Below are 72,089 nucleotides of genomic sequence, written 5' to 3'. Positions count from 1 at the left end.
AAGCTCACCACGAACGACACCCCCAAGAGGGTGACGACGCCCGGAGCGCCGTTGTCGCTCGATCCGGCAAGTATTTGGGCTTTCGCCCGGCATATGAGCTGGGTGGAAGGAGGAGGGGAAGGAGGCAACCTGGACGGCGCCTACAAGAAGGGTACGGCGCCCTCGGGCGTCGCCGCCGTCGTGGCCAGCACTGCTGGCCTCGGATTTCTCCGGAGCCACCTCCCACCTCCAGCCGCCAAACAGGTACAACTTCGGCGACAAAGGCCGCCCAAAGCAGGACCATCGGAGGCAGCCCTCGTTGAAGTAGACGGAGGCCTTCGGATCTGGATCGGGCGCCGCCGAGACGCCCGCACCACAGCCGCCACCTGCCGCCGCCTCGCCGCCCCCGCGGCCGAGGAAGAACGGCCAACACCAACGAGCACCGGTCACCGCAGACCCGGCGTCGATCCACGGCCGCCGCCACGGATCCAAAGCCCCCCGAGGAAGAACGGGGCGGCCAGATCCTCGCCGCCACCTTCACCGGCGGCCGAGCGGCGAGCCGGCGGCCACCTCCGGTGGCGACGAGGGAGAGGAGAGGTGGGGGAGAGGGCCGCCGACGGGCTAGGGTTACGCCGCCCGAGTCGCCCCTGCGGGAGCGACGCGGTTTCTTTGTACTATACATTACGTCGATTCGATGGATAACAAACAAACCGAGAAAGAAGCACTGAAATGCAATATGTTCTCATGGATGGCCGTGCTTGGCAAAATCCTGACCGGGGCCAATCTGGAGAAGCGAAACTGGCCTCACAACCCGATGTGTTGCCTCTGTAATGCCCAGCGAGAGACGTCCGTGCATCTCCTTGCTGGCTGCCCATTCACGATTAGCTTGTGGGAAAAGATTATGCAAAGGTGCAATCTGCCTTTGGCCCTCGTGCCGTCGCCAGGCTCTGTGAACATTTGGGACTGGTGGGACCAATCAGGACAACAGGTGCCGGCGATCCACAAGACAGCTTGGAGCTCGCTTGTGCAGCTCACGTGATGGACTGCGTGGAAGGAGAAGAACGCACACATATTTGAGCAAAAGAACTCGACGGAGGAGCAAGTGCTTGATCTCATCGATTGGACGTTGGCAGGCAAGCACAAGGTATCACGGATGATTCACAGGCCATGGGAACCAGATTAATACACTTCATCGTTGGTAGGCTAGTCTTCGTGCTTTCATCCATCGGTCACTGGATACTAGCTTTGTATCGTGGGCATATCCAAATGCCCCTGTAATAACTCTATCCTAATTTCAATGAAATGCTGCATCATGCAGTCTTTTCGTCAAAAAAAAGAAAAACACTCACACACACAGAGAGGGACCAGCTTGTAGGGGTTGAAGTTATTAGCATCTTATCGTCGTCCTCGTAGTGGTGCAACCGTTATCTTAGTGCTTTTTGTGGGTCACACGGAAAACAATTATTTGAGAGTTATATGTATTTGTGATGAGGAAATTCGTGACTTGACCATGCATTTTGTATCGTGAACGAGTTGCGCCCGTAGGCTCGACATGTGCCAGACGTGAGTTTTGGCACGTGCACAATAAGTTTTTTTATATGAATGGACCATCAACATCTTCACTAAATTGCAAACATCATATTACAGCTGACCCACGGACCAAAGATTAAAACAAAACTGAAACTAGGACTAGGAACTTTATATAACAGACCTTAGACACTAGACTCAAATTGCAATTTGGTCATTCTTTTTCCTGTAGACGTGACCTAACCGACCTCTCTATCGACGAATAAGGGTTCCGCCTCCCCCGCTTTATATTATAAAGCAACCATCGTCGCAATACATCCAAGAGACGATACAAACTCACGCCATGAACGCACACAACACACACACCCAAGGCAAGACACATAGGTGCCGGCACTGAAACACCACCCCACCAACCACCAAGCTAACTACGGATATGCGAAGAAGACCGCTTGGAGACAACGGAGACCTCCATCATGACAAACAACTACGGAGTGGTGAAACGGACAACGACAATGCCAGGACTCCAGAGCGGTGCCTCCCAGATGGTAACGACCACAGAGCCGCCACCGCCCAATCGTGCAAATCAAGTTTTCACCCAAAGTATGACAAGAGGAGTGTGGACGCCGCGACAGAGTCTTCGGGAAGGATAAGACATCCATGGACGCCGCCATCGTTGGACAGTGCACGGACTGGGCAAGTGATGTACCCCAGCGCATACACTCCTCCGTCGAACCCTAGCTCCGCCAACCACCCGCAACCAAGCCACCCACGTGGCCATGGCTGCCCGCCCGCACCTGAGACGCATGCTCCGCCCACAAACACCACGTCTCCCGCCGCCAGGGCTGCCGCCCAACATCCAGAGTCCCCCAAGACAATCCCAAAGTGGTCGGCTTTTGTCAAAGGGGACAGGCTCTACTGACGAAACCGCGGCACTCGTCCCGCCTCGAAACATGGCCGGAGCGGCAACTGACCACACTGGAGGTGAAAGTGAGAGGTGGGGAGCAGATGCATCCACGACCGGCACACCACCGTGCCTGCAACGGGTGGCCCGAGCACATCAGCGCAACCCATCCCTCCAGCCAACCTCTCATCCGAACACCACTTGTGTCGTCCCCACGCCGTTGTCCGATTCCGAACCACGCGAGGCCACCAACAAAGACCCGTCCACCTCTCTATCACCGAGAACAAAACAACTTCGAATGTAGAGATCACCGTAAAACCGCCGCATGGTTTTGCCAGAGGTGGAAGGGGCACATCGAGCCAAAGCCAGTCTTGACCGCGGCCCCGCCTCCTTAGGGTTAGTTCGGGTGAACACGTCCCAGGCTTTGGCCCATCTCCTCTCCGCGCCGCAACAACCCCGTCTCCCCCTTCCCCTCGCTTCCTGATCGTCCTCCTCCGTATCGAACGCCATGGTCCGCGGGACCGGCGACAGAGCCCCTCGCCCCAAGCGTCGAGCGGCTGGTCGGGAGGCCCCCCCTCCGTCGGATGCTCGCCGGCCCTCGCCGGATGGTTCACGGCGCGAGGCCGAGCTCCGGGAGTCGATGCTCTGCGGCAAGAGCGCGGCCACAGCGGAGGGGTCCGAGTGGCGCTCCTCCCGCGGACAAGACCGTTCTCCAGAGGACTGGCGCGACCACGGTCGCGAGCGGGACCGCCGATCCCCAGCCCGTCGCTCCCGCTCCCCGCCCCGGTCTGAGCGCATGGAGACCTTTCCTCCTCGGCACTATGACCCCCCTCGGCGGCAAGCTCAATTCCCCCCAGCCGGTCCCAACAACAACAACAACGGCCGGGGGGCTTTCTCCAAGAAGAAGAAGTGTGGTGCCCAACCACAACCGGGTGGCCCGGCTTCCTCGGTCTCCAACACGACGGTGGTGGCTGCGCCTCCATCGGCGGCGGCGGCCACTTGCTTCAACTGTGGGGTCGTTGGCCACTGCCAGGTGGACTGCACTCAGCCCCCGGCCTGCTTCCTCTGCAAGAAGACGGACCACCCCGCGGCGCTCTGCCCAGAACACCAGCCCGTCGGTGTTCTTGGTCTGTTTGGCTACGCGCTAGACGACCTGGGCTTCTTTCAGATGGACCTCCCCGAGGCCCGGGCCACCCCGCCCATGACCGCCCTCATCTCGGTCTTGGATGGCAAGACGGCGTCTCCGGCCATCATCTCTGAGGAGCTTCGCCACCTGTTCAACCCGGACTGGGATTGGGAGGTGACCGCGATTTCAGACCGGGAGTTCACCACGATCCTCCCCGACCAAGTCAGTCTCTGCTACGGCACCCATAGGACCAGGCTCACGCTGGCCCTCAACCAGCTCTCCGTCCGCATCTCGGTCCCTTCTGTGGATCCCCTCGCGGTGGCCACCCTATTCACGGTGTACGTGCAGATCCGTGACCTCCCGCCGACTGCCAGGGAGGAGGGAGTCATCTGTGGCATGTCCCGACTGCTGGGCAAGTTTGTTGCGGTTGATGGTCCCTCCCTGGCCAAGGGCCCTGCCATGCGCGTCCAGATCAAGTCACCCGACCCATCCAAGCTCCAAACGACAATCTTCTTCAACGACGTCGGCTACGACCTCCGTATGTTGGTTGAGGGTGGGACTCCCACTGATCCCCCCAGCCCGGATGCTGGGGGCGGGGCGATCCTGAGCTGGATCTCCGTATCTCGGTTGTGGGGTGATCCCCTCAGTCCCCGTCACTCCCGCAGCCGCTCCCCTCGCCTTGAGGCCTCCGACGATGACTCTACTGATCCTGGCGATGCTCCCCCTCCGTCCGGTTCCTCCCACCCCTCGTCCACCCACTGCTCGGGGCTCGCTCCCGCGCGCACAACTCCGGAGAGGAGCCTGAGGACATCGAGGCCATAGCGACCATGCTTGATGAGGCGGCCACCCTCCCACCCGGTGCTACTTTACCCCCTCCCTTCATCCTTGCTCGCCTGTCGTCGTCTGATGAGGAGGGGAGTGGGGACAGCCAGGTGAGCCTGGATGTGCGTCCTCCATCCTCCCCGCGGCTCATGTCTCCCGTGCGTGCCCGTGTGGAGTCGTCGGCTCCTGCCCCGCTGGACCGCGGCCTCCCCGCTCGCGTCGTCTCGGCCGCCCAAGTCCAGGGGCCGCCCACGCTCGGCTTCCACACCGGTCTCGTCGGCAGGAAAGAGCGCGCGGCTCGAGGCGCCCCCCGGCCAGTGGGGGCCTCGCCTACCGCGGTGGAGAAGGCGTCGCGACGTGCCGCCATCCATAACCTTGACTTAGGTCCGTCCGTCTCCCAGATTCCCTTTGATGATTCCTATGATATCTGCGATGATTCTTTCTCTGCGCTTGCTGGTGTTCCTCTTGGCCATTTGGCTAAGGTCGCAGCCGATTCGGCTATAGTTTTCCATGGCGAGAAGGGCCCGGTCTTAGAGTAGCTTGCGTCCCACCAGGCCAAGGAGGTGCTGGAGGGCCGCCTTGCGGCCACTCGTGCCCACGAGGCGGCAGCAGCCGCGGAGGTGAGATCCACAGTCGGACGCGATCCCGCACTGCCCAGTTGCGTCGGGCTCTCAGTGCTTCTACTACCATAAGGTCCATGGAGGACCCGTTAGGCGAGTAATCATGCGCGCTCTATTTTGGAACCTGCGGGGCTTCAGCCATGATGGCCGCCGCAGGCAACTCATTGAATATATGTGCGATGAATTCGTAGATGTGGTAGCGATCTAGGAGACAATGCGCTCCGAGTTCTCGCTCGTAGAACTTGAGCGTCTTAGCATACACTTATTTCCATGGCACTGGTTGCCATCTAGTGGAGTGGCGGGTCACTCCGGTGGCATCCTTCTAGGTGTGAAGGGTGCTACCTTTGAGGTGGGATCCATGGACCGTGGATCCCACTTCGTCAGCATGGAGGTTTGGGAGCGTGAGATGAACTTCAAGTGGGAGATCATTGTGGTCTACGGCCCGGCCGACCATCGTCGCTCGGCTGCTTTCCTAGCTGAGCTCCACACCAAGATAACCTCTGCTACCCTCCCGGTGGTGGTGGGAGGAGATTTCAACCTTCTCCGCTCCGCCGCTGAGAAGAGTAACTCACGTGTAGATCTTGCTGAGATCCGGTGATTTAACGACGGGGTTGCCGACTTAGGCCTTCTGGAGCTTGACAGGGTCGGGGCTAGGTTCACCTGGACTAATAGACAGGCTGCTCCTACCCTTAGTGTCCTCGACCGAGTATTCCTCACCCCTGATTGAGAACTTTGGTTCCCCTTAGCTATTCTTCAGGCTATTACGTGCATCGGGTCTGACCATGTGCCCCTGCTCTTGTCCTCTAAGTATGAGAGACCTCGTCCCCCCCCCTCGGTTTAGGTTCGAAGCTTTCTGGCTTTGTCAGCCGGGCTTTGTGGCAGCCGTCCAGGCTCATTGGACAGCGGCGCTTAACGAACCCCACAGGCAGATGTCCATCCTGGACGAGTGGCATGACCTGTCTAAACGTTCCAGACAATTCATGAAGGGTTGGGGAGCAAACATAGGGAGGGACCTTCGGGTCCAGAAGGCATCCCTTCTTGAGGAGATCCGCTCCCTTGACCTCCATGCGGACATTTCAAGTCTCTCCGCAGAAGAATGGGCTCATAATATAATCTGGAAGACTCTCTTATGGATATCTACTCTAAAGAAGAGGAGTATTGGCGCCAATGAGCCTCTTTGAACTGGGTGTTGTTTGGTGATGCCAACACTGCCTACTTCCAGGCCATCGCTAATGGCCGTCGGAGACGCTGTTCCATTCCCCTTTTATGGGAAGGAGGCCAGCTCTTCCAGGACCCCCCGCGATCCGACCACTTGTTGATGACTTTTACAAGTCGCTTTTTGCAGGCCGCCCTAGGGGTGGGATCGCCCTTGCGGAGCATATTTGGTCACCTAACCAACATATCTCTCCTAAGGAGAATGCTGCACTCCTCGCTCCCTTTGATGCCACGGAGTTAGAGACTTTTAAAGCAATGAACCCGACCTCGGCACCCGGACCCGACGGCCTACCGGTTCGCTTCTTCCAGGCGTTCTGGCCGACGGTCAAGGATATCATCCTTGACATGTTCCTCGAGTTCTCTCGAGGAACTTTAAGTGAAAGAAGGGACTAGAGAAGAAGACTAACGGAAAGATCTTAAAGACGATGGCCTTTTTAAAACCAATTTATTCGTTCTAGATATCTGGTATTTTTTTGTAATAAAATTATACTTATGTGCATCTAAATGCTGGCCCGTTGACTTTATCTTCCATTCCAAACTATATTTTTAACTTGGTGCTAAAAAAATATTTATGGCCTAAGTTAAGTCACCGACTTTGGGATGACTGGCACATGGATCCCACAACAACTGACCCACATGTCAGGCACACATAAAGTCAGGTGACTTAAGTTAGATGGTCTTGTCTAGTTAGTTAGGAGTGTGCAATATGAGTTGCAGTTTATTTGGTACATGGTTTAAGTACATAGGTTATCTCCATGTCCCCTTAGAAAACGGTAATTTCCGTGAATGTCCAATTTTAACATAAAATGGCATTTTTATTTTTGTACTCCCTCTGGTCCTTTTTACTCTGCATATAAGAATTGTCTGTAGTCAAACTTCGTAAAGTTTGACCATACGTATATGAAAAAAAATCAACATCTACAATGCTAAGGTTATACAATACGAAAATTTAAGTCACGACGCATCTAATGATAATGATTTCACATTGTGAATGTACGTAGTTTTTTCTATAAAGTTGCTCAAACTTTACGATGTTTGACTTGGACGAATTTTATATGCAAACTAAAAAGGACCGGAGGGCTCTGTTCATGCCGCCGTCGACCCCTGTTCATGCCGCCATCGACCTTTGAAGAAATGTGGACATTTGGAGTGGCTCGATGAGTACATTGAGAGGTTGAAATTCGAGCCTTCAACACAAGAGCTCAATTTCAATTTTGGGGGGCAGCTTGGTGTGGAGCACGCCTCACATTTGGTGGACAGGGCCGATCCGATGATGGACAGTGCTGAAGTGAAGTGTGAATTGAAGAAAATGGACAAGCAACTAAAGCAGCTGATCGATTTGAAGCAGCAAGCAAATATGATGGCTGGAGCATTTTATTGCTGTCTCATTGCTATGGGTTTCTTTTACTTGATGTTCATCAATTGCTAGAAATTGTTACAGTTTCAGTTTGTTTGTCAAGCTAGTTTCAGAGTCAGGGTCCCTAGTTTCAGTTATTGTGTCTAGCTAGTAGTTTCAGTAAGTCAGGGATCATTTGTTAGTTGAATTTGAATTTGTGTGAAGCAAAGCCTGAATTCTGGTAATGATATTCAGACCCAATAATATTCTGGTAATAGGATGCGATATGTGCGCCATGCCAAGTTCTTGTAACTGAATCGAAGCAGAGATATCCAGTGTTCGTGCTCTGTTCTTGTTCTTCAGTTAACAGAGTGCACACCCCCCAAATTCAGAAAAACAAATCTTGCTGTCAAATAGATGTTGGGTCGTGAGAAAATAACCAGGCCCAAATTAAGACAAGCCCACCCGCGTAGGGGCACTAGCCCAGTTTTATAGCATAGAGGCGCCCATGTTTAAAAAAATGCTTCGACTAAAACCTCAAAAATAAAATGTTGCTTCGGCAAATAAACCTTTAACAAACATATACTTCTTTACTTTTTTTTTCTTTAGCCAAATTTTTGTGTCGAATAAATGTTGGGCCGTATGTATTGTACTTTTTTTGTTTTTCTTTACATATTTGTTGCTTGTCCACTATTGTTTTGTGATTCTTTTTATGCATGTCTATGGCTCCATGAAACCCAAATTTGATGGGATATGTGAAAGCCTTAGAAAACATTTTTGGAAATGATCAAGTTAAAATGCGCTTGAAATAGGTCCAAGAAAATGTTCATGTTTTGCTCTAAAAATAATGGCCTGAGGTAAAATTCAAACCAATATTTTTAGGAGCACAGAAATATTTCTTTTGGGCATTTCAGTTAATCTAATAATTATTTGTATTAGTTGCATGTCCATGGTTGCACAAAAATTTGCACCCTACACCTACTAGCTAGGGTGACCCTATTAGCCAGGGCCTAGATACATGCATGAACACATGCAACACACCAAGATATGGTTTTTTTTGCAAAACAAATTGGGTACCCATACACTTGCATGTCCATAGTGGAATCTACCCCCTTTTATTAGTAACACATAGATCAACTAGATAGAACATCAAGCACGATATATATCAACTGACTAATATCAACTAGATAGGAAAAAAACAGATAGAACACATCACAACATAGTAGCATAAGTAGTAGCATTGCATGAGCTAGATAGTACCACATTACAACTAAGATACATAAACGGGTCCCAAGCACGACATATATAGTACCATTACAACTTATATAGAAAGTTCATAGTTCAACCCAACACGACAATAATAAAACGACACCCTAGATAAGATAAAACACCACCGGCTTGTTTGCTTGCTCCAAGGACAACTCCTCCATGGCCAACTCCTTCACTCGTCGTCGTCGGTGGGGTACGGGAGGGTGTGCATGCGCTCATCGGCGGGGAAGGCGTCGTCGAAGTCGATGAACATGTTGTACATGGTGAATGCAATGAACTCGCATCCACACCAAAAAACACGGCCGAGGAGGTAGTAGGCGTCGAAGGGGTTGGTGAACCTCACGATGAGCCCGATAGGATAGCCATTGTTACTGACCTCTTCGACTCGAAACATGACCGGAGAGCCCTTCGGGAGTTGGCGGTAGCCGGAGGAGAGGAAGAACTCGGTCAGTCCCCCTTGCCTCCCTCCACCTCGAGATCGCCCACACACGTAGGGTGTTCTCCACCCGGACTCCGACAGGGTAGAGCCTCTCGGGGAAGGTGGGCGGCACACGGTAGGTAGCCCCGGTGAACTGCATGGTGGCTCGATCGGGTTTGATTTGTGGAGAAGAAGGAAGAAGGAGGGCAGATGGGAGAGGATGGGGTAGGGGGTATGGATGAGGAGGGAGAGGAAGACGATAGGTGTGGCTTAAATAGCCCAAGTGCAACATGGTTTTTGATTTCTTTGAGTTGTTTCATCGGGTGGAATTAATGAGCGGGCGGCGTTTGGTGGCCATCGAAGTGTGTACACGAGCGTGGGAAACCAAGGCTACCATCAAACGCTGGACCAATAGCCAGGATGCGACGCGTCTGTGCCATCGGTCACGGGTCAATGGGTCACGCCTGTCCGTTCTTCTATCCTTTGCATCAATTACCATGCTGCGACGTCTGATATGTCTCCAACGTATCTACATTTTTTATTGTTCCATACTATTATATTATCCATCTAGGATGTTTTATATGCATTTATATGCTATTTTATATGATTTTTGGGACTAACCTATTAAGCTAGAGCCCAGTGCCAGTTTCTGTTTTTTCCTTGTTTTTGAGTATCGAAGAAAAGGAATACCAAACGGAGTCCAATTGACCTGAACTTTCACGGAGATTATTTTTGGACCAGAAGAAGCCCATGGAATATCGGATATGGACTAGATGAGTCCCGAGGCACCCCCCGAGGGTGGGGGGCGGGCCACACCCCCCTGGGCGCGCCCCCGTACCTCGTGGCCGACTCGGAGACCCCCCTGACGTGAGACCGACGCCAAAAATTCCTATAAATACAGAAAACCCCACAAAGAAACCTAGATCGGGAGTTCCGCCGCCGCATGCCTATGTAGCCACCAAACCAATCGGGGCCCTGTTCCGGCACCCTGTCGGAGGGGGCATCCCTCACCGGTGGCCATCTTCATCATCCCGGCGATCTCCATGACGAGGAGGGAGTAGTTCACCCTCGGGGCTGAGGGTATGTACCAGTAGCTATGTGTTTGATCTCTCTCTCTCGTGTTCTTGATTTGGCATGATCTTGATGTATCGTGAGCTTTGCTATTATAGTTGGATCTTATGATGTTTCTCCCCCTCTACTCTCTTGTAATGGATTGAGTTTTCCCTTTGAAGTTATCTTATCAGATTGAGTCTTTAAGGATTTGAGAACACTTGATGTATGTCTTGCGTGGGATACCCGTGGTGACAATGGGGTATTCTATTGATTCACTTGATGTACGTTTTGGTGATCAATTTGCGGGTTCTGTGACCTTGGGAATCTATGCATAGGGGTTGGGACACGTTTTCGTCTTCACTCTCGGGAAGAAACTCTGGGGCACTCTTTGAAGTTCTTTGTGTTGGTTGAATAGATGAATCTGAGATTGTGTGATGCATATCGTATAATCATACCCACGGATACTTGAGGTGACATTGGAGTATTTAGGTGTCACGACCGGTTTTTCAATAAAATAATTATTGAGAAACCAATCCCTGTTACGGACCAGCGAGGAAGAATTCCTTCTCACTGATAGACAATATATTGGTCACAGAAGAAAAATACCAGGAGTACTAAATATAATACAAGGTTGAGCAGAGACTGCCCAACAATTTATTACATGCACGCCGATAAAACAATACGGCGGATAGGGTGGAAAACTACTAACTCACGATAATAACGATGGTGGGGATATCACCGCGGGGCGAGTGATATGACTCCAGAAGACTACAGCTCTTCGAGCGTCGGAGTGAGGCTCGAGAAGACTTATTGCGGGTGGCGGAAGCATAAACAAAGCAAGTGACCAAAATCCGGGATCGCGCAGGACTGACTGGGACTCCTCTAGGCATCGGACGCGCTATCGAACTCTTCATCCAAGAGATCGCCTTCGTCAACATCTGGCCAAATCAACAAGCCAGGTGAGTACTATGAAAGTACTCGCAAGACAGTTCGGACATAAGGTATAACAAATGCGAACATGAAATACATGAATAAGTTAACCAGTACGATCAGACATAGAGGTAATAAATACTGGGTGCAAAGCGAGTGTCTGAAAGACTCCTCGAGCGGAAAATGCGGAATAATAATACTGGTGCCAAACGAGTGTCTGAAAGACTCCTCGAGCGGAAAATGCGGAATAATAATACTGGTGCCAAACGAGTGTCTGAAAGACTCCTCGAGCGGAAAATGCGGAATAATAATACTGGTGCCAAACGAGTGTCTGAAAGACTCCTCGAGCGGAAAATGCGGAATAATAATACTGCCACAGTCGGGCGTCGGGGCGACACCACATAAAGAGCTTATAACAAAAAATAAAGACAGTGCTTGCCACAGTCGGACGTCTGAGCGACATCGCATAGAGGGCTTATATATAATGTAAGAAGTAAAAACACGCCACAGTCGGACGTCTGCGCGACGTCACATAAAGGGCTTATATCACAGCTCAATAATACAATAGTTTGAGAACATAATTTATCACGAGCAAGAAACAATTATAGGGTTAGTCCATCCACAGGAATAACAATAAAACTGAATTACCACTTGAGCTTGCTCACCGGGAACGGGTTTTTCCACACGGATAGATATGGATACAACGTTTACATTACTTGATTAAGGGTACGATGATTTGGAAGGAATTGACTCTGCAGAGTTTGTACTTAACCACAGCCAACGGATTTTAGTAGTCACTGGGACTAGTTCCGTCTGCGGTGTTTTGGAAGAAACACGTCTAACCAGTACACACCCAATTTAACTATCCGAAGCCAGGGATCACCCTCGGCATCGTTCAAGAAAAACCTTGAGACGGGGAGGCTACAACCTCGCGTAGCATGGGATCAAATTTCTATACGCGCACTATAAGGGGGTGCCCCCCCTCTCGGTCCCAACCGGAAACACCCATGCCCCCTGACCGGATGACTGGCTTTAATCCTGGGCCAAGGTACCATCATCCCGGCCTCTCTGTTTGGTGTGTACACGGAAAGAGGTTCCCAACTTACTAAACCGCATCCCTGGCAATGAGACATGTGGTAGCACGGAAAGGGGAATGAACGGTAACGCGGCTCCAACCACGTTAACGTCGGGGAAAAGTCGGATGACGCAAGGCTGGCATGCTACAACAGTACCACCTTGCTGCCCTTCATGTCACCACATGATTAGGCCATCTCTCATCAGAGATCATCACAACTTTGGAACATGCGGAGAAGAAACGATTACGAGGCTCCAACCACGTTAACGTCGGAAAAAGTCGGGTGATGCAAGGCTGGTATGCTACAACAGTACCACCTTGCTGCCCTTCATGTCACCACATGATTAGGCCATTCTCATCAGAGATCATCACGACTTTGGAACAACCGGGTAGTTGCCTCACAAGCAACAGGGTATTCACCGACACTCATATGCCACGCACCAACTTTCACGCAAACATGCAAAACACCTGTCATATCAAATGTTCAAAACATGCTTGCCTGGTTCGGAGAAGTCGGAGTCTAGCTCGGCGAAGTTCGCGGCTCCGTCACCTCTCCCGGAACCTACGACAATCACGAAACGGGTACTAACGTGAAAACCAACACATGCACAGAAACTTTGCCAAATATTTTTCAAATAAATCCCATAAAAAACTAGACAAAATTTTAAGAATGTCAGAAAAAGAATCACTCAAAAATACCTTTTTATTAAAAAGTTATAAAGGTTTCTGTCCAGGGACCTTTCTGTAATGAAACAGAAAAGTTCCAGGGTTTTAACTGAGAAAACAGAAAACGGTTCGTTTGGAAATGCGCAAGCGCAAGAGAGAAAGCGTATTTTGCCCGAAGGCGCCAACAGAAAACGGTTCGCGAATAAGAGAACAGAGGCTGACACGCGGGGTCCGCATGTCAGGTTTGAAAAGGGTCGCCGGCGCCCGAAGACGGCGGTGGACGCCGGCGTCGAACCACGGCGAGTTAGGAGAAACGGAGGGTACCAAGAGCTTCAGTGTCTTCTTCCGCGTCGGTGGGTGGTGGACTCGTCCAACGGGGAGCACCACGTCGACGGCGACACTATCTCCGGCGGTCGGCGGTTCGGGTGAGGATGGGGGAACTCCGGTGGAGGGCTGCAAGCTTCAAATTGAAGTGCGGGTCAGAACGAGAGATGCATGGTGAAGCTACTGGCAAGAGAATGGAGGCGGAGGAGCACACACGGGGGCGAATCGGGCTGGATCCCGTGGCGGGTCGCGGCGGCCGGAGTCGAGGAAGGAGACCTCCTCGGGGCTCTTCCAGTGGCTAGGCGTGCTCTAGGGGAAGTGCAGGGCTGGTGGGTGCTCGAGTTGAAGCTCGGGGCCTCTATTTATAGGCAGATCGACGGGGTGGCCGTGAACGGAGAATCTCCGGCGAGCGATTACGGCGGAGCAGTGGATTGGAAGGATGTTTGAGCGGTCGGGCAGCATCAGTGGAGATTACTGGAGTTGTTCCACTGCTAAACGGAGCTGGCCCCGGCGTAATGGAGTCTGTCCACGGTGAGGTGACCGCACGGGCTCAACGGCGGCAGAGAGCGCGCTCCGCGCCCTGCGGTTCACGACGAGAGCGGCAGCGCATTCGGGGGAGTGGAAGACCACGCGGCGGGCTCCGGTGGTTTGGGCGGCGCTGGGTGGAGTCGTCGGCGCCGTGTCTCCCGCTGGCGTCCGCAAAGCCGCCGCCGGCGTCGGTCACGGGGCGGCGCACCTTATGCTGCTCGTCGCCGACGCCCGCAAGGTGCCAGGCGCTCGTGCGGTGCAGGAACAAGAGGGCGGGGACGAGGAGCAAGGCGACGCGGTGGCACTGGCGAGATCGATGCCCATCTCTGAAGAAAACGACAGTGAGCACTGCAGTGTTCTCTGAACTTACTGAAACTTGACAGTGACCATGCATTGCAGGTGTTCGACAGTAGGTTTTTGCAATGAGATAAATTTTTCTGGAGCTGTAACTTGGTGAGATGACCACTCAATGCACCCAGAGGCTGCATGAATTTACTTGGAATTTTTGGAGAAGGTTTTGAATGAATTTCACCAAATTTGGCAAATCTGGTCCAAACTTGCAGCAGATGTAGTTTGAAAATTTTGAACTGAAGACCAGTGGATCTTCATGGTTCTAGGTTGAGGGTTCAAAGGACTAGGAGGGGAAAAAGGTTTGGTGGCAAAAATCAAAACAGAAAAAGGAGTTCCTTTGTAAATCTCCAAGTGCTATAAGAGAAGACAGAAATTTATTTGAATAGAATTTGAATGGAAATGATCACATGGGGAGGTTCAACTTGCTGGATTTGATGCAAATCATGATCCAAAGGTGAGGGAAGGGTTAGGAGAGAGGATTTGCACTAATGCCATGGCAAGAAGGAATAGTTGAAAGTGGCAAAGGGCTTTCCAAAAGCCATAGTGCATTCTCAAAAAGATTTTCAAAGGCTATTTTCTCAAATGAAAAACATTTTGTCTTAAGCCCAAATGAAGAGCAAGGACTCCCAAGGCCAAAGGCAGATCTTGGGTGAATCCAAATAAAACTTTTGCCATAAAGAAAATATATGAGAGGGAGAGTTCTCTTGAAGAAAAATTTTAAATCACTCCCCTCAAGTCAAATAAAACCTTTTGAAAAATCTAAATAAAACTTGGGTGTCACAACACCTACCCCCTTAGGAAAAATCTCATCCTCGAGATTTCTGCTGATCTTCAAATAGATATGGATACTCTGCTCGGAGGAAATCTTCCCTTTCCCATGTGGCTTCATCCTCAGTGTGGTTGCTCCACTGGACCCTGAAAAACTTTGTCGTTTTCTGACGGGTCCTCTGTTCAGACTCTTCTAAAATCTTTACTGGCCTTTCTCTGTAGGTGAGATCTGGTTGCATATCAATGTCCTCATGAGGTACATGTTTCTCCGGGTTACTCACACATTTCCTCAACTGCGAGACGTGGAATACGTCATGGACGTCTGACAGCTCCTTGGGTAGGTCTAGTTGGTAGGCTACCGTGCCTCTTCATGCCTTCACACAAAATGGTCCAATAAATCTTGGGGCTAGTTTCCCCTTTATTTTGAACCGTTGCAGACCCCTCATAGGAGATACTCGGAGGTATACGGAATCACCAGGTTCAAAACTGACCTCACGATGCTTCTGATCATAGTAGCTCTTTTGTCGGCTCTGTGCTGTCTTGAGTCTGTCCCTGATCTGTTTAACCTTTTCCTCGGCCTCCTTAAGCATATCTGGGCCGAAGATACGGCTGTCACCTGTTTCTGACCAATTCAATCGGGTACGACACCTCCGTCCGTACAATGCTTCAAAGGGTGCCATTTGCAGGCTGGCTTGGTAACTGTTGTTGTACGCAAATTCGGCATACGGCAAACTCTCTTCCCAACTGGATCCATAGGTGAGCACACAGGCTCTTAGCATATCCTCTAGGATTTGGTTTACACGTTATGTTTGTCCATCTGTCTGAGGGTGGTATGCTGTACTGAAAGCCAGTTGTGTGCCCAGGGCTTGTTGTAGGTGTTCCCAAAATTTGGAGACGAATTGGGTGCCTCGGTCTGATATTATAGTCTTCGGGACTCCATGCAAGCAAACTATACGAGATAGATAGAGCTTTGCCAGTCTTTGAGTGGAGTAGGTAGTCTTCACGGGAATGAAATGAGCAACCTTGGTTAGTCGGTCTGTGATGACCCATATGGCGTCATTTCCGCGTTGTGATCGGGGTAATCCGACAATGAAGTCCATTCCTATTTCATCCCATTTCCACTCCGGTATTCTGTTTGGCTGGAGTAGCCCTGCTGGCTTTTGATGCTCGGCCTTGATACGCTGACATGAATCGCAACAAGCAATAAATGTGGCTATATCTCTTTTCATACCGTGCCACCAAAATCTTTCCTGGATGTCCTTGTACATTTTGGTTCCTCCAGGATGGATCGAATATGGAGCGGTGTGGCTTTCCGTCAAGATCTGTTGCTTGAGTTCCTCAATGTTAGGTACGCAAAGTCTGTTTCGGTACCACAATGTTCCTTCACTGTCTGTGACGAACTCTGAAGTCTTACTAATATTCATTTTCTTCTTTATGCCTTCGATGCTGGGATGTCCCTGTTGGGCCTTCTTAATTCGTTCCATCAAGGTGGGTTGTATCTCCAGATTTGATACGGTGCCCTCGGAGACTAACATCATGTTGAGCCTAGCGAACTCTCGCTGAAACTCAGGCCTCAAGTTTTGCTGACCGTCACTGTCCGGGCTGGGGTTTCGACTAAGGGCATCGGCCACTACATTTGCTTTTCCTGGGTGGTAGTGGATGCCGACGTCATAGTCTTTGACCAGTTCCAACCAGCGTCGTTGGCGTAAATTCAGCTCTGGCTGTGTGAAGATATATTTGAGGCTCTTATGGTCCGTATATATTTCACAACGATTTCCCAACAGAAAGTGCCTCCACTCCTTGAGTGCATGTATGACTGCTGCTAGCTCCAAGTCATGTGTTGGGTAATTTTCCTCATGTTTTCGCAGTTGCCTGGAGGCATATGCGACAACTTTGCCATCCTGCATTAGTACACATCCGAGACCTTTTCGGGACGCGTCACAATATACTTCAAAACTCTTGTGTATGTCTGGCACAGTTAAGACTGGTGCGGTTGTCAGCTTTTTCTTGAGTTCTTGGAAGCTCTGCTCACATGCTTCCGTCCATACGAATTTCTTGTCCTTCTTGAGTAGTTGGGTCATAGGTTTTGCCACAGTGGAGAATCCTTCAATAAATCTCCTGTAATATCCGGCCATTCCTAGGAAACTCCGCACATCTGTGACGTTGGCGGGCGGTTTCCAGTCCAGTATGGCCTTGACCTTTTCTGGGTCTACGGCTACGCCTTCTTGGTTCAGTATATGGCCTAAGAAACCAACTTGTCTTAGCCAAAATTCGCATTTGCTAAACTTGGCGTACAACTGATGCTTCCTCAATTCTCCCAAAACCATTCTGAGGTGCTCAGCATGCTCTTCGGGTGTCCTTGAGTAAACCAGAATATCGTCAATGAATACCACCACAAATTTGTCCATGAATTTCATGAACACTTTGTTCATGAGGTGGACGAAATATGCGGGGGCGTTTGTTAGACCAAAAGGCATCACTGTGAACTCGTATAACCCATATCTGGAAGTGAATGCTGTCTTGGGGATATCCTCTGTTCGTACCTTCAGTTGATGGTATCCTGATCTCAAATCAATCTTTGAAAATACTTTAGCTTGTGCGAGCTGGTCAAACAAATCATTTATCCGTGGCATCGGGTATTTGTTTTTGATGGTGACCATATTGAGGGCTCGATAGTCTATGCACAGTCTCAGTGTCCCATCCTTCTTCTTGGCGAACAATACGGGCGAACCCCATGGTGAGGAGCTGGCTCGTATAAACCCCTTGTCCAATAATTCCTTTATCTGCTTCTTCAACTCCACCAATTCTGAGGGTGCCATTCTATACGGCTTCTTATAAATGGGAGCGGTGCCAGGTGCTAGTTCAATGCTGAATTCGATCTCTCGGTCTGGTGGCATACCTGGTAGTTCTTCCGGGAACACATCAGGGAACTCGCATACCACTGGAACTTTTCTCAGTTCTGCAATGTCCATTTTGTTCAGTTTTGGTTTCTGTGACCGTGGCCTTTCTTGAGCGGAGACTCTTATTGTCTTGCCGTGATGGTGAGTGAGAATCACTGTCCGATTGAAGCAGTCAATGAATCCTTTGTTGGTGGTCAACCAGTCCATCCCTAAAATGACATCCAGTCCTTTACTTTCCAACACGATGAGATTTGCGTGGAATTGTAGTCCTTCGAACTCAATGACCACTCCTTGGCAGTAACCTTGGGCGATTTGCTTATTTCCCGGGGACTTGATGATCATAGACTTTTCCAAGGGGAGTATCGGAAAACCATGTTGCGAAACAAAACTCTTCGAAACGAACGAATGGGAAGCTCCAGAATCAAACAAAACCGTGGCAGGTACTGTGTTGACAGGGAACGTACCGAGCACGATGTCTGGGGCATTCTGCGCTTCTTCCCTGGTCACATGGTTCAAGTGACCCTTCCTGTGGTTGTTGTTGGGATTGAAGTTGTTGCGCTTGGGGGCGGGATTGTTTCCACCATTGTTCGGCTTGGGTGCCGAGTCTCTTGGCTTCGGGCACTGTTTAGCATAATGCCCTTGCTGACCACAAGCATAGCAGGTGACCCCTGGACGGTATGTGAACTCTTTGTCCCTGGCATGAAACTGTCCGACGGGCCTTGGCTCAGTAGTCGTGGATCTCCTTGTGTCTGTCCTTGGGACCTCAGCCTTGCCTCGGTTGCTGCGGGCAAGAGTCGTCTTGTCCCTCTTCCGCTTGCGGATATCTTCCAGACTACGGCGCTCATTTTCCAAGGTGATGGCCTTGTCCACCAGCGTCTTAAAATCCGGAAAGGTGTGTACAATCAGCTGGCATCTTAGCGCTGGTGCCAGGCCGTCCAGGAATTTTTCCATCTTCTTGTTTTCTGTCATGTGCTCGTCGTAGGCATAACGAGACAGCTGGGTGAACTGACCATTGTACTCTGTCACTGACATGCCTCTTTGCTTCAGGTCATCAAACTCTCTCTTCTTGATCTTTAGAATGCTCCTGGGGATGTGTGCCCCACGGAAACCTTCCTTGAACTCTTCCCAGGTGATGTTGTGTTCCCTGGGATGCATGTGTAGGAAGTTCTCCCACCATGCTGCGGCTGCTCCAGTAAGGTAGTGTGGTGCATAAAGCACTTTCTCATGATCTGAGCATTGAGCAATAATCAGTTTCCTTTCAATCTCACGAAGCCAATCATCGGCTTCCAGCGGCCTATCGGTGTGAGCAAAAGTTGAGGGGCGAGTCTTCTGCAACTCGGATAACTTGGAATGTGGTTGATAGTGTTCACGGTGGTTTCCCATGTTGATGACATGGTTCATCATCTCTTGGTGTTGTTGCTGACTTTGCTCGAAGAGACGGCATACTTGAGACAGTGCTGCTTCGCTGTCTTGTTGGCTGGACTGACCCTGAGTGAAATTGTTGCTGGTCTGTGTCCCGTAAACCTCTTCTGGCTGATTGGGCATGGAGCGAGTCCATGGGCGAGACATTTTTCCAGTCTGGGGTATTATTTGCAAAACCCATGAGAAAAACTGTGTAGCACGAGGAAACTCTTGCAAAGGCAACACAAATGATTTTTCATGGAGGAGAAGTGCTTAACATAAAACTTTCATGCGAAAAGCAAACACACGATACAGCACTCAGGATGCGCGTACACAATCCTGACATGTTATTAAAACTAGCGTACTACTCCGGAAGGCAGCAAACACACCAATACAAACTAGCGTACAGATAAAACAGCACATCATACAAGCAGACATAACACGCGGCTACTCGGTGCTCTCAGTCGGAGATGGTGAAGATCTCCTTCCCCTTGCCGATGGCAAGGCTCAGCGGTCCAGGAGAGTCAACCTCCACCTCCTCTCTAGCTGGCTCCTGGCGCGTGACGCTGCGCTGCGGTGATGGTGCGGGGGCGACTGGTGGTAGAGCGCGTGCGGCAGGCGGTGCGGCTCTGACTGGAGTAGGAGCGATGACTCGGTCGAACTCCTCAGTGGTAGGCAGACGGCGAGCAGTGGCCAAAACGGCCGGTGCATACGAGGCTGAAGACGAGACGAATGTCAGAGGCGGCGCCGTGTGGAGAAGCTCCTTCCTGCTGGCAGGACCGCCCCGGACTAAGTCCATGCGGGCAGCCACAAGATCATCTACGAGGTTGTCGAAAGACTCCTCCAGAGCCTTGAGATACTCCACAACCATCTCGATGGCTTCGTCTCTTTCTCCCCGATGGCAGGCAAACGCATAGTGGCTGGTGTATGGCACATGGCATGGGAGGTAGCGGTAGCGACGAGTCTTCATCGTAGGAAGGATGTCCCGAAGGCGAGCTATCGCCTCGCGGGCAGCCATCTGCATGGCATGCCTCTCCGTAGGCATGGCCCTTCCCGTAAAACGGAAGTGGCGAGCAGCAGATCGTCCTCCCCTGAACTGCACCACGGCTTGGTGCATAGACACGTCGTCACTGAGCTTGTGCTGATAGAGTGTGAACTCCGGGCGAGCTGCTGGCCCGATCGCGAGCTTGGTGATGGAGACGAGGAGCTTGACAAACCCCTCGGGCACGTTGGTGAACACTCGATTCTCACAGCTGCTGCCAGCCATCTACAAAAGTAGGCAAAAATTCTGAGTAGTCATGTCATAAATTTATGATGACCAACAGAAAATAGCTACAATTGCAAAATGCTGAAAAAGCATAAAAGACGCTAATAACCGATTAGCGATCGCACCTAGTGGCTTCCTACAGTCAGCCTGGCTCTGATACCAAGCTTGTCACGACCGGTTTTTCAATAAAATAATTATTGAGAAACCAATCCCTGTTACAGACCAGCGAGGAAGAATTCCTTCTCAATGATAGACAATATATTGGTCATAGAAGAAAAATACCAGGAGTACTAAATATAATACAAGGTTGAGCAGAGACTGCCCAACAATTTATTACATGCACGCCGATAAAACAAAACGGCGGATAGGGTGGCAAACTACTAACTCACGATAAAAACCATGGTGGAGGTATCACCGCGGGGCGAGCGATATGACTCCAGAAGACTACAGCTCTTCGAGCGTCGGAGTGAGGCTCGAGAAGACTTATTGCGGGTGGCGGAAGCGTAAACAAGCAGGTGACCAAAATCCGGGAACGCGCAGGACTGACTGGGACTCCTCTAGGCATCGGACGCGCTATCGAACTCTTCATCCAAGAGATCGCCTTCGTCAACATCTGGCCAAATCAACAAGCCAGGTGAGTACTATGAAAGTACTCGCAAGACAGTTCGGACATAAGGTATAACAAATGCGAACATGAAATACATGAATAAGTTAACCAGTACGATCAGACATAGAGGTAATAAATACTGGGTGCCAAGCGAGTGTCTGAAAGACTCCTCGAGCGGAAAATGCGGAATAATAATACTGGTGCCAAACGAGTGTCTGAAAGACTCCTCGAGCGGAAAATGCGGAATAATAATACTGGTGCCAAACGAGTGTCTGAAAGACTCCTCGAGCGGAAAATGCGGAATAATAATACTGGTGCCAAACGAGTGTCTGAAAGACTCCTCGAGCGGAAAATGCGGAATAATAATACTGGTGCCAAACGAGTGTCTGAAAGACTCCTCGAGCGGAAAATGCGGAATAATAATGCCACAGTCGGGCGTCGGGGCGACACCACATAAAGGGCTTATAACAGAAAATAAAGACAGTGCTTGCCACAGTCGGACGTCTGAGCGACATCGCATAAAGGGCTTATATATAATGTAAGAAGTAAAAACACGCCACAGTCGGACGTCTGCGCGACGTCACATAAAGGGCTTATATCACAGCTCAATAATACAATAGTTTGAGAACATAATTTATCACGAGCAAGAAACAATTATAGGGTTAGTCCATCCACAGGAATAACAATAAAACTGAATTACCACTTGAGCTTGCTCACCGGGAACGGGTTTTTCCACATGGATAGATATGGATACAACGTTTACATTACTTGATTAAGGGTACGATGATTTGGAAGGAATTGACTCTGCAGAGTTTGTACTTAACCACAGCCAACGGAATTCAGTAGTCACTGGGACTAGTTCCGTCTGCGGTGTTTTGGAAGAAACACGTCTAACCAGTACACACCCAATTTAACCATCCGAAGCCAGGGATCACCCTCGGCATCGTTCAAGTAAAACCTTGAGACGGGGAGGCTACAACCTCGCGTAGCATGGGATCAAATTTCTATACGCGCGCTATAAGGGGGTGCCCCCCCTCTCGGTCCCAACCGGAAACACCCATGCCCCCTGACCGGATGACTGGCTTTAATCCTGGGCCAAGGTACCATCATCTCGGCCTCTCTGTTTGGTGTGTACACGGAAAGAGGTTACCAACTTACTAAACCGCATCCCTGGCAATGAGACATGTGGTAGCACGGAAAGGGGAAAGAACGGTAACGCGGCTCCAACCACGTTAACGTCGGGGAAAGTCGGATGACGCAAGGCTGGCATGCTACAACAGTACCACCTTGCTGCCCTTCATGTCACCACATGATTAGGCCATCTCTCATCAGAGATCATCACAACTTTGGAACATGCGGAAAAGAAACGATAACGTGGCTCCAACCACGTTAACGTCGGAAAAAGTCGGATGACGCAAGGCTGGTATGCTACAACAGTACCACCTTGCTGCCCTTCATGTCACCACATGATTAGGCCATCTCTCATCAGAGATCATCACAACTTTGGAACAACCGGGTAGTTGCCTCACAAGCAACAGGGTATTTACCGACACTCATATGCCACGCACCAACTTTCACGCAAACATGCAAAACACCTGTCATATCAAATGTTCAAAACATGCTTGCCTGGTTCGGAGAAGTCGGAGTCTAGCTCGGCGAAGTTCGCGGCTCCGTCACCTCTCCCGGAACCTACGGCAATCACGAAACGGGTACTAACGTGAAAACCAACACATGCACAGAAACTTTGCCAAATATTTTTCAAATAAATCCCATAAAAAACTAGACAAAATTTTAAGAATGTCAGAAAAAGAATCACTCAAAAATACCTTTTTATTAAAAAGTTATAAAGGTTTCTGTCCAGGGACCTTTCTGTAATGAAACAGAAAAGTTCCAGGGTTTTAACTGAGAAAACAGAAAACGGTTCGTTTGGAAATGCGCAAGCGCAAGAGAGAAAGCGTATTTTGCCCGAAGGCGCCAACAGAAAACGGTTCGCGAATAAGAGAACAGAGGCTGACACGCGGGGTCCGCATGTCAGGTTTGAAAAGGCTCGCCGGCGCCCGAAGACGGCGGTGGACGCCGGCGTCGAACCACGGCGAGTTAGGAGAAACGGAGGGTACCAAGAGCTTCAGTGTCTTCTTCCGCGTCGGTGGGTGGTGGACTCGTCCAACGGGGAGCACCACGTCGACGGCGACACTATCTCCGGCGGACGGCGGTTCGGGTGAGGATGGGGAACTCCGGTGGAGGGCTGCAAGCTTCAAATTGAAGTGCGGGTCAGAACGAGAGATGCATGGTGAAGCTACTGGCAAGAGAATGGAGGCGGAGGAGCACACATGGGGGCGAATCGGGCTGGATCCCGTGGCGGGTCACGGCGGCCGGAGTCGAGGAAGGAGACCTCCTCGGGGCTCTTCCAGTGGCTAGGCGTGCTCTAGGGGAAGTGCAGGGCTGGTGGGTGCTCGAGTTGAAGCTCGGGGCCTCTATTTATAGGCAGATCGATGGGGTGGCCGTGAACGGAGAATCTCCAGCGAGCGATTACGGCGGAGCAGTGGATTGGAAGGAGGTTTGAGCGGTCGGGCAGCATCAGTGGAGATTACTAGAGTTGTTCCACTGCTAAACGGAGCTGGCCCCGGCGTAATGGCGTCTGTCCACGGTGAGGTGACCGCATGGGCTCAACGGCGGCAGAGAGCGCGCTCCGCGCCCTGCGGTTCATGACGAGAGCGGCAGCGCATTCGGGGGAGTGGAAGGCCACGCGGTGGGCTATGGTGGTTTGGGCGGCGCTGGGTGGAGTCGTCCGCGCCGTGTCTCCCGCTGGCGTCCGCAAAGCCGCCGCCGGCGTCGGTCACGGGGCGGCGCACCTTCTGCTGCTCGTCGCCGACGCCCGCAAGGTGCCAGGCGCTCGTGCGGTGCAGGAACAAGAGGGCGGGGACGAGGAGCAAGGCGACGCGGTGGCACTGGCGAGATCGATGCCCATCTCTGAAGAAAACGACAGTGAGCACTGCAGTGTTCTCTAAACTTACTGAAACTTGACAGTGACCATGCATTGCAGGTGTTCGACAGTAGGTTTTTGCAATGAGATAAATTTTTCTGGAGCTGTAACTTGGTGAGATGACCACTCAATGCACCCAGAGGCTGCATGAATTTACTTGGAATTTTTGGAGAAGGTTTTGAATGAATTTCACCAAATTTGGCAAATCTGGTCCAAACTTGCAGCAGATGTAGTTTGAAAATTTTGAACTGAAGACCAGTGGATCTTCATGGTTCTAGGTTGAGGGTTCAAAGGACTAGGAGGGGAAAAAGGTTTGGTGGCAAAAATCAAAACAGAAAAAGGAGTTCCTTTGTAAATCTCCAAGTGCTATAAGAGAAGACAGAAATTTATTTGAATAGAATTTGAATGGAAATGATCACATGGGGAGGTTCAACTTGCTGGATTTGATGCAAATCATGATCCAAAGGTGAGGGAAGGGTTAGGAGAGAGGATTTGCACTAATGCCATGGCAAGAAGGAATAGTTGAAAGTGGCAAAGGGCTTTCCAAAAGCCATAGTGCATTCTCAAAAAGATTTTCAAAGGCTATTTTCTCAAATGAAAAACATTTTGTCTTAAGCCCAAATGAAGAGCAAGGACTCCCAAGGCCAAAGGCAGATCTTGGGTGAATCCAAATAAAACTTTTGCCATAAAGAAAATATATGAGAGGGAGAGTTCTCTTGAAGAAAAATTTTAAATCACTCCCCTCAAGTCAAATAAAACCTTTTGAAAAATCCAAATAAAACTTGGGTGTCACACTAGGTGACATTAGGGTTTTGGTTGATTTGTGTCTTAAGGTGTTATTCTAGTATGAACTCTAGGATAGATCGGCGGAAAGAATAGCTTCGTGTTATTTTACTACAGACTCTTGAATAGATTGATCAGAAAGAATAACTTTGAGGTGGTTTCATACCCTACAATAATCTCTTCGTTTGTTCTCCGCTATTAGTGACTTTGGAGTGACTCTTTGTTGCATGTTGAGGGATTGTTATATGATCCAATTATGTTATTATTGTTGAGAGAACTTGCACTAGTGAAAGTATGAACCCTAGGCCTTGTTTCAACGCATTGCAATACCGTTTGTGCTCACTTTTATCATTAGTTACCTTGCTGTTTTTATATTTTCAGATTACAAAAACCTATATCTACCATCCATATTGCACTTGTATCACCATCTCTTCGCCGAACTAGTGCACCTATACAATTTACCATTGTATTGGGTGTGTTGGGGACACAAGAGACCCTTTGTTATTTGGTTGCAAGGTTGTTTGAGAGAGACCATCTTCATCCTACGCCTCCCACGGATTGATAAACCTTAGGTCATCCACTTGAGGGAAATTTGCTACTGTCCTACAAACCTCTGCACTTGGAGGCCCAACAACGTCTACAAGAAGAAGGTTGCGTAGTAGACATCAAGCAATTTCTGGCGCCGTTGCCGGGGAGGTGAGTGATTGAAGGTATATCTTTAGATCTTGCAATCGAATCTTTTAGTTTCTTGTTTTATCACAAGCTTGGGGATGCTATGTTTGATGAAGATGATATGTTTAGTCCCCCAAGTTTTGATGAGCAAATTTATTATGATGAAAGCATGCCTCCTATTTATGATGATTATTGTGATGACACGTATGCTATAAAGAATAAAGATAACCATGAAATTTGTCATCATGATTTTAATTTTCAATTGGACTATGCCTCACATGATAGTTATTTTGTTGAGTTTGCTCCCACTACTATTCATGAGAAGAAATTTTCTTATGTGGAGAGTAACAAAAATTCTATGCTTGTGCATCATGAAAATAGTGCTTTATGGGATAGTTATATTGTTGAATTCATTCATCATGCTACTGAAAATTATTATGAGGGAGGAATATATGCTTGTAGGAATTGCAATAATATCAAGTTTCCTCTCTATGTGCTTAAAGTTTTGAAGTTATACTTGTTTTGCCTTCCTATGCTAGTTGACTATTGTTCCCATAAGTTGTTTGTTCATAAAATATCTATGCATAGGAAGTGGGTTAGACTTAAATGTGCTAGTCATATTCCTCATGATGCTCTCTTTATGTTTCAATTCTTATCTTTTATACGAGCATCATTGAAATCATCATGCCTAGCTAAAAAGGCAATAAAGAAAAGCGCTTGTTGGGAGAGAACCCAATACTTACCTTGAATGTTTTTGTGTGTTCACATAATTATGCTACTGTAGTAATCATCTTTTATTATCTTTTGTTTCAATAAAGTGCCAAGTAAGACCTTTAGGATAGCTTACGGTGATAGTTGTGTTGATCCTGCTGAAAATCAGAAACTTTTGTGCCCAGTAAATTAGTCTTGATAATTCACAGAAACGTGCTTTTGATCTGATTCTTTTTGCTCTGGATTGGTACACAAATTGCTCAGGTTTTCCTAATTTGGTATAATTTTTGGAGTTACAGAAGTATGGAAAGTTACCAGATTACTACAGACTGTTCTGTTTTTGACTGATTCTGTTTTCATTGTGTTGTTTGCTTATTTTGATGAATCTATGAGTAGTATCGGAGGGTATGAACCATACAGAAGTTAGAGCATAGTAGATATAACACCAATATGAATTTAGAATGATTTCACAACAGTACCTAAGTGGTGATTTATTTTCTTATACTAAAGGAGCTTACGAGTTTTCTGTTAAGTTTTGTGTTGTGAAGTTTTCAAGTTTTGGGTAAAGATTCAATGGACTACGGAACAAGGAGTGGAAAGATACTAAGCTTGGGGATGCCCACGGCACCCCAAGGTAAAATTCAAGGACAACCAAGAGCCTAAGCTTGGGGATGCCCCGGATGGCATCCCCTCTTTCGTCTTCGTTCATCGGTAACTTTACTTGTAGCTATATTTTTATTCACCACATGACTTGGGGATGCCCAAGGCACCCCAAGGTAAAATTCAAGGGCAACCAAGAGCCTAAGCTTGGGGATGCCCCGGATGGCATCCCCTCTTTCGTCTTCGTTCATTGGTAACTTTACTTGTAGCTATATTTTTATTCACCACATGATATGTGTTTTGCTTGGAGCGTCATTTTATTTTATTTTGTTTTGCTTGCTGTTTGAATAAAATCCCAAGATCTGAAATTCTTAAATGTTAGAGAGTCTTCACATAGTTGCATGATTATTCAACTACTCATTGATCTTCACTTATATCTTTTGGAGTAGTTTGTCGTTTGCTCTAGTGCTTCACTTATATCTTTTAGAGCATGACGGTAGTTTTATTTTGAAGAAATTATTGATCTCTCATGCTTCACTTATGTTATTTTGAGAGTATTTTAGAACAGCATGGTAATTTGCTTTGGTTATAAAATTAGTCCTAATATGATGGGCATTCAAGATGGGTATAATAAAAACTTTCATATAGAGTGCATTGAATACTATGAGAAGTTTGATACTTGATAATTGTTTTGAGATATAAAGATGATGATATTAGAGTCGTGCTAGTTGAGTAATTGTGAAATTGAGAAATACTTGTGTTGAGGTTTGCAAGTCCCGTAGCATGCACGTATGGTAACCATTGTGTGACAAATTTGAAGCATGAGGTGTTCTTTGATTGCCTCCTTATGAGTGGCGGTCGGGGACGAGCGATGGTCTTTTCCTACCAATCTATCCCCCTAGGAGCATGCCCGTAGTGCTTGCGGAGTAGACATCAACGTCCCGCACACGTCTGTACCGTCGTGGGTCAAGGGGGCAGACCTGCCCCGTTTTCTCTGCGTGTGCCGCCCGTGCATGCATGCATGGCAATGTAGCCTGCTGGCTAGGGCTGGCTAGAGGAGGCAACGTTCGGTCCAAAGGTCTAACGGGTGGGCTTCTTTTACCAGAGCCCAACGGATAGCCCACTCGCCGCAGCGTAAAAAACAAACGGCTACTGCATGGCACTACATCCTCTAAAAACTACTACAACAAATCAGAGCATAGCCCGTGGATCGCTGACGTGGCAGTGCATGCTGATCCACACCGTTGAACGCGTAGTGATCCAGCGATCCAGAGAAGAGGGGGGGTTATCCAGCGTTGTCGAATGCAGCCAATCACAGAGAATCTCGCAGATCAGTGACGTGGCCCTAGCGCCTGATCCAGACCGTTCGCTAACAGAGATCTAGCGGCTCGGAAGGATGCGGGGTTTCAGATGGGGTTATGAGGGGTTTTGAGAGGGTTTTGAGGGCTAGGGTTGAGCATAATTAATTCAAAAAAATCATAAAAATATGAAACTTTCACCCATCATCATATTACGTGAGTGAGTTGCTGGGAAAAATAAGAGACTTGGTCTATGGATATTTTCATGAAAAACCCTTCGCAAAACATAGCTATCATGAACGAGGTTGCATAGGATTCAAGCTAGGGTTGAGCATAACTAATTAAAAAATCATAAAAATATGGAACTTTCACCCATCATCATATTATGTGAGTGAGTTGCTGGGAAAAATAAGAAACTTGGTCTATGGGTATTTTCATGAAAAAACCTTCACACAATATAGCTATCATGAACGAGGTTGCATGTGATTCAAGCTGGGGTTTAGGGCTAAGCTTGTCATAGTTTATCAAAATGATCCTATATTTGGCATGGACCCTATATTTGCACACTAGATGTCAAGTTTTGATTTTTTGCCCATTTATAAAAGGTCGAAATTTTTTGCTTAGGAATGGGGTGTTTAGCCTAGCTTCGGAGCTCATTGAGGCAAGTTTTTCACATCAACAATAAGTGCTCGGATTGATCTCTTAACATGCATATGACTAATATGAAAGCATTGTACCATCAATACCATATACTAAACAAACTTGAATTTGAATTTTGGGTCAAACTTGAATCTTGGGTCAAATTTGAAATTCGGCTAGAATTTAAATAGCATTACACAAATACCAGTTTACACAAATTGAGGCAAGTTTGTTATTCTACAACACACATCACCATTACACAAGTTTGACAAATGAAGTTTTCACTTCTTCTTAGCACTCGATTTCTTCTTCTTCTTAGCAATTTTCGATCGTACGACACCTATTTCACTCAAACACTTGATTTTCATAACTGGACTAGCTAGGACAGCTGGAGTTGGCACCACAACATCTACATGAGGCTCAGTTTGCACAACAACAACTCCAGTAGCTTCAATTGGTAATAAAACTTGCAATATAGGCTCAGTTTGCATCACATCTGCTGCAACAGCTTTGCACAACATCTTCAGTTTCAGTTTCAGTTTGCAGAACATCTTCAGTTTCAGTTTGCAGCACTGTTCAAGAAATCTTTCGATTCATCGACTTATTGTCCGATTTATCGCTACTCTTGGGGTGACTGATAAGATTATGCCTTATCTTCACCATTTATCGTTTGGGCCGATTTATCGCTATGAGAAGCGATTTATCGGGAATCTACCGATAAATCGGGCCTATTCATAGCACTATGATTGCAAAAACTATGTTTATTTGCGTTTTGTGGACCTTGTTACGCTATATGTACTGTTGTCCTATTTTGTTTGTCATTATACGAGGATTCAAAGGCTAGGAGTCAAGGTAACACTTCTGTCCAATATTTTTTTCATGTTGAATATAACATATTTTAGTGTTGGGAACCTGAGATTTGCAAAAAATGGTCGATTACTAGCCGACCGGTAAAATCGATTAATCGGCCGATTTCTGATTAATCTCTAATCCCCAGCTGACCGAGACGCTAACGATAAGCGATATCCTCAGCATTGGTTTGCAGAACATCTGCCACAACAGCTTCAGTTTGCACCACATTCTGCACCACATCATCAACTAAATGTTGGTCATGATGCATCACAAGATCAAAGACTGCCTCATTTTGCATCACAACATCATCCAACTCTTGCTCATTTTGCACCGCAGCATCATCCAACTCTGGTTCATCACGCTAACTTCTCTTTTTTCTACAGCCATTGGTTCTTGCCTTTTTGATTGCCCAGCAATCTTCAACAACAAGGGATTGACCTCCACGCTTCCTCCTAGAAAAAAAAGCTTGTAATTTGGCTAGTAATTAAATACAACAACCAAATTAAAAAAACACAAACGTAAACATACTTTGGCCTTTCAGGTGTGTAACGACATTTTGGAGATCCTTTTCGGAGCCCAAGTTCCTGGCACAGCTTGCATCTATTTTTGTTACCTTTTTGGGACCTTTTTGGCTTTGCATCCTTCTTCCCCTTCCCCTTTTTACTACTCCCACCTTTCTCAAACCATGCCTTGAATCTACTCTCTTTAGGCCTGCCAGCTTTTCTTTTTGTTAGGGAAGGACACATGGAAAATTCAATTTCCACTTCAGGCCACTGAGACTGATTTGTAAGTGCTGGAATTGGAGTTGCATATGCATCCTTGAATCTTACCACTGAGTAGTATTCATGCAAGTATGGGTGCATGTTTATCTTGGGTTGGGAGGCCAAGAAAAGTATGGCATGGTCACAAGGTTTCCGTGTGTGTTGCCACTCGAGGCAAGTGCAGTCATGCAACTCAGTGTTAACAACATGCCTCCTTCTAGTCTTGGTATCTCTAACTTCAGCACCCCACAATGAAGATTTTTCAATAGACAAATGTGTAAGATTCCTGCTCCTGTTCACCACCTGTTGTACCACTGCAGGAAGCTTATCCCCTTGCAGACAATCACCAATCCTTCTTCTCAATTCCCACATGCGCATGGTCATGATCCTGATCTGGTCAACCATGTCATGCACAGGCAAGTTCTTTAACTACTTTATCTTGTTGTTAAAACTTTCTGCCAAGTTATTGTTGATATGATCACACTTGATGGCACTGTTAAATCCTGTCCTGCACCACAATAGAGAATGATAGGTGTTCAACAATGGACCAAACTCACTTCATGCTGCTTTTATCTTATCAAGATGATATGAATGTGTTTGTTTGGTGTAAGATCTTGCTGCTGGCCACATTCTCCCAAATTCTTCCCCTCTGAATTTTTTGATCAAATTCATCCACATATGGCCTAAGCACTCCCTCTGCTCAGAATGAGGAAAAACATTCTTCACTGCATTTTCTAGCCCTTTACATGCATCTGTGTGTACTGCCAAAGGTGACACTGGCCCTATGCATCTTTTTAACTGCATCATGAACCATGTCCATGAAACCTCTGTCTCTGACTGAAACAAACCAATAGCAACAGGGAACATCCAGTTGTGTCCATCTAAAGCATTGCATGCTGCCAATTGACCATTCCATTTGCCTGTCAAAAAAGATGAGTCTATGCTCAAATATGGACGGCACCCTACTTTGAAGCCATCTATGCAAGGCTTTAAAGCCATAAAGAAATTAGAGAAAATAACTCTACCATCCTCTATTACCTCAGCATCTATCTCCACAACACTGACAGGTGACCACTTTTCCACCTTTGCTTTGAAGTTATAAAGCATCCTAAAAGTATTTTCCCAATCACCATATAATTCTTTCATTGCCCTCTGTTTTGCTTTCCACACTGTGGTATACTTCACCTTAATGGGGTACTGGTTTTCCAAGTCCACTTTAAGTTTCTTTGCTGTAGTGTTTGGTTTTTTGGCTAAAATTGGAGTGATCTTTTCTACAATCCAAAGTTGTGATGTCATGGTTGATACTCTCTGTGAACTTCTAATACAAGTATGTGGATTTGGGATTTGATTAACCCTAGTGGTACTTCCATCAGGTTGAATTCTAGAAGATATGTACCACTTGCAAGGCTTGACGCTTCCATCGAAACCTCTGCACCTTGCATAAAATTTCATTCTATCAGTCCACATAGTCTTGGCACTCATGTTTGACTACATAAGTCTTGAAACACATCCTAAACTCCTTCATGCTTGGGAACAACTTGCCTACTTCAATAACAGGATTTTCTTTGTCATACACACTTACAAGCTCATCATCATGTGCATCATCTATATCATCTGCAGCATCTTTCATCAGCTGTCCATCCACATCTTCACAAGCATGTTTGTTAGCATCATTAGGCAAACTAGATTCATCCCTCTCTTCCTCATCTTGATCATCTACTGGATCGACTGGAATGCCAAAAAAATTGGCCATCTCAGTGTCAGCCATTGGTGCAATGACCAAATCAGTAGTGTCTTCTAATTGTACTAAATTCCAATCAACACAAACAACCCTTGCAGCACCATCACAACCCTCTTCTACATCTTGATCAACCCCCCTATTACTGTCACTTCACCTGTAAACATGGGTGTTATCTGTCTCTGTGAAGCCCAATCATCATCTACCATCTGTGAAGCCAACTTTGAGGGCACATATGCAACCTTAGAATCTGATTTCAGATCAACGAGCTCTGCATGAAAGGTACTCTGTTTGCTTGCCCAACCGTCTTGCCGATCGATTTCATCAACCATCTCTTCACCATTCTCAATTCTCACATACTCACCCTTCCAATTATCAAACCGTAGCAATGCTACCTCCTGCTCTGGACCCCTAAAAATGCTCTCCCCAATTTTCTCCACGACATTTCTGACGACCCACTCTTCCATGCTCTGTATTTCCTGAGGATCAATCTCTGCACATTCAACCTCCCATTTCACAGTTGTATCTCTCTGTATGTCTCTCACGCTACCATCACCAAGCTTCGCCTTAGAAGGAAAGAATTCGACAGTGAATTCGAATGTCCTACCCCTGTTTGTCAATGGCGGGAAGTGTGAGCTAGCGGAAGCAGACGACGCACAAATCGCATAGGTTGGAAACGATGCACGTACCTAGTCGACGTTGTTGTCTCTGGCGGCTCCATCACGGTCAGCCCCCTCCCCCGCACCCAAATCTGGATCAAATCAACCAAAAACAGAGGAAACAGAGGCGATGCGGTTAGATCTAACTCGAGAAGGAGGGAAACAGGACAAGGGTTCAGGATTTACTCACCACACCCGCCACGGTCGTCGAGAACGATAGCTCCGCCGCAGTTGTGTCATCGAGAAAAAAAGCTCCGACGCCGTCGCCGGCTCACCGCCGAGAACGAAGAGGAGGGAGCAACGGGTCACTGCTCACCTGATTCAGACAGGCACGGAGCCAGATCTCACCTGATGCACTACCAAGTGGGACCGTAACTAGATGCTCTGTCAAGTGGGACCCACATGTCTTAAACATAATCTCACTCCCGTTGACGACCATTTTAATCGCCCGAGTGGGCCTTGGCTATTTGGGCTTCTGAAGCGTTGCACTACAGCTATTTTCGTCAACCACGTCGCACTCCTTCCAATTCACATGAAATTTGTCGCACAGGAGCTATTGGCCCAACTTAAATAGGAAAATATGCCTACACACATAGCCAATTATTGGACCGTTATCCAAACCATTTGTATGTATCCCATGCTACCATCTTCCATTGGTTGCACCTGAAGACCATATGCTCCTGCACTTCCTCATGTGCTGCAATGACCACATACAGATCCATCCTGCAACATGGAAAATAACCTGCAATTTTTGAACTTTCACTCTATTGAAACTACAGTCTGTCACAACAATTATATATAGGCCAAAGTAGAGCACAAACACCAACACGGATTGCGCTTTTGTTTGGGCCTCAAACCCCTCAACTAGTTACCAAACATAATGGTAATACTGATGGATAGAGGCAATTTGAACGTCACATGAATCGTGTGTCATAAGAGAGTGGCAAAAGGGCATGCAATAAGCAGATGACGCACAATTTTAGCTTGATCACAGAAACAAACATTGTTTGTTGCATTGCCATTTAGGGTTCGCTAGATTATCTTTAGTAAGAATTACAATCCTATGAACATACCACATGAAAAATTTAATTTTGAGTGGTACTTTTGCTTTCCAAATGTGCTTTGAACAGAAGACTAGTCTAGAGTTGACTAAATCCATATACATAGATTTGATCATGAAAGCCCGAGAAGGCGTCAACTTCCAACGGAATGTGTCCGGTTCATTAGTGAGGTTAATATGTATCAACCATCTAACCAAATGCACCCACGCAGTCCACTCTTGCAAGCAACTAGGGCAAAGCCTTCCTCCCCTTGTTCTTTGCCGCGAGTACTTTATTCACCTCCTCTCTGTTGGAAATATGCCCTAGAGGCAATAATAAAATGGTTATTATTATATTTCCTTGTTCATGCTATAATTGTATTAACTGGAAACCGTAATACATGTGTGAATACATAGACCACAACATGTCCCTAGTAAGCCTCTAGTTGACTAGCTCGTTGATCAATAGATGGTTATGGTTTCCTGACCATGGACATTGGATGTCATTGATAACGGGATCACATCATTAGGAGAATGATGTGATGGACAAGGCCCAATCCTCAGCATAGCACAAGATCGTGTAGTTCGTTTGCTAAGAGCTTTACTAATGTCAAGTATCGTTTCCTTAGACCATGAGATTGTGCAACTCCCGGATACTGTAGGAATGTTTTGGGTGTACCAAACGTCACAACGTAACTGGGTGGCTATAAAGGTGCACTACAGGTATCTCCGAAAGTGTCTGTTGGGTTGGCACGAATCGAGACTGGGATTTGTCACTCCGTATGACGGAGACGTATCTCTAGGCCCACTCGGTAATGCATCATCATAATGAGCTCAATGTGACTAATGAGTTAGACACGGGATCATGCGTTACGGAACGAGTAAAGAGACTTGCCGGTAACGAGATTGAACGAGGTATTGGGATACCGACGATCGAATCTCGGGCAAGTAACATACCGATAGACAAAGGGAATTGTATACGGGATTGATTGAATCCCCGACATCGTGGTTCATACGATGAGATCATCGTGGAACATGTGGGAGCCAATATGGGTATCCAGATCCCGCTATTGGTTATTGGCCGGAGAGATGTCTTGGTCATGTCTGCATGGTTCCCGAACCCGTAGGGTCTACACACTTAAGGTTCGGTGACGCTAGAGTTGTTATGGGAAATAGTATGTGGTTACCGAAGGTTGTTCGGAGTCCCGGATGAGATCCCAGACATGACGAGGAGCTCCGGAATGGTCCGGAGGTGAAGATCGATATATTGGACGAAGGGTATTGGAGTCCGGAATTGTTCCGGGGGTACCAGGCTATGGCGAGCATGTCCGAAAGGGGTTTCGGAGGCCCCGGCAAGCGTTTGGGGGCCTTATGGGCCAAGGGGAAGGGGCAAACCAGCCCACTAGGGTGCTGTGCGCCCCTCCCAACCCCTCTCACGTAACCAGGAGAGGTGGGGGCGCCACCCCTACGGCAGCCGTCCCTCCCGGCTTGGGGGGCAAGTTTCCTAGGGGGTGGGGGCGCCCAAACCCATCGAGGGTTTCCCCTGGCCGCCGCCTCCTAATCTAGATCCATCTAGAGGGGCCGGCCCCCTCTCCCCTTCCCCCTATATATAGTGAGGGGGTGGGAGGGCAGCCACACCCTTCCCTTGGCGCAGCCCCTTCCTCTTCATAGATCTCTTCCTCCTCTGTAGTGCTTGGCGAAGCCCTGCCGGAGAACCACGAGCTCCATTGCCACCACGCCGTCGTGCTGCTGGAGTACTCCCTCAACTTCTCCTCTCCCCTTGCTGGATCAAGAAGGAGGAGACGTCCCCGGGTTGTACGTGTGTTGAACGCGGAGGCGCCGTCCGTTCGGCGCTAAATCGGATCTTCCGCGATTTGAATCGCCGCGAGTACGACTCCATCAACCGCGTTCTTGTAACGCTTTCACTTAGCGATCTTCAAGGGTATGAAGATGCACTCCCTCTCTCTCATTGCTAGCATCTCCTAGATTGATCTTGGTGACACGTAAGAAAATTTTGAATTATTGCTACGTTACCCAACAGTGGCATCATGAGCTAGGTCTATGCGTAGATTCTATGCACGAGTAGAACGCAAAGTAGTTGTGGGCGATGATTTGTTCAATTTGCTTACCGTTACTAGTCTTATCTTGATTCGGCGGCATTGTGGGATGAAGCGGCCCGGACCGACCTTACACGTACTCTTACGTGAGACAGGTTCCACCGACTGACATGCACTTGATGCATAAGGTGGCTAGCGGGTGTCTGTGTCTCCCTCTTTAGTTGGATCGGATTCAATGAAGAGGGTCCTTATGAAGGGTAAATAGCAATTGGCATATCACCATTGTGGCTTTTGCGTAGGTAAGAAACGTTCTTGCTAGAAACCCATAGCAGCCACGTAAAACATGCAACAACAATTAGAGGACGTCTAACTTGTTTTTGCAGGGTATGCTATGTGATGTGATATGGCCAAAAGGATGTGATGAATTATATATATGTGATGTATGAGATTGATCATGTTCTTGTAATAGGAATCACGACTTCTATGTGGATGAGTATGACAACCGGCAGGAGCCATAGGAGTTGTCTTAATTTATTGTATGACCTACGTGTCAATGAAAAATGCCATGTAATTACTTTACTTTATTGCTAACCGTTAGCCATAGTAGTAGAAGTAATAGTTGGCGAGACAACTTCATGAAGACACGATGATGGAGATCATGATGATGGAGATCATGGTGTCATGCCGGTGACGAAGGTGATCATGCCGTGCCTCGAAGATGGAGATCAAAAGGCCCAAGATGATACTGGCCATATCATGTCACTTTATGATTTGCATGTGATGTTTGTCATGTTTACATCTTATTTGCTTAGAACGACGGTAGCATAAATAAGATGATCCCTCACTAAAACTTCAAGAGATGTGTTCCCCCTAACTGTGCACCGTTGCGAAGGTTCGTTGTTTCGAAGCACCACGTGATGATCGGGTGTGATAGATTCTAACATTCGCATACAATGGGTGTAAGCCAGATTTACACATGCGAAACACTTAGGTTGACTTGACGAGCCTAGCATGTATAGACATGGCCTCGGAAGACAAGAGACCGAAAGGTCGACCATGAGTCGTATAGTAGATACGATCAACATGAAGATGTTCACCGATGATGACTAGTCCGTCTCACGTGATGATCGGACACGGCCTAGTTGACTCGGATCATGTATCACTTAGATGACTAGAGGGATGTCTATCTAAGTGGGAGTTCATTAAATAATCAGATGAACTTAATTATCATGAACATAGTCAAAAGGTCTTTGCAAATTATGTCATAGCTTACGCTTTCGTTCTACTGTTTAAGATATGTTCCTAGAGAAAATTTAGTTGAAAGTTGATAGTAGAAATTATGCGGACTGGGTCTGTAAACTGAGGATTATCCTCATTGTTGCACAGAAGGCTTATGTCCTTAATGCACCGCTCGGTGTGTTGAACCTCGAGCGTCGTATGTGGATGTTGCGAACATCTGACATACACGTTTTGATGACTACGTGATAGTTCAGTGCGTAATGCTAACGGTTTAGAATTGAGGCGCCAAAGACATTTTTGAAACGTCGCAGAACATATGAGATGTTCCAAAGACTGAAATTGGGATTTCAGACTAGTGCCCACGTCAAGAGGTATGAGACCTCTGACAAGTTTCTTAAGCCTGCAAACTAAGGGAGAAAAGCTCAATCGTTGAGCATGTGCTCAGATTGTCTGAGTACTACAATCGCTTGAATCGAGTGGGAGTTAATCTTCTAGATCAGATAGTGATGGTTCTCCATAGTCACTGCCACCAAGCTATTAGAGCTTCGTGATGAACTATAACATATCAGGGACAGACATGATGATCCTTGAGCAACTCGCGATGTTTGACACCGCGAAAGTAGAAATCATGTAGGAGCATCAATTGTTGATGGTTAGTAAAACCACTAGAAGGGCAAGGGAAAAAGGGATACTTCATGAAACGGCAAATCAGTTGCTGCTCTAGTGAAGAAACCCAAGGTTGAACCCAAACCCGAGACTAAGTGCTTCTGTAATGAGGGGAACGGTCACTGAAGCAGAACTACCCTAGATACTTGGTAGATGAGAAGGCAGGCAAGGTCGACAGAAGTATATTGGATATACATTATATTAATGTGTACTTTACTAGTAGTCCTAGTAGCACCAGGGTATTAGATACCGGTTCGGTTGCTAAGTGTTGGTAACTCGAAATAAAAGGCTACGGAATAAACGGAGACTAGCTAAAGGTGAGATGACGATATGTGTTGGAAGTGTTTCCAAGGTTGATATGATCAAACATCGCACGCTCCCTCTACCATCGAGATTGGTGTTAAACCTAAATAATTGTTATTTGGTGTTTGCGTTGAGCATAGACATGATTGGATTATGTTTATTGCAATACGGTAATTCATTTAAGTATAATAATGGTTACTCTGTTTATTTGAGTAATACCTTCAATGGTCTTGCACCTAAAATGAATGGTTTATTGAATCTCGATCGTAGTGATACACATGTTCATGCCAAAAGATATAAGATAGTAATGATAGTACCACATACTTGTGGCACTGCCATTTGAGTCATATTGGTATAAAACGCATGAAGAAGCTCCATGTTGATGGATCTTTGGACTCACTCATTTTTTAAAAGATTGAGACATGCGAACCATGTCTATTGGTAGATATGCATGAAGAAACTCCATACAGATGGATCGTTTGGACTCGCTTGATTTTGAATCACTTGAGACATGCAAATCATACCACATGGGCAAGATGACTGAAAGGCCTTGTTTTCAGTAAGATGAAACAAGAGAGCAACTTGTTGGAAGTAATACATTTGATGTGTGCAGTCCAATGAGTGCTGAGGCACGCAGTGGATATCGTTATGTTCTTACTTCATAGATGATTTGAGTAGATGCTAAGAATATTTACTTGATGAAACACACGTCTGAATTATTGAAAGGTTCAAGTAATTTCAGAGTGAAGTTGAAGATCGTCGTGACAAGAGGATAAAATGTCTATGATATGATCATAGAGATATCTGAGTTACGAGTTTGGCACACAATTAAGACATTGTGGAAATTGTTTCACAACTAATACCGCCTGGAACACCATAGTGTGATGGTGTGTCCGAACATCATAACTGCACCCTATTGGATATGGTGCATACCATGATGTCTCTTATCGAATTACCACTATCGTTTATGGGTTAGGCATTAGAGACAACCGCATTCACTTTAAATAGGGCACCACGCAATTCCGTTGAGACGACACCGTATGAACTATGGTTTAGAGAAACCTAAGCTGTCGTTTCTTAAAGGCTTGGGGCTGCGACGCTTATGTGGAAAAGTTTCAGGCTGATAAGCTCGAACCCAAAGCGGATAAATGCATCTTCATAGAATACCCAAAACAGTTAGGTATACCTCCTATTTCAGATCTGGAAGCAAAAATGATTGTTTCTAGAAACGGGTCCTTTCTCGAGGAAAAGTTTCTCTCGAAAGAATTGAGTGGGAGGATGGTGGAGACTTGATGAGGTTATTGAACCGTCACTTCAACTAGTGTGTTGCAGGGCACAAGAAGTTGTTCCTATGGCACCTACACCAATTGAAGTGGAAGCTTATGATAGTGATCATGAAACTTCGGATCAAGTCACTACCAAACCTCGTAGGACGACAAGGATGCGTACTACTTCAGAGTGGTACACTAGTAGAAAACTGGGCTTTGGTCACAGGGCAATATTCACATTAGTCCCGGTTCAGTCACGAACCGGGACTAATGTGAGCATTGGTCCCGGTTCGTGCGGCCAGGGGCCTGCCGGGCCTCGTGGGGGCATTAGTCCCGGTTCGTCCGACCTCTTTGGTCCCGGTTGGTGGGACAAACTGGGACCAATGGGCCTCGCTCCTGGCCCACCACCATTGGTCCCGGTTGGTGGCTTGAACCGGGACCAGAGGCCCCCCTTTAGTCCCGGTTGGTGCCACCAACCGGGACCAATGAGGTGCCTATATATACCCCTCGCCCGCGAGCAGAGCACTCCAGTGCTCCGTTTTTCTCTGGCCGGCGAGGGGAGGGCTTTGTGGTGCTCTAGCTCACCTCCTATGCACATGAGGTGTTCGATGAAATGCCCGAGCCATAGTAGTTAAGCTTTCTCCTCTCGAAGCTCGACCTCAAAGCTCCATTTTCCTTGAGATTTGTATGGTTTAGCGGAATGCACGCAGATGAACCGACAATGGATGTACGGTGACAGACACACCTCCGAGTACATTAAGGGCGTGCATGATTTTCTCAAAGTGGCTGAGGCAAACAAGCAGAATGGTTTTATGTGTTGTCCATGCCCTACATGTGGGAATACGAAGTCTTACCCTGACCGGAAAATCCTTCACACCCACCTGCTTTACCAGGGTTTCATGCCACACTATAATGTTTGGACGATGCACGGAGAAATAGGGGTTATGATGGAAGACGGCGAAGAAGAAGAGGACGATGACAACTATGTGCCCCCTGAATACGGTGATGCTGCAACCGGGGAAGCTGCTGAAGATCAAGAGGAACCAGATGATGTGCCCAATGATGCTGCAACGGGGGAAGCTACTGAAGATCAAGAAGAACCAGTGCCCGATGATGATGATCTCCGTCGGGTCATTGTCGATGCAAGGACGCAAAGCGAAAGTCAAAAGGAGAAGCTGAAGTTCGATCGCATGTTAGAGGATCACAAAAAAGGGTTGTACCCCAATTGCGAAGATGGCAACACAAAGCTCGGTACCGTACTGGAATTGCTGCGGTGGAAGGTAGAGAATGCTGTGCCTCACAAAGGATTTGAGAAGCTATTGAAAATATTGAAGAAGAAGCTTCCAAAGGATAACGAAATGCCCGACAGTACATACGTAGCAAAGAAGGTCGTATGCCCTCTAGGATTGGAGGTGCAGAATTTACATGCATGCCCTAATGACTGCATCCCCTACCGCCGTGCGTACAAGGATCTGAACGCATGCCCGGTATGCGGTGCACTACGGTATAAGATCTGACGAGATGACCCTGGTGATGTTGACGGCGAGCCCCCCAGGAAGAGGGTTCCTGCGAAGGTGATGTGGTATGCTCCTATAATACCACGGTTGAAACGTCTGTTCAGAAACGAAGAGCATGCCAAGTTGATGCGATGGCACAGTGAGGACCGTAAGAAAGACGGGAAGTTGAGAGCACCCGCTGACGGGTCGCAGTGGAGAAAAATCGAGAGAAAGTACTGGGCTGAGTTTGCAGCTGAACCAAGGAACGTATGGTTTGGTTTAAGCGCGGATGGCATTAATCCTTTCGGGGAGCAGAGCAGCAATCACAGGACCTGGCCCGTGACTCTATGTATGTATAACCTTCCTCCTTGCATGTGCATGAAGCGGAAGTTCATTATGATGCCAGTTCTCATCCAAGGCCCTAAGCAACCCGGCAACGACATTGATGTGTACCTAAGGCCATTAGTTGAAGAACTTTTACAGCTGTGGAATGGAAACGGTGTACGTACGTGGGATGAGCACAAACAGGAGGAATTTAACCTGCACGCGTTGCTGTTTGTAACCATCAACGATTGGCCCGCTCTCAGTAACCTTTCAGGACAGACAAACAAGGGATACCACGCATGCACGCACTGTTTAGATGACACTGAAAGTATATACCTGGACAAATGCAGGAAGAATGTGTACCTGGGCCATCGTCGATTTCTTCCGACCAACCATCAATGTCGAAAGAAAGGCAAGCATTTCAAAGGCGAGGCAGATCACCGGAAGAAGCCCGCCATGCGTACCGGTGATCACGTACTTGCTATGGTCAATGATTTACACGTAATCTTTGGAAAGGGTTCCGGCGGACTAGCTGTTCCGAATGACGCTGAGGGACACGCACCCATGTGGAAGAAGAAATCTATATTTTGGGACCTACCCTACTGGAAAGAGCTAGAGGTCCGCTCTTCAATCGACGTGATGCACGTGACGAAGAACCTTTGCGTGAACCTGCTAGGCTTCTTGGGCGTGTATGGGAAGACAAAAGATACACCTGAGGCACGGGAGGACCTGCAACGTTTGCACGAAAAAGACGGCATGCCTCCGAAGCAGTATGAAGGTCCTGCCAGCTACGCTCTTACGAAAGAAGAGAAAGAAATCTTCTTTGAATGCCTGCTCAGTATGAAGGTCCCGACTAGCTTCTCGTCGAATATAAAGGGAATAATAAATATGCAAGAGAAAAAGTTCCAGAACCTAAAGTCTCATGACTGCCACGTGATTATGACGCAACTGCTCCCGGTTGCATTGAGGGGGCTTCTACCGGAAAACGTCCGATTAGCCATTGTGAAGCTATGTGCATTCCTCGATGCAATCTCTCAGAAGGTGATCGATCCAGAAATCATACCAAGGCTAAGGAGTGATGTGGCGCAATGTCTTGTCAGTTTCGAGCTGGTGTTCCCACCATCCTTCTTCAATATCATGACGCACGTCCTAGTTCATCTAGTCGACGAGATTGTCATTCTGGGGCCCGTATTTCTACACAATATGTTCCCCTTTGAGAGGTTCATGGGAGTCCTAAAGAAATATGTCCGTAACCGCGCTAGGCCAGAAGGAAGCATCTCCATGGGCCATCAAACAGAGGATGTCATTGGGTTTTGTGTTGACTTCATTCCTGGCCTTAAGAAGATAGGTCTCCCTAAATCGCGGTATGAGGGGAGACTGACTGGAAAAAGCACGCTTGGAGGGGACTCAATAATATGCAGGGACGGATATTCTTGGTCTCAAGCACACTACACAGTTCTACAGAACTCTACCTTGGTGACCCTGTATGTCGATGAACACAAGAACAGTCTGTGCTCCAAACACCCGGAGCAGTGCGACGACTGGATTACATGTGAACACATCAGGACTTTCAGCAGTTGGTTGGAAACACGTCTCAGAGGTGACAACACTGTTTGTGATGAGCTGTACTCGTTGTCCAGGGGACCATCTCTGACTGTATTGACTTACAAAGGATACGACATAAATGGGAATACATTTTACACGATCACCCAAGATCAAAAGAGCACCAACCAAAACAGCGGTGTCCGCTTTGATGCAGCAACCGAGAGGGGAAAGGACACATATTATGGTTACATAGTGGACATATGGGAACTTGACTACGGACATGATTTTAAGGTCCCTTTGTTTAAGTGCAAATGGGTCAATTTGTTAGGAGGCGGGGTACAGGTAGACCCACAGTATGGAATGACAACAGTGGATCTGAACAATCTTGGGTACACTGACGAACCGTTCGTCCTAGCCAATGATGTGCCACAGGTTATCTATGTGAAGGACATGTCTACCAGACCGAGAAAAAGAAAAGATAAGGAAGCGAATACATCATACGATGAGCCAAAGTGCCACATAGTTCTTTCAGGAAAAAGGGACATCGTGGGAGTGGAGGGCAAGACAGACATGTCTGAAGATTATGAAAAGTTTCATGAAATTCCTCCCTTCAAAGTCAAGGCTGATCCAAGCATCCTGATAAACGATGAAGATTATCCATGGTTACGGCGCAATAAGCAAAGGACACAAGCGAAGAAAAAGTGAAGACTTTCTCTCCACAACTATTATGATGATACCATGCCAACTTTCAACCTTTTTGTAGTTCATTTGAAATGCCTGTTGTAACAGATGAGTTTTCGTCCGAAATCCTGATACTTCGAAAGAGATTGTACATGAAGTGCATCCAGTTTTTGCCGTAACCCTCTCAACTTTTTAGCACATGCTATGTGGGTGAAATGATGAGACCATGCCAACTTTCAACCTTTTCAGAGTTCATTTGTAGTGCTTTTCAATTTCACGGTCATATAGCTCATGAAAATCAGTAAATGCATGAAAAATAACAAATGAAGTCAGAAAGGGTTGAAAATTGATGATGTGGCTTTGAATGGTGCATTTTGAACACACAAAAAGTCTGGAGTTCAAATAAGTTCAAAAAATGAAATCCCTTTGTAACTGATGAGTTTTCGTTCGAAACCCTGATACTTCGGAAGAGATTATCTATTTTGTACCCGAAGTGCATCCATTTTTTGCCGTAACCCTCTCAACTTTTTAGCACATGCTATGTGGGTGAAATGATGACACCATGCCAACTTTCAACCTTTTCAGAGTTCATTTGTAGTGCTTTTCAATTTCACGGTCATATAGCTCATGAAAATCAGTAAATGCATGAAAAATAACAAATGAAGTCAGAAAGGGTTGAAAAATGATGATGTGGCTTTGAATGGTGCATTTTGAACACACAAAAAGTCTGGAGTTCAAATAAGTTCAAAAAAATGAAATCCCTTCGTAACTAATGAGTTTTCGTTCGAAACCCTGATACTTCGGAAGAGATTGTCCATTTTGTACACGAAGTGCATCCAGTTTTTGTCGTAACCCTCTCAACATTTAAGCACATGCTATGTGGGTGAAATGATGATACCATGCCAACTTTCAACCTTTTCAGAGTTCATTTGTAGTGCTTTTCAATTTAAGGGTCATTTATAGCTCATGAACTAATAGCAAAAAGAATGAACTAAAAATAATCAATTAAAATATGCTGTTATGATCAACTAAAACAAAACTATAATATTCTTCAATAGCCAAAAGAATCAACTAAAAAGCTTTTATAAAACTCCAATAGCAAAAGGAATTTTCATAAAGAATGTTTTTGTTAGAAACTTTAATAGCAAAAAGCATTATCATAAAGATCTTTTTTGTTAGATACTAAAATAACAAAATATGTTTTTGAATAGAATCATAAAACACAGTAATATTGAATAGCAGGAAAAAGAATCACTCATAAATCTATTTTTATAGTAAAGTTAATCACAAACTAGTGATTCACACAAATTTCAAAGAATTCAAATTTAAACTATTCAAATTTGAAAACTAATGGCGCTAACAGAAAGTTTATAATTTTTGTGACCTAAAAGCAAAAATAATTAAAAAATAAACTTTAATAAAATAAATAAAAATAGCAACAGTAAGTATTTTGTTGTAAGTAGAAAGAAAATAAAATAAATAAAGCAACAAAGAAAAAAAGTGCCATCTACTGGGCCACCACGGCCTGAATACGACTAGAAACCCAACCATGGGCCAGGATTCAGGACCGCACGTGGCCCAGTAGGCCCCACAGGCACATAGTGTATGGTTAGGCCCGAAAGCCTGTAGTTGAGAGGAGCTTGAGAGGGTGGGCGCAGAAGCGCTTATAAACCACTCTCGAGCTCTCTCAACTAGCGAGGTGGGACTAAACTTTGGCCGCGACGCGGGCAGCACATGTCCTTTGGTCCCGGTTGGTGGCACCAACCGGGACTAAAGGTGGGCATGGGTACCGGTTAGTGGCACCAACCGGGACCAATGCCCCCCCTTTAGTCCCGGTTGGTGCCACCAACCGGGACCAAAGGCCGACCTTTGGTCCCGGTTGGTGGCACCAACCGGGACTAAAGGGGGCATTGGTCCCGGTTGGTGTCACGAACCGGGACCAATGGCTTTGCTATATAAGCAAACACTTAGTAAATTTTTCAGAGTTCATCTGCAGTCTGCCCCGACAACGCCGAGCACATCGAATGCCGTCAGGCTGCCCCGACGCCGTCGCCACCCCTCCCCTGAGCCCGCGCCCCTGCCCCGCCCCCTCCGTCGCCATCGCCGAGCCCGCGCCCGTGCCCGGCCCTTCCGCCGCGCCGTCGCCGAGCCCGCGCCCTGCCCCGGCCCCGCCATTGCTGTCGACGTCACCGCCCCCGAGCCCGAGCCCGCGCCCCTGCCCCGCCACTGCCGTCGTCGTCGCCGTCACCGAGCCCGCGCCCTGCCCCGCCCCTGCCGTCATCGTCACCGTCACCGCCCCCGAGCCCGCGCCCTGCCCCGCCCCCGCCGTCGACGTCGCCGCTCCCGAGCCCGCGCCCCTGCCCCGCCACCGCCGTCGTCGTCGCCGTACGTCACCGCCCCAGAGCCCGCGCCCTGCCCCGCCCCCGCCGTCGCTGTCGCCGTCGCCACCCACGCTGTGAGCTGCCGCCGCCCCGGCCCGCTGTCTTTTTTTATTAGTAAAGTTTATGTATTTTTTTGTTCATATATAATGTAGATGTATATATATATGTATGTATGTATGTATGTATATATGGATGGATGAAAATATTGATGTGATGTTTTTTTGTTCATAGACCTTTTTATGTTCATAGAATTAGTATTTTTTTCATATATATATATATATATATATAATTAATGTAGATGTACATGTATGTGTATGTATGTATGTATGGATGTATGTATATAGAAAATGTTGATATTGTGATATATAGATTATTTTTTCTTTAAAATTTACCCCCTCCCTGATAACTTTGACATGAGGGCGGACGTCGGACATGCATGAGAGAGAGGCGGCCCGCTTGCCCGACCAACTATCGAGGCCACCCAAACCCTAGAAAAAGAGCGTCTCGTTGTCGATCTACCCAGGCCCTCCCCGATAACTTCGACATGAGGGGGGACGTCGGACTATATAACAAACACTTGTGAAAAGTTTCAGTTTTCATCGCCAGTTGCCTCCCCCTCCCGGATAAACCCCTCCCGGATAACTTCGACCGTGATAACTTATACCACGGGAGCACCCCCGGGCCCTCTCGCTCGACCAAAACTCTCAAGGACACCCAAACCCTAGAAAAATACGATGTCAGTCTCCTACCCCCTCCCGCCGCGCCCCTACCCTTGAAGCGTTGCCGAGGCCACCCCAAACCCGGAATAAGCTAGGTCTACGTTTGCACTAGTATATCCACCTGCTGTCATGTTTGTGTAATAATTGTCATGTTGTAATATTTGCAGAAACAATGGAGCACGGACGAGACGAGCAAGCAGAAGAGGTGTTGGGGGACATAATCTTAGCCGGAGGTGATATCTTGTCGTATCTTAACGACAATGATGGTCTGGAAGAACAGGGTGAAGAAGCAGGCTACAGTGATCGAAGAGTGGAGGAGGAAAGACATGATTATGATGGCTCCGGTGACCCAATGCTGGTGCAAGAAGGAGCCCGTGGTGACGGCTCCGGCGACCGAACAGAGTCCGGCCAGGTAAATATATTAGTTAAGCCTGTGCTGACTAGCTAATTGATGCATTCATTGTTTTGGTATGTACACATATTAATTAACTCTCGTCTTTCTTCTTTTTTCTAGCCCTCCGGATCAAGCACAACTTCGGTAAAGAGACGAGGCCCGAAGAGAAAGTTGCGCTCGGATGAAAGGTTTGAGAGCACAGCAATCGCGCGCGACGGCCAACCGATTGAACCCATCCGGACAAAGGAAGCATTTGCTGCTCAGTACGGGGTTCTTGTTAGGGACAATATCCCGATCAGCATCCACCAATGGTATAAGCCTAAGAAGGAACACCCTGAGGTGTCTTATGTCAATGATATGCAGAAAGATGATCTTTGGACTGAGCTGAAGGCAAATTTCACCCTACCGCCACAGGAGGATCCGGAGAAGCCAGTTAAAGAGCAATTAATCAAGTCTCATGCTCTTAAGAAGATGGCAGACCTATTCAGGAGGTGGAAGAATGAGCTGAAAACATTTGTCGACAAAGAAGAGACACCGGAATTCATCGGCCGGTATGAGAAGATCAGAGATCACTGGCCCGCATTTGTGGCCCCCAAGACATCGGAAAAGAGTAAGAAGATGTCAGCGACAAACAAGAAGAATGCTGCGAAGAAGAAGCTTCACCATCGCACGGGGTCAGGTGGCTACCTCAAAGCCCGGCCTAAGTGGGCCAAGGCTGAGAATGATCTGCTTGAAAAAGGGATCGAACCACAGACAATGAACTGGCCAGACCGTTGCCGGACTTGGTTCTTCGGGGCTGGCGGAAAATTGGACCCTGTATCAGGGAGGTGCGTTTGGACAAACGAGCTTTTGAGAATACCAGTCAAGAAGATTCAGCAATATATCGATGCAGCGCAGGAAGGGACGTTCGTTCCAGACAGAGAGAACGACGAGCTCACAATGGCCCTCGGGAATCCTGAGCACCCTGGACGGACACGAGGCACGCCAGGCTCCGTTCCGTGGAAGGCTGGTTTTCCGGACGCAGGCGGTTACAAAAGCCAGGAGAGGAGGAAAAAAATGGAGCAGACCCAAATTCAGAAGCTGCACGAAAGCGTTCAAGCGCTAGAGGAACGAGACGGTAATCGACATGCCGAAACTACCCCCGAAGCTACCCCGCCATCTCAGCGGAGAAGCAGCGTGGCTTCCACCGAGCTGCTTCAGCCGGAGCATGTCTTGACGGCTCCTGCTAGCTACCCCGTGGATGCTATCACGTAGTCTCAACATTGCCACCTTATGGCGCAATGGCAGAACTTCAAAGTCAAGGCAGCTGTTGGCTCAGTTTTACCTCCTCAACCCGGCGCAACCTACCACCGCCGGCCGATTCCAGAAGGATATGCTAGGGTGATGGTGGATGAAATAACGGAGGGATTTGAGGACCTCCAGCTTAACCACCCTACCAGTGAAGGGGAGACTCGGCTGGGTTTAGCTCTGAAGACTCCGTGCCTATGGCGGAAGGAGCTCATTAACCTTCCGAACTGGACGCCTCCGGCGAGTAAGGGCACTCCGCCGACTCCTCCTCCGGCGAGTGATCAGGGCACTCAGCCTCCTTCTCCGGCGCATGACGGCACTCTGCCTCCTCCTCCGGCGAGTGATCAGGGCACTCAGCCTCCTTCTCCGGCGCGTGGCGGCACTCCGCCTCCTTCTCCGCCTGCGCCGGCATGCCAGAGCAGCCAGCCTCCTCCTTCTCCGCCTCGTCAGCAAGGGCGGAAGAGACCCGCCGCCGCTCCGGCTGCTCCGGCGTGTCGTAGTCCTTCTCCTCCGCCTCGTAAGCAAGGAAAGAAGATAGCCGCAGCCGCTCCGTCTGCTCTGCCGGCGTCTAGCAGTACAGCTACCAGAGGCGGGAGGCAATACAGATTTGGTCCTTCTCTGAAGACTCCAGAGAAGTTACCATACGAGAGGACCGAGGACGAAACCATGAAGATCGTGCGAGCCGAAGTGACGAACTTCTTTAAAGGGGCGAAAGCAAAGAAACATCCACCTCCGGAGGAGAAGGTAGATCCGGTGAAAGCAAAGCGCACTCTGGCTGCCCTGAGAAAACTACCAAAGTCTCCGCCGAGAGGCAACTATGAGCGCATTCTTACAAAGACATTTGCCGAAGCGGAGCGGTCGGGAAGTACTGTCAGTGATCAAAGGTTAAAAGAACGACGAGCTGGGAAAAAAATTGCCCAGATCGGCGAACAAGCGAACCAATCGTGCCCCCCGCTCAAGGTGTCTAGCGACATCGTCGCTAATGATCCGAGGATTGTGCCCGGTTATAGCAATATTGGAGATTACCTGCCCGACGATGTACATTATGAAATCATGGAGGTGGACGAACACAAATACCATTACGGGAAGCCTCTCGTCAAAGATGAAAGATCTCTAACAACGATGATGCGAAGATTACATGATTGGTACATGAAAACCTGCAGAGAGTCTGATGGGATGAATACTTTGACGCTGAGAGTTAAACCGGAGCATGACCTCGTTGGAATTGAACTGCTGAATGTTCCATTTGAGGAGTTCTTCCAGTTTATCAATCAAAAGGCCCTCGATAAATCAACGATCACTTGCTACTGTCTGTAAGTAGTACTACTTCTGTCATTAAGTCTCTCTATATAGGTCAGCTCTTTCATTGCATGTATTTATAATTATCCTCACTATATTATGCAGATTGAAGATCGCCGAATTGAAGAAAAGACAAATCGGTGATATTGGGTTCATTAACACAAATCTCATAGATGCATATACGGTTGATAAACATGCCAAAGAAGCCGAGGCCAACTTGCTACGATCGTTGGTATTAAATCAAAACAAAGATATAATACTCTTTCCTTACAACTTCAAGTAATTGTTTTCTTTGTCTGGCAGGGTTTGGAGAAAATTCACCACAAAAGCTCCGGGACTGCCGAAGAAGCTGCAATTTAGACACCCGAAAGTAAGTACTATAGTAGCATGTTCCGCACATCTCCTAGTGATTCAAGTGCTAGTTTCATCAATACCATTTAGCATGCTTGCTTATCAGTTAGATTGACCTCTATTTCTTGTAAAGTGGTTGTGGCAGGAACAAGGGAATGATTTCTGTGGATACTACGTTTGCGAGTCTATCCGCCACACGACCTGTGAGCGGGGCTACTCTGACGAACAATATGAAGTGCGTAAGCAATAATATTCACAATTTTATTTTGTTACCATCATTTGTGTCGAGTTTCATTTATTCATATATATATATATATATATATATATATATATATATATATATATATATATATATATATATATATGTATTGACCCCCTTCTTCAAATTAGATCTTTCGAATGCGGGATGAACTCCTAGCACCAGATCGTATGCGAGCAATTCAAGAGGAATTGGCGGCATTCTTCCTTGACCACGTGATCGCTGAAAACGGAGAATACTATGTGGACCCTGTGTTCTTACAATTTAATTAGGAGATTATATTGTAAGAGATAATTATTGTATATATGTAGCCGGTAGTGTCAGATAGATATACGAGAACTTATTGTTCGACCAATCTCTCGGAGAAGGAGAGGTGGTCGATATCAGTTCTCTCTGTATGCATATGTTCATGACGATCTTCTGTTTCCTTCATTTGCTTACTAGCTAGCGTGTCTAGTCCTCTCCATACGTATATAGTACGTAGCGTCGACCAAGCACGGAGATAAGAGAGGACACTTCTCTCTATTAATTAGCTAGCTAACACAATATATGAAACACCTAAATTAACCCCCCAAAACCCCCAACCCCCCCTCCCCTTTCAAAAAAAACAAAAACCCCAGCCCCTGAAATGCTGATGCGTGGATGCCTATTGGTCCCGGTTGGTGACACCAACCAGGACAAAAGGCCCTGCCTATTGGTCCCGGTTGGTGTCACCAACCGGGACCAAAGGCCCCCCTGCCTGGGCTGGCAGCAGCGGCCACGTGGAGGACCTTCTGTCCCAGTTCGTGTAAGAACCGGGACTAAAGGGTTAGGGCTTTAGTAACGACCCTTTAGTCCCGGTTCGAAAACCGGGACAAAAGGCCCTTACCAACCGGGGTAAAAGCCCCTTTTTCTACTAGTGGTACGTAATCCTGTCTTGAAAGTCATGTTGCTAGACAACAATGAACCTACGAGCTATGGAGAAACGATGGTGGGCCCAGATTCCGATGAATGGCTCGAGGCCATAAAACCCGAGAGAGGATCCATGTATAAAAACAAAGTATAGACTTTGGAAGAACTACTTGATGGTCGTAAGGCTGTTGGGTGCAGATGGATTTTAAAAGGAAGACGGACAATGATGGTAAGTGTTACCATTAAGAAAGCTCGACTTGTCATTAAGATGTTTTCCGACAAGTTCAAGGAGTTGACTACGATGAGATTTTCTCACTCGTAGTGATGCTAAGAGTCTGTTGGAATTATATTAGCAGTTACCGCATTATTTATGAAATCTTGCAAATAGGATGTCAAAAAACATTGTTTCCTCGACGATTTTCTTGAGGAAAGGTTGTATGTGATACAACCAGAAGGTTTTGTCAATCCTGAAATATGCTAACAAGTATGCAAAGCTCCAGCAATCCTTCTAAGGACTGGAGTAAGCATCTCGGAGTTGGAATGTACGCTTTGATGAGATGATCAAAGATTTTGGGTTTATACAAAGTTTATGAGAAACTTGTATTTCCAAAGAAGTGAGTGGGAGCACTATAGAATTTTTGATGAGTATATGTTGTTAAAATATTGTTGATCAGAAATGATGTAGAATTTCTGGAAAGCATACAGGGTTATTTGAAAAGTGTTTTTCAATGGAAAACCTGGATTAAGCTACTTGAACATTGAGCATCAAGATCTATAAGGATAGATCAAAAACGCTTAATAATACTTTCAAATGAATACATACCGTGACAAGGTTTTGAAGGAGTTCAAAATAGATCAGCAAAGAAGGAGATCTTGGCTGTGTTACAAGGTGTGAGTATTGAATAAGACTCAAGACCTAACCATGGCAGAAGAGAGAGAAAGGACGAAGGTCGTCCCCTATGCTTTAGATGTAGGCTCTACAGTATGCTATGCTGTGTACCGCACCTGAAGTGTGCCTTGCCATGAATTAGTCAAGGGGTACAAGAGTGATCCAGGAATGGATCACATGACAGCGGTCGAACTTATCCTTAGTAAATAGTGGACTAAGGAATTTTCTCGATTATGGAGGTGGTAAAAGAGTTCGTCATAAAGGGTTACGTCGATGCAAACTTTGACACTAATCCGGATGACTCTGAGTAGTAAACCGGATTCATATAGTAGAGCAGTTATTTGGAATAGCTCTAAGTAGCGTGTGGTAGCTGCATCTACAAGATGACATAGAGATTTGTAAATCACACACGGATCTGAAAGGTTCAGACCCGTTGACTAATAACCTCTCTCACAAGCCACATATGACCAAACCCAATGGGTGTTGGATTGATTACAATCACATAGTGATGTGAACTAGATTATTGACTCTAGTGCAAGTGGGAGACTGTTGGAAATATGCCCTAGAGGCAATAATAAAATGGTTATTATTATATTTCCATGTTCATGATAATTGTCTATTGTTCATGCTATAATTGTATTAACTGGAAACCGTAATACATGTGTGAATACATAGACCACAACATGTCCCTAGTAAGCCTCTAGTTGACTAGCTCGTTGATCAATAGATGGTTATGGTTTCCTGACCATGGACATTGGATGTCATTGATAACGGGATCACATCATTAGGAGAATGATGTGATGGACAAGACCCAATCCTAAGCATAGCACAAGATCGTGTAGTTCGTTTGCTAAGAGCTTTACTAATGTCAAGTATCGTTTCCTTAGACCATGAGATTGTGCAACTCCCGGATACTGTAGGAATGTTTGGGTGTACCAAACGTCACAACGTAACTGGGTGGCTAGAAAGGTGCACTACAGGTATCTCTGAAAGTGTCTGTTGGGTTGGCACGAATCGAGACTGGGATTTGTCACTCCGTATGACGGAGAGGTATCTCTGGGCCCACTCGGTAATGCATCATCATAATGAGCTCAATGTGACTAATGAGTTAGCCACGGGATCATGCATTACGGAACGAGTAAAGAGACTTGCCGGTAACGAGATTGAACGAGGTATTGGGATACCGACGATCGAATCTCGGGCAAGTAACATACCGATAGACAAAGGGAATTGTATACGAGATTGATTGAATCCCCGACATCGTGGTTCATCCGATGAGATCATCATGGAACATGTGGGAGCCAATATGGGTATCCAGATCCCGCTATTGGTTATTGGCCGGAGAGGTGTCTCGGTCATGTCTGCATGGTTCCCAAACCCGTAGGGTCTACACACTTAAGGTTCGGTGACGCTAGAGTTGTTATGGGAAATAGTATGTGGTTACCGAAGGTTGTTCGGAGTCCCGGATGAGATCCCGGACATGACGAGGAGCTCCGGAATGGTCCGGAGGTGAAGATCGGTATATTGGACGAAGGGTATTGGAGTCCGAAATTGTTCCGAGGGTACCAGGCTATGGCCAGCATGTCCGAAAGGGGTTTCGGAGGCCCCGGCAAGCGTTTGGGGACCTTATGGGCCAAGGGGAAGGGGCAAACCAGCCCACTAGGGGGCTGTGCGCCCCTCCCAACCCCTCTCACGTAACCAGGAGAGGTGGGGGCGCCACCCCTAGGGCAGCCGCCCCTCCCGGCTTGGGGGGCAAGTTTCCTAGGGGGTGGGGGCGCCCAAACCCATCTAGGGTTTCCCCTGGCCGCCGCCTCCTCCTCTAGATCCATCTAGAGGGGCCGGCCCCCTCTCCCCTTCCCCCTATATATAGTGAGGGGGTGGGAGGGCAGCCACACCCTTCCCTTGGTGCAGCCCCTTCCTCCTCATACATCTCTTCCTCCTCCGTAGTGCTTGGCGAAGCCCTGCCGGAGAACCACGAGCTCCATTGCCACCACGCCGTCGTGCTGCTGGAGTTCTCCCTCAACTTCTCCCCTCCCCTTGTTGGATCAAGAAGGAGGAGACGTCCCCGGGCTGTACGTGTGTTGAACGCGGAGGCGCCGTCCGTTCGGTGCTAGATCGGATCTTCCGTGATTTGAATCGCCGCGAGTACGACTCCATCAACCGCGTTCTTGTAACGCTTCCGTTTAGCGATCTTCAAGGGTATGAAGATGCACTCCCTCTCTCTCGTTGCTAGCATCTCCTAGATTGATCTTGGTGACACGTAAGAAAATTTTGAATTATTGCTATGTTACCCAACACTCTCTACCTGCCGTTTTGGTGGCCGGTGGTAGGGAGAGGAATCCTGGAACCTCATCTCCAACCATTAGATAGGTTAGGTTTTTAATCCTAGCAAAGGCCACACTTCTTCTATTTATTCAAATCAGTATTTCAGGCTCTGATCCTCCACGAGTTCGTCCTTCTGGATGGATTAGATAGTGCTCCGACATAAATTCCGTCCAACTCCTCAGGGCGGCGAGTTTAGGGTTTCTTTTCATGCATATGCAACGGCAAGATTTGGTGTCAAGGGTTCAGTGACCACTGTTGTGGATTGGTAGCACTGGTCCTTAGGGGCACAAGCTCGAAGACTTCCCGACCGTCATCAACAAGGTCAGATCGCCTCCCGGTGTGGGAGCGGCGACACCGGCGCGTTGGCAGCTCGTTTTTCTGTCGACATTGGTCGTTTCGTGGTATAGGGACCTCAATATAAATTTTATTTATATTTGAGGTGCTTTGTACTTCCGATAAACCTTTATAATAGATCGAAGTCCTTTTTGAAAAAAAGAACAAGCTTTTCACATTAGAAGTCCGTTGAGCGGAGGCACAACCATAGAAACCTGACATCGTAGTGTCTTCCGGGACTATATGGAGCATCGTAAACATGGTGTTACGTATGGAATTTTAGTCCCCATTGATAGGAATGTAGTACATGGTAGAGAAGATGATTGATTTATTCATCCTAGAAATCTGTTTCTTTTCTGCAATACAATCATACTTTTATGCATGTAGTACATGGTAGAGAAGATGATTGATTTATTCGTCCTAGAAATCTGTTTCTTTTCTGCAATACAATTATACTTTTATGCATTTGAATCTGGCTAGTAAGCTTGACCTTATCTTCCTTTTCAAACATTTTTTTAGCTTTGTATTTACAAATATAGGTGACTTGCAGATGCACATATTGTCGTAGTTACGAGTGTGCAATATAAGTCGCTGTTTGTTTGGTATATGATTTAAGTAGACAGGAAATCTCCATGTTTCAATACTAAATTTCTAATATGCATGAATGTCCAATTTTAAAATTAAAATGCAACTGTATTTCTTTTATTCTCTTGTAAAATCATATGGAGTTTTATAATCTGTTATTCTTTTTACTTTGCCCAACCATCTTATCTGTTCTCATTTATTCTACTCAGTTCCAGTCTCTTCAACTACTCTACCTCTAGTCTTCACACTTTAGACAACTCTGTTCTTTCGTCCCTATATATTTCCAAGTTATGTAACAACTTTGATGGGAGCCTCGGTATTGCATATATACATAGTGGCTGATTGTAAGCGTGCCTGCAGCCCAGTCCAATACTATACATGCGATTAGGCGGTTGACTTGTTGATATATCACTATGATGAAAAGGATTTTCATGCTTTAGTTGCTTCGTCTATTCCCTATGTACTCGTTATTTGTTAGTTCAAAATTTGAGAATTTGAGGTATCAGGATGCAAACATGTGTTGGAAGTATGTTTTTGGGAGATCCAACACAAGTGCTGATCTACTCGATCGTCAACAGATGTAGCGAAATGAAGTGCTGGCTAGTGCAATTATTGGAAAATCTGACATCAGGATGGGGACAGTAGAACCGCTTTATTTTGGGGTAAAAACTCTTGTCCTAATCTTTATTGTTTGGGCTCGAAAACGACGAACTTGCATTGTTACTTTATTGAACATGTAGTGTCCTTAATGTTGTGTTTATCTTCATTGGTTGGTTTCAACAACCAGGCTGAAAATCCTTGTACAGGCCGTCTCTGGCCAGACGTGGTGACAATGACACGAGGATGTTTATTACTTCTTGGAAGTGTTGCTGCGGAAAAAGTCAACTTAGTCATAGTTGTTAATTTTATTCTTCTCTTGTAAGGGATCGGCCGTAGTTGCCTACATATATACTCTGCTTGTTGATGATTTTGACCTTGTTGCCATTCGTCAACTACAACAAAATAAAAGATGATTGTGATGCAGAGGCTACAACCTGACTTTTAGAAGAAAAAATGGATGAATGAGCATGTATTGGCTGACTTTGCTAACCAAGCATGCCATGTGTGGCGACAACATGCTAGGTGTGTGCTACAACATGAACCTTCATTCAAATGAAATATGCATAGATCTTTAGTCGAGACATGCATAGGCCTGTCCCGACGGCATATCAGGGCTATGCCAACAGGGCCGTCGGCATAGGGTGCGATTCCGGTAGTGCTGCGTACATAGACTCGACTTTGAGAACCCCATTCTCTGCATTCAATCTCCATCAGAACAAATCCAGCCCATTTGTTAGGTTGACCAACACCGCCTACACAATAAATAGAGCCAACGGATCCATTTATGGCCAATTCAAAGTCCCATGAAACTGAATATTCAATAGTTTTGCCATAACTTTTGTATAGCCTCATGTCAACTCTTCTCTACTTACTCCTATAGCCCTACACTCTCGTACCCATTTGCATCCTTTATATAGAAGCGTTTTGTCAAGCTTCATTGCCTCCTCTCCTGCTCTCCATCATATGCAAGCCCCACTTGATCATTTGTTTCTTCTTGCTCATGGTGAGTCACTCGGGTTGGATGATCGATTAATCGGCATGGGAGGTACTGGGACACGCACATAAGGTGAAGATCGGTCGATCAGCTTGTGGCACCACACATCTGCGCCTCAGCTTTACCGTGGTATGGCAAGCGAGCGCAGAGCACGAACTGCTGCTGCAAATCATGCGTACAATAGCTACCCGTGAGCACCTAACTAGGCCCCCTGGCCGTCTATCCTTGCAGCCACGGTCGAGCGTAGTTGTGTATTTTGTCACCCTGATATGATTTTACATGTACTTGCACCTGCAATTTTTGTAAACGTATTGTTTTTTCCGCATGAACACGAAATGGCCACCGAAAATCTAAGTAAATTTTTGTGGAATATACTGTGTATATAAGGATTCTGGTTGGCAGGAACACTGTCTCTTCCCAGAACAATAACACGTGCAACAGTGTTTTAGAAGTTGATTACTCCCTTCGTCCTATAATGTAAGACGTTTTCTCACACTACAATGTCTTACATTATGGAACCAAAGGAGTACTTGATTGGTCAGAGGAATGACCACACAACTATGAACCAAACTCTTAGAGCATATACAGTCGGACCTAGCTGATTTGGTCCCTCAAACGTGTCCCTCATATTTCCTTCAAAACAACCACGTACAGTAAATTTTTCTCCTACTTTTTGGTCATTTTGACAAACACCTTGTGTGCGAACTCGCTAGAGCACGGCAGTGGACGTCCAGCGTGAGCGGCTGCGGCGGTGGTGCGACGAGCTCTCGCGGCATGTGCGCGACGGCCAGCTGTTCATGCACGCACGCAAGTATGCGTGCCGCCAACGGCAGCTAGCAGCTAGCTAGCCGGCACGCGGCTACGAACGGCCTGCACGTGAGCTCCGGGTGGCGCGGCTGCGAGGACGACGGCCAGAGCACGGCGACGACTGTTGACGCACGCACACAGGCCATACACTAGTCGTACATGGCCCATACAATGGCCAGATACATACCACACATGCCTAGTCGGACATTGCCCATACAATGCCCAGACACACACCACACAGGCCATATACTAGTCGGACATTGCCCATACAATATACAGACACACATCAGATACTGGCCATACATGCACTGGACACGCACACAAGTCTGCCACGAGCAGCGCGGGCGCGCGCGGCGGGCATGGCACAGCACGGCTCGGCGCGCGTGAGCTCCGGGGCGGTGCGGGCACAACTGCCATGGCACGCGCGAGCTTCGGGGAGGCGGGGGCAAAGCAGCCGTGCCGAAGTAGCACGGACGCGACGCGGCGGGCACGACACGGGCGCAAATGCCTGGACTATCTGACACCTCTCATATCCAGCCCAAATATGAGGCACATATGGAACGGCCTGGTCGCATCTGCCAAGTCGCAGCTGACAGGCCCGGCCCACCACCGTCCAGACGGCTTCCCCACAAAAAACCCATCCGGCTCCTCACTCTGAACCTCAGCTCAGTTATTCCCCTCTCTCGCTTCGTGCTCTACTCTCCCCTCTTCGATTTCGATCCTTTTCGGCAAAATGTCCAACTCTGGCAGCCACTCCGGCTCCGACCTTGACGTCGAAGAGGAGCTGTCCGCATTGCGTTGGAGCGGTACAATGTGGACACCGGGGGCGGCTCCGGATCTACAGTGTCGCCGCAGCTCCCGTGCCGTCACCTTCCCCCGCCTGCCGCTACTCCGCACGGGCAGCTGTGGCTGCTAGTGCCCGCGTCGCTGGCCCGAACTCGCACTCTGAAATCAGAGGCGCGCACCGCCCGCCGTGAGAGGCAGCAGGTGAGAGAGAGGGACGTGGCGGAGCAGTCTGTGCGCCGTCGCCGCGGAATGCCGACGAAGCCTGACGAGGATGAGCGGCTCCTCACTTGAGTCTACTGCCGGTCGCTCACGACGGCTGAGATGGACGCTCACTGCCTTCGACGGAAGAACGCAAAGGCGCTCCAGCTAGCCATAGACTAGTCGGCGCGGGAGACGAAGGAGGCAGCGGCGGAGGCAACTCAGGTCGCCAAGTTGAAGCGGCAGCAGGACAGGGCCGTCCACCGGATTTAGGGCTTGATGTCCTCCCCGGCTCCGACTCCAACAACGGCGACGACCACAGCTCCAGCTCATCCGACGACGATCAAGACCCTCCACCAGCTGCGGACGTCTACGACGGCGACCAGAAGGGGAAGGGCCCGGCGAGAAAGTGGTGAAGAAGCTCCCTCTAATGTTTATTATGTTTATTATCATTTTAAGTTGTTGAACTTGTCCGGCGGTGAACTGTGGTGATCTTTTGGATGATGTAATTAAAGTGGGTTTATGTGTATTTCATTGTCCCTTTGATGCCGATTTCTTTTTCCGTTGTTTGATCACGTAGAGTAATTCATCATGTTGCATGCGTAATACGGATATAGGGTGCTGGATATGAGGAACACGGATGTGGAAAGGGAAATTAGAGACGTGACCAGTCAGTACCTGTGGACGCGTCCAGACACGTCCGTGGACGTTTGAGGGGTTGGATTTGCCAAAACGGCTGTAGATGCTCTGATATACCATTACGAATATTCACAGGAGCAACACCACTAAGTCAGTAGAACTGCCAAAAGGAGTTTCATTGGCAAGTACTCAAATGTTTTCCGAAAATGGACACCAGATTTTGGCTTGCACAAAACCGTTTTTAAATGAATTGATATGAAAAGTGTTTTACATGAAAGTTGTGACTGTCATCGAAACTAACAACTTTACTTTTTTGTCCTCTCCATCCAATGTCATATGTGACTTCTACAGCTAAATAACGCACTGCACAAGAAAGATTTGCATATGGTCGGATTGTTTTGCCCAATCGCGCAAACAACCATAGCTAGACAGAGAAGGCCCGGACAATGGCCAGACTGTCTTGGATAGCTCTGGACAAACCGAGAAGCCTGGACAAATGGTCGGCCTATCGAGGACTTGTCCGACCTCACACTATCTAGTTGGATAAGGTACAACATGAGTGTTTTCATTTTTAAGATGTCCTCAAATAGAAATATGCACAACATGCAAGTTGTGGGTCCCGACAAGGCGGACAATATGAGTTGTTCATTTTTTTGGCGTACAATGTAAGAAGATTGGTAATCTCCATATTTTTATAGAAAACAACAATCCTTACGAATGTCTAATTTTAAAACAATAATGCAGTTGTATTCCCGTGATTCTCAGGTAAAAGCATGTGAAGTTCTATAATTCGCAGTTGCCTATACTCGTGTTCACCTATCTTATCTAGTCTCTCAATTACCCCACCCTTTTTTACTCACGTCAACCACTCTAGCCCTTAAAGAAACTACTATAGCTCTACTTTTCACACATTGATCCTCTTTTCAGACTATTTCTTCCTCTCTTCCCTCTAGATTGCGAGGTGCTAACTAGATTTTATCGATTATACCTAGCTGATTGTAGGTGCGCAAGCACTCCAGTCCAATACTATATATAGGTGATTGGAGGATTCAATTATTAATACTAGTCGTCAACCCGTGCGTCCGCATGGGCTAGCATACTTTTACATCTATTGGAAAAAAATTAAAGGAATATTTGTTAGCTCCTTGGACAGGAAATTATTTGGTACCAAACCCTACTACATGAAAGTTAAATAAATTTCCATGACAATAAGAAGCATATAATTTGTTTTATTTATAGTGTGAGTCAAAACCTGCTGTGCTTGCCAAATCCACTCTCTCAAACGTACTGGCGTTATATACCATGACATTGTGCGGAAACCTTGAATGACTCCTATAAGATCGGTTAAAAGAAGAAATAAAATGCATTTTGAAGATTCAGAAAGAATGTATAAAAGTTGAAAAATGGTTTATATTAAAAATGTGTGCATTACTTTTATCTACAGTGTGCTCTTTTAGATCCACACATTATTAATTTTTGTCTAACCCAGAAATAAAAATATTTTTTAATATATACTGGAAATTAATATTTACAATAAATCAGGTTTATTTTACATGACACTTCATAGGAGCATTTCTAAGAAATCCTGACCAGTACAAACTATTCATTGTTTTGATACGCTTCAACGAAACATAGTATTACGTGATTTTAATAATACATGTGTTTTCTCTTCCCTGTGTTTTTGACTACTACAAATAAAAGAGGTCCTATATTTAGTTAACACAGTAAGGTTACTTGAATGAAGACTTCAAGCTAGGTATAATCGCCTAAAAAATGAGCTCCATGGCTCAGCCTAACCATTGAATTATGACATGTCCAAATAACTGATATGATGTGCATTAACTGGGTGACGTGTAGAGAACCAAAAATCAGTAAATATATAAGACATGGATTAGAAGGAAGAAAAAGAATAAGGTCTAATTACACAATATTTATGAATTGTGACAAAGTAAAACAATAATAGAAACGGATGCATTGTTACAGAACATATCTGAGTGATCAACACAACAATCAAGCGCAACTTGTAGGTAGCGAGTGTGCATATGCAAAACAATAATGGAAAGGCAATGACATTCGACACCCAAACAAATGTTGCAATCAATAAATAATTTTATGCACATTTGTAATGGAAGTGCATGCCAGTGAGATCTGTACAAAAGGATCACGACGTATTGCATAGGGAGCAATGGACCTGACATGAAGTAGAAACCAACATTTAATTAAGCCTTATACGCACATAATTCCATCGGTTACTAACAGCAATTTCAAAGGTGACCTAGCCACTCTCGTTATTAGTGTCAATCAAATCATTATAAATTGTGATTTCCTCCCAATATTTATTATTTTCACGCTACCATCACTGATGAACCTAAAACTAAATCACGTCATAAAGTCCAAATCCCTGGCAAGTTCAAATGAATGCCCTTCAGTATACTCATTAAGGGATAAAACAGACACAAATTTCCTTAAGATTTACCCGCAAAAAAAATCCTTCAGATTTTACGGGCAGCAATGCAAAACAACATTATATCACCCAATACGTCAAAGAAGTATAAGTGTGCCTATAAGCTCAAATATAAATATGGAAGCAGCTGTTAGTGTATGAAGATTTATACTTTGCTTATGTTGCGTCGAAGATATATACCATGCACAATCTAGGATGTATATGTGCAGATGTAGCAAGTGTCAGCCACAGAATAGCGATCTGAATAATAATTGGAAACTTATTACGCTTTTATAAATCTATTCATGGCTTTAAATTCTTTAGTGAAGCAGTTGATTACATCGATTATCTTTTAAAGAAAGAAGGAAGAGAAATAACCTTTTTTATAGAATAATAAAAGAGAAAGAGCTTATGCACGGACAATATTACCAACTTTAACAAAAAAAAAGTCCCAGTTCAACACGTATTGTCATTATAGAAATATACATAACCATGAGGCATGCATACGTGACCCCCAGTTTCATCCATAAACAAACTACAGTCGATAAAATCATACATATATTGAGGAGTACCTGCAGTAGTATCAAATTTCAACCACATCAGTGGACACAGATGGTGTCCTACCTGGACAAACAGGGTTGCTGCTGCTATGTTTCTCTTGCAATAGGGGATCAACCATAGCAGCACTGCAGCAGTCACAAAAAATAATTCTGGTCTCCAGCAGCCAATTGTATTTACCGACCATGCGGTCACCTTGTGCTCCCAGCCTCGATCATTTTCCCAGATCAATGCAGGAAACGGATCAAATGCAAAAGAATATAACATAATGTAATTGTACGTTGGTCCGACGACTGGGAAGTGGCCGCCATATTACTTGATTGCGTTAAGCGCTGGACGCTCTGGCAGGACGCCAGGACCCTGGCAGCCCTACGGCTGATGGAAGCACCTAAATCTGCTCGCTCGTGTGCACAATCTGCAATGGAGTTGTTCACGTACACAAAGATAGGGGGATAGGAAAACATGAAGTAGCCGAGGTCAGGGAGGAGAATTGAAGGACAAACGCACCGGTGTCGGTTTCATGCAGGGCTGTGGCGCCATGATGACTTGAGCTACTTGATTCTTTCCTGATGAGATCCTTCAGGATGCTAGCAGATAGCTTGTCCAGCGACATGTCTATGTAGAAGGCTGCTCGATTGACCGAAACATGGCAACACGCATGTACACAACCTCCATGATCGAACATGCACAGCTGGAAAAACAATGGAGGTCAATCCATCCGAAAATCATATTAGATCATGGGAGAGAAAAGAGGTGGGGGGACGATGTGCTACCTGTGGTGGCAGAATCTCAAGCGAAGAGCGAATTCGATAGAACTCGAGAGGACAGCCGCGGCCTGCCATGGCGTTGGAGGGAGGATATCTATTACTTTGGTAACATTAGGCCCATCAGCTCCTTGCTGCAGGTACATATCGAGCCCTCATCTCATCTCCATCTGCTTAGCCATACTGCTCCTTGCAGGAACTCGGGCAAGAAGAACATCGGAGGGGCGTCATCTGGACTGAGAAGCGGCAGCACTGATGGGTCATAACGTGGAGAGGAAACGTCGCAATAGTTGCTGGATGAGGAGATGGCTGGAACGGAATTGATGGAAAAGTGGAGGAGAAGGCTTGAGTGAGAGAGTCGCCATTGGATTCTAATGGACTATCACGATGGCAAAAATAGAGGAGCCAGAGGGAGATGGTCTTCCTATTCCTACACGCCTGGGAGAGATAAGAGACGGCCACAAATAAATTATAGGGATCTTGGAGAGTAGATAGAGATTGTTTTCTTTTAACCAAAGAGATAGAGAATGCTTTAATTAGAGAAGGAATAAACGGTGGAGAAGTAGTAGGGGTCGTATCTTTGCTGGATTCTATTGTTACAACCGATTGTGGGCCTTCAAGTTTTTTATTGAGCCAGGAATTATATCGGTGGATCTACACCGTAATAACTCGGTCCCACCAGATTAACGGCTTGTAATTATTGATTAACGTGGTAATTTCTTGGGAGTCTGTAATTAGTATAGATAGAGATAGATAGATAGATAGATATAGATAGATAGATAGATAGATAGATATCACCCTGATGAGAAGGATATTGTTCTTTAGTTGCTTCGTGCATTCGCCTTTGTACTCATTTGTCTGACGATTCGGCATGGGAGGTATTAGGATTCGAAAATGTGTTGGAAGTAGTATTGTTGGGACATCCAGCACAAATGGTGCTCCGCTTCCTCGCCAGCTAATGTAGGACTGATGGGCGGACTGATGCATGTTTGGTTACAACCAAGGTTTTGGTTACCAGTCGAAATTTCAAGATTTCCCATGGTTACCGCGTATTTCCGTGCCCCTCGGTAAATCCTCATACCGAGCAAAAAATACCATTATTTTTGAAAATTTTGAATTTTAACGCTCGATTTGTAGTAAAGTGCCTACGATCTAATTAATGCAAGGAGAGTTGATTCTGACGTGTTCATAGCAACCTAGTTCCTGTTTTGACAGGTCTTTGGTTTGAATGTTCGTTTATTCATTTATTTGAATTCAAAATTCAACTATAAAATTCGTTCAAAATATTCTCGGTATTTCCCGGTAACCGTGGTAACCACGTTTATCAGTCACCCTCGGTAAAATTGCCTCATTCGGTAACCAAAACCTTGGTTACAACGCATCAGGGGATTCGGGGGAACTTCTCCAGGTTGGCTCGTCTTTCGTAATCTGCAGCTATCACTGACAATGGAATAGTGCTACTATTGGTTGCTGATCTGCCGTGCGTGTCCCTGGGAACATATGAGTTTTCTCGGTTCCATTTGGATACGCCAGCGACGTCGTTGTCAACCTGGAGAAGTACCCCTGAACAAATGGTCGGCCTATCAAGGACTTATCCAGCCTCACACTATCTAGTTGGATCAGGTACAACGTGAGTGCTTTCACTTTTAAGATGTCCTCAAATAGAAATATGCACAACATGAAAATTGTGGATCCCAACAAGGCGGACAATATGTTCATTTTTTTTGGCACACAGTATAAGTAGATAGATAATCCGCATATTTTTATAGAAAAACGATAATCGTTATGAATGTCTAATTTTAAAAGAATAATGCAGTTGTATATCCCTGATTGTCAGGTAAAAGCATGTCTATAATTCGCAGTTGTCTATACTCATGTTCACCTATCTTATCTAGTCTGTCATTTGTTCCACCATTTTTACCCCCGCAACTACTATAGGTCTTTCCCGGAAAAAAAAACTACTACAGCTCTACTTTTCACACATTGATCCTCTTTGCAGACTATTTGTTTCTCTCTTCCCTCTATATTGTGAGGTGCTAGCTAGACTTTTTATAGCTTGGATAATGCACATATACGTGGTAGCTGATTGTAGGTGCGCAAGCAGTCCAGTCCAACACTATATATGTGATTGGAGGGTTCAATTGTTAATATATCACCCTGATGAGAAGGATATTGGTTCTTTAGTTGCTTCGTCCATTCGCGTTTGTACTTGCTTACCCGACGATTCGGCATGGGAGATATTAGGATTCAAAAATGTGTTGGAAGTAATATTGTTGGGACATCCAGCATAAGTGATGCTCTGCTTCCTCGCCAGCCAACATAGGACTGATGCATGTTTGGTTACCACGCTTAAGGGGATTCGGGGGAACTTCTCCAGGTTGGCTCGTCTTTCGTAATCTGCAGTTATCACCCACAATGGAATAGTGCTACTATTGGTTTCTGACCTGCCATGCGTGTCCCTGGGAACATATGAGGTTTCTCGGTTCCATTTGGATACGCCAGCGACGTCGTTGTCGGAAGAGTGAATGAGTCGAAGTGCTGTCTGAAGTCTGAAGTCTGAACACATGTCGGCACGGGTGAACCTAGTGCCGTTGTTGGAAAGTTCCTTCCCATGGCTAAGTATCTGTCGTGATGTCCATTGTAGACCTAGTCGGCACGATCTGGCAAGTAACCTGGAAGAACTTGAGTTCGTCCGACATTGACAAATTACAATAAGGAAGAATAGTGGAGGACTAATCCGTTCCTGTATGAAAAAAAAGGAAATGTTCGTGTTCGTGTTTTCGTGACTTGCCCCGGCTGCACGGAGAGCGAACTCCATGCGCATGCATGGCAGCCCTGCGCGCAAAAGCCTGCAAGAGCCTTGCTTTCCTTGCCGTCGCGTGTGACTGCAAGCACGAGCGTAGCGATGTATCTTGATGCGATGATGCACAAAATTCTTGCCAAGTACTGAAGTGAAATTCCGTGGAATCTCCCGTAATGATTTGGTTTCACAGGAAAGTATTGTCTTGTCCCCCGAATTATGGCATGTACGACGGTGGTTTGGAAGTTCTTTACATGATGGTCAGAGGTAAGACACTATGTATATGTAGTACACAATACAGATGTATCTAGACACTTTTTTGCGTTAGATACATATGTATCTATATCTAGACAAATGTAAGACAAGTAATTTGGGATGGAGGTAATACATTTAGAAAACTGGGCACATGAGAGAGTATGTGAAGTGTATTCAATTGTTTTCCTTTCTCGTTCTCAGTGCCAATCCAACATGACATGTGCATCCCGACTCATCAATCATCAACACAACCTGGTTTCCGAACGTCCCGTGGCCAACTTAGTACTACTACCTCTGTCCTGGTCTATTGGTCCCTTTTGTAATTATATTAAATTTTGATTAAAGATTTAGCTAACAAAACGTTAATGCATGTCAAAAAAAGTTATATAGTTGGATTCGTATTTGAACATAGTTTTTTAATGATATATTTTTTTTCTCACATGCATGAACATTTTATTAGTTAAATTTATGATCAAAATTTGGCACGGAATACAATGAGGACCAATAAATCATGACGGAGGTAGTACTTGTTATAGACCTCAAGGGGCGACATCATGAACACATTATGGGCATTGCTCCGGTGTGGTGTCGAGGGGGCAGTCATCTTGCCACTCATTGTTCCTTCTGGTCTCCATTGTCATAAAGTTCACGAATGCAACAATATGTTCCTAGAATGCTCTCCTAGAAATACAGTGAATTAATTGGTTAAATGTGGTCACAAACCCATGAATTGAACTGTTCATGCTTCTGAATAATAATTCAAACACGATGGGAAGCATTTGTAAATTGGTTCATCCCAACAATATTCAACACTCTAGTGCAACAATGGTCGTCTGCACCTTATATCACAAGAGGTTTTATCTGTGGGAGATTCTCGAGCGGTTTAGGTCACTTGAGCCTAGCGCACGGTAGCGATCCCTAGTTGCATGCATCGGTGAATCTCAGGCTACAACCGATGGGTGATGGCATGCTACAAATGATGACCTAGCTGGGACTGCTATGGCGGAGTGTCTAAGTGGGCTGTCGGGCGTCTAGTGGCATGATGGGTCTTCTGGATGAGCGTGGGTTGTGGAGGCGGCTTAGTGGGCAACACCTACATTGGTTTTCTGCTCTTAGCAAACCTATCATCTAATTCCGGCAACAGTGACCCTAAAGCTTTCTCATGTGAGACCAGCTAAAGCTTTAATTTTGCAGTCTTGTCATGTGTGAAATGGCATAACGCTCTATGCGAGCAGAGGTCGACCGATAAAGATGGTGGATCATGATGGAAAGTTCTGGATGGTAGAGATGCTGGATGTCGGTGGCCTAATCGGTGTTGAATATGCATTTTCTTGACGAAAACTCATGATGCAACTTTCATTGGATTGATCAATTAGGTTTTGCATATATGTGTCTCATTCTTGTTGAAAGTGGTTCTTTAAAACTCCACTTTGGGGTATAGACCAAAAATCTTATCAGTGTTAATTGAACTCACCAACAACGGTGATCGACTGGTGATCCTTCCTGGAAGATGTGATCTCTATGTACCATGTTGTCTATTGCGTCACATTGTTGGGCATGGAATTTTGATCCATGTTGATACTAATACATGGTAGAGAATTACTTCCAGGAGTCGTACTTTCTCTAAAAAAAACCATCCGCATTTTTTTAGTACAAACTGGCTAAGAAATTAGCATGCATGGCTTCTTTCGCTCAAATAATTCTTCTCTATCTATAGTTCATGACCTATTAGAAATAGAAGGTGCTCTGGTGCACTCCTTACCGACAGAAAAAGATTGCAGTCAAGCTGATAATAAATTCTTGGCAATACATTACGTTTTAGTAGATAGGTAATCTCCATGTCCCTGAAAAAATACTTTAATATCCATGAATGTCTAATTTTGAAAGAAAAATACAATTGCACTTATGTGATTATTTGGTCAAAGTATCTGAAGTTATATCATTCACTCTTTCCTTTATCTCTTACCTACTATGATGCCTATTCTCTCTTCTTTATACACACTTTTAGTTTAACTCTCTTCAACGACCCGCAGCTATAGTGTTAAAACAACGACCCTCCTCTCATCTCTCTCTCGCTCTCTCTCCCTACTATATACCTACTTTTGTTATAAGCTTGGTTCTTCAGATATACCCAACATTTGCTTGTAGGTGTGCACCCAGTCGGGTGCAATACTATATGCAATGATGTGATATGTTTGTTGCTTCATCCATTTGCCTCTGTACACATTAGTTTGACAACTTGGATTGGGAGGTAACAGAATGCACAAAGGTTGTGGAAGTAGGTTTTTTCAAGATCCAATCCAAGTAATCAGTTGCTTCCATGTTAATGCTTTGATTGATAATACATGATTAGTTGCCACTTTGATATCTACATCGATATCCAATTTGTATGATGTATACATTAGTAATCACCAAAGAGGATGCACATTAATTATATGACGTTTGTAACATCTAGTGGAAACGGTTTTTTCAAGATTCAATCCAAGTAATCCTTCGCTTCCATGTTAATGCTATGATAGCCAATACATGATTAGTTGACACTTTGATATGTGTATCCGTATCCGATTTGTATGGTGTATCCAGAAGTCATCACCAAAGCGGATGCACATGAATTATATGACATTACTAACATATCATTTTAGGCCTCATATTATTATTAATGTACTTACACATGTCTGATGAAACAAAATCTCATGATGCAGAGTGTGTGGGACTTTAATCCTTACCTCATATTTTGTGTGAGAAGCGCAAGCTAAAACTCTGCTCTACCAATCATTTTAGGGTTCTTTTCATTTAAACTTATTTTATAAGAACTAACACATTTGCCCGTGCGTTGCAACGGGAGAAAAAATAGTATGCATTTAAAGTTAGTGGGGATTATATGTGCAAGAAAAACCCTGTGTGCACGTGAAAAATGAACATTTAGATTCCCGGTTTCGCCGGGTGTGAAGTAATCAATCCGCTATTTTTCCATTTATCGATCGAGGGCATTTAAGAGTTTTGTTATGTCATCGTACACCAGAGAAGGCTCATGAATTATTCAATCTACTTTTCCTTTCAATCGAGGAGGTTATAAGGTATGAAGTTTCTGAATATTTTAGGAAACACATACTATTTTGTAAATCCTGAACAGTTTTTTTTTTGAAATTTATGTACACTTTCAGAAAATGCGAACAAAATTTGGAACAGGTCAATCTTTTAAGATTGATAAACATTTTCTGAAAACACCCATTCTTTTTTGTAAAAACATGAACTCTATTTGAATTTGTGGACATTTTTTTAGAACGGGAACATGTGTTCAAAATGCATAACATTTTTCGAAAATGTGCATCTTTTAACATTATGTTGAATCGTGAAATTTTCACTAAAACAAGAATATTTTTCGAATTTGGAAGATTTTATAAAATGTCATTTTATTCTTAGAAGTCTGAAATTTTATGAAAAACAATAAAGGTTTTTGAAAAATGGAAAACTTGTTCCGAATATTTGATTTTTTGGGAAACAAAATTTTAATCCTGAACATTTTCTATAATTTGATTTTTTTAAAAATTCTGAATGTTTTTTGAGAATTTTGAATTTATGAAATAAACTCTATAAGAAAAATAAACTTGCAAAGTGATAGGAGAAGTAGAATAAAAATAAAACCCAGAAACAAAGAAAAATGGGCCAGCCAATTATTTGTCGCCCTGTTCCAAGGCCCGACTATTTCTCGCCTTTTGCGTAAAATAGTATTTTTCCAGCTGCGTGGGCAGAAAAATAAGTCTGCTAGCTTATCTGGGCCACAACCCGCGGCCCATGTACGAAATTTCGTGAAATGCCTTTTTTTCAAGCAGACGAACGCATAAGAATTTCATACCACCTCGAATAGAAAAATAATTCTTTTCAGCGGTGAACGGATGAAAAAATTGGTGAAACGCAGCTTGCTTTATTAATAAAATAGGTATAGGTATAGATTTCAGGAAAACAATAATATTTTTTGAATTTCGAACATTTAGAAATGTAACTATTTTTCTGAAAATCTCAAACAAATTTGGGAAATATTATAATATTATGAGTTTTGAACAACTTTTGGAATGATGAATTTAAATTAAAGTTCCTAAAGTAATAATTGAAAACAGTATTTGTTTCAAAATTCTGAAAAGTTTACGAAAATTTGACCAAAATTGAAATTCTAAAAAATTTGAATTTATGAAAATAGCAAAAAATAAAATAAAATCTCCAAAGGAAAAAAGAAAAATAAACAGGAAAAAAAGGGAAATAGAAACTACAGAAAAAATAGAAAATGGGCCGGCCCAGTCCTGGCTTTCATGTGCGAAGCCCTGACTATATGCTGCACCGTGCAGCAAATAGGATTTTCCCCACTACGCGGGCAGTAAATTAATTGGGCTGGCTTTGCTGGGCCAGAGGGTGTGTGGCTCATATACGAAATTCTGGACAAACCATTATTCTTTTCTAACAGACGGACGCATGATTCTCAAACAAAAAACAGACGGACGCAGAAAAATTTAGTACCACCTCGAATAATGGAAAAATCTTTTGATGGTGAACGGATGAAAAACTCGTAGAAATGCACCTTGCTTTATTAGTAGGTATAGATATAGATATAGATTTTGTCCAATATTCATATGATGTTTAATTTATCCCATAGACATTGTCTCTATTCTAAAAAGAACTATGGAGTTGTTGAATCCACATGAATTTTGGTGAAAATATGGACATATTTGAACCTCATAGAGAAATCTTATACCTTTCATAAGGCTTATCTTCGTGAGTCCTAAGAAGCTTCAAAGTTTGTATTGCAATGTTTTTGTCCCGTGTAGGATTCAATAAATTATCAAAATCAAACATTTTCCTTATTTTTTTGCATTTAGAATATGCATTCCAAATAGACTCCTTGAACTTCTTTTCTAATTAAGTACATAATTAAGTTAACTGGGAAACATCCTTATCGGCTTACATCTATTTCTAGATTCTAGTGAGGAAAGTGTGTGGTGATCAGATTGCCTGATACATTGGGGTGGGCATGGACGGCCAAAAAGATGGTTGCTTTCACAACTTCTACCATGTTTAGGAAATGCATTATATTTCCTCAAACTAATTCCATGTTCTTGCATAGGTCCTGACATCCACTCTTTCATCACTTGCTGGACGACGAGATCCACCATGGACCAGCAGACGGGTAATGACATTTAGAGCACATAGAGCATGGCTTCATTCCATGCTGCATTATTGGATGATGCAAAGTGAATCTGCATGACGTAACTGAGCTTGTGACCCTTAGGCACAATGCGGACAACTCTAGCACCAGCTCTAGCCAACATTTTATAATCGTCAAAGTACATTGTCCAAATATCAGAATTTTGGGTGGGTGGGTCTTGGGCTTTTGTCCATTCCGCAACAAAATCAGTGAGGCCCTGGGTCTTGATCGCTGTCCCACTACAGGAATCAGCAGTTTTGCCGTCTGGTGACTATAGACGGCAAAGAGCGAAATACAGACGGCAAAGGCTTTGCCGCCAGCGAGTTGACGGCAAAGTTAGACGGCGAAGCATAAATCGGCAAAGGAAGACTTTGCCGTCAGCTCTTTGTCGAGCAGGCGGCAAAGACTTTGCCGTCAGTGAATGTAGTTCGCCGTCAGCCATGGAGTGTAGACGGCAAAAAAAGTCGCTTAACGGAGACGGACGCCGTTACAGGTTTGCCGTCAGCCTTTAAGCTCGGCGGACAGCAAAGGCCCTAGGTTTGCAGTCAGGTTTCCGTCCAGCAGACGGCAAAGTGGCCAAGTTTGCCGTCAGGCGGCACAACAGGCAGACGGCAAAGTCGCCAGTTTTGCCGTCTAGCGAGCTAACAGGCAGACGGCAAACCCCTGGGCTGGGCTGCAGCCCGGTTGCACAGGCTTCCGCCACGTGGGTACTTTTGCCGTCTAGAATCCCACTGACGGCAAACTAGCTTATTCCTGTAGTGTCCTGGGCTCATACTTCAAATCATGTGGAAGAAATTAATTTTCCCATTTGGCCTCTTGGCTAGTTGCTTTCCAATTGCCGATGATATCCGATAGTGGGGCTGAACTGACCATTGAGTTCTGTTGATCCTCAAAGTAATGAGTCATCTTCCATGCCGCCGGAAATACGTAATAAACAA

Source organism: Triticum aestivum, chromosome 7D, assembly GCF_018294505.1.
Source record: "Triticum aestivum cultivar Chinese Spring chromosome 7D, IWGSC CS RefSeq v2.1, whole genome shotgun sequence".
NCBI classification, from domain to species: domain Eukaryota; kingdom Viridiplantae; phylum Streptophyta; class Magnoliopsida; order Poales; family Poaceae; genus Triticum; species Triticum aestivum.
The sequence above is the reverse complement of the archived record's forward strand: the minus strand, read 5'-3'. Positions refer to the sequence as shown.